Raw genomic sequence first — 68767 nt, 5'->3', positions numbered from 1 at the left:
AAAGTTATAGTTGAGTTAAGGACAAGAGAAACACCACTCTCCATGAAGAATGGGTCATCAACAGAAAGCAAAGGCAGTGGGAAGGGCTGATGCTTCCAGCATGCTGTTTGTCAGGAGACTGGCTGAAGGCAGGCTCTCTCCTGAAAGAAATTGCCACTGACCACTGCTTGCAGCTGAGGCTTCATAAGAAGCTCCAGGCCCAGGCAGATGGGAGGACTCAAGTGCAGCTTGGAGAGGAGGCATTCACTGAAGCCTTAGAGAACCAGCAGATTACTTCACACAATCTGTAGAAATCAACTCAAAATGTATTAAAGGCACAAATGTACCAGGTAAAACTCTAAAAGAATTCTTTTCCATTACAAGAAAACAAACAAACAAACAAACAAAACAACCAAAACCTTAGGTCTTAGTCAGCCATGGCTGCTATAACAAATACCACAGACTGGGTGGCTTATACAACAGACATTTATCTCTCACAGTTTTGGAGGTGACAGCAGATTCAGTTCCAGTGAGGACCCTCTTCCTGGCATACAGATGACTGCCTTCTTTTGGTGTCCTCACAAGGTAGGGAAAGAGAGCTCCAATCTCCCTCTTCTTAAAAGAGCACTAATCCCATCACGGAGGCCCCACCCTCCTGACCTCATCTAAACTTAATTACCTCCCCAGGGTCCCACCTCCAGATACCACCACACTGGGGGTTAGGGCTTCAACATATGAATTTTGGGGGAACACAAACATTTAGCCCATAACACCCTTCAAAGCAAAAAGAAAAGAACACCATGAAATCTAGTGGAAAAATAGGGGGAAACATTTGAATAGGCAGTTCAAAGAAAGAGAAAAATGAATGATGATGACTTATTTGAAGCTACACAGTATCACTGGCAATAAGAGAAACTCAAGTTACAACAAGAAAGGGAAAGAGTTGATACTGATTAGATTGTGACAAAGATTAAGAAGTCAGTTAAAATCAACTGAGCATGTAAAGAAAGATGAACTTGGTATATTGCTAGGGAGTATAGACTGTGGAAGCTGAAGGAAAATTTGACTTTCCTCAGGTAATTTCCATACACACAAACCTAGAATCCAATTTGTAATTGTGGCTAAGTACTCCAGAGGCCCACTCTCATAGGTCCACGGTCTAGAATTCTACTGCAGAGATATATATGGTAACATATAGTTGGAAGCAAACTAGTTGACTATCCATAAGAAAGGGATAAACAAAATGTTTTAAAAGCATAATCTATGGCAGTCCAAAACACTGAATTAGATGTATATACAGTACACAGAGCTTAAAAAACGTTGTCAGCCGGGTGCGGTGGCTCACGCCTGTAATCCCAGCACTTTGGGAGGCCGAGGCGGGTGGATCACGAGGTCAGGAGATCGAGCCCATCCTGGTTAACACGGTGAAACCCCATCTCTACTAAAAATACAAAAAATTAGCCGGGCATGGTGGCGGGTGCCTGTAGTCCCAGCTACTCGGGAGGCTGAGGCAGGAGAATGGCATCAACCTGGGAGGCGGAGCTTGCAGTGAGCCAAGATCGTGCCACTGCACTCCAGCCTGGGCAAGAGTGAGACTCCGTCTCAAAAAAAAAAAAAAAAAAAAAAGTTGTCAAAAAGATAAAATGGTCTCTGCAAGCTCCATGTCCTAGGTATAGTCCTCCCCATCCTGCTGCCAGATCAGTGTGATCTCTTCAGGGTGGAAGCCCAGGGCCCAGCACCTCAGGGTGGTATTACAGTCAGAGATGGGGTCATAGTGGGTGCTGGTGGGGAATGCCTTTGGGGGTCCGAAGAAAAGGGTCAGAGGAAATTTAGAACATTCATTTCCCTTCCATAGGCCATTCAACAGGGCTCATTGATCGCTCTAAGAAGGAAAGGATTTTAGGAAGAGAAACTCAGATACCCACATCTACTCTAAGAGTCCAGGGGGAACACTTTCCTGTTTCAAAGCAGAGTGAGGCAGGATATAGTTGGAGGCACCAGGTCTGAAAGGAGGTGAGGGGGTCCTAATTAAGTAGTGTCAAGGTCACAGTGAGCAGGGCCAGGGTTAGAACAAGCTCCAAAAAGAATCAGGATGGAGGCAGAAGATAAGGTCTGAGAGAGACAGTTTGGTTCTTGAGGAAGTAGCTGCAAGATCATGAAAATTAAAAGCTTTTATACATCAAAATATACTATCAAGAGAGTGAAAAGACAATCCACGGAATGAAAGAAAATGTTTGCAAATCATATATCTGATAAGGGTCTAGTATTCAGAATGTATAAAGAATTCCTAAAACTCAAAACATAAAGGCAACCTATTTTTTTTAAATGGGCAAAGGTCTTGAAAGGACCTTTTCCCAAAGAAAATATACAAATAGCCAACAAACACATGATAAGATGCTCAACATCATTAATTAGAGAACTGTATATCAAAACCACAAAGAGGTTTTGTGGTTTTTGTCTAGTGTTTTGGATTGACTTCTAGCGGTTTTATACCCACTAGAATGTATTATAGGATGGCTATAATAAACAACAAAACAAACTGAAAGTAAGTGTAGATTAGGATGGAGAGAAATTAGAACCATGTGCATTGCTGGTGGGAGTGCAAAATGGTGCAGCAGCCATGAAGAGCAGTTTGGTAGTTCCTCAAAAAGTTAAAATATAAAACTATCAAACGAACCGCACCTATATCCTCCAACAAAAAAATTAAAAACAGATACTGAAACAGAACCTTGTACACAAATGTTCATAGCAGCACTGTTCACAATAGCCAAAAAGCAGAAATAATGGAAGTGTCCATTGATGGCTGAATGGATAAACAAAATGTGGTATATCCATATAATCGGCTACTATTCAGCCATACAAAGGAATGAAATACTGACATTTGCTACAGCACGGATGAACCCTGAAAACATTATGCTAAGTGAAAGAAATCAGACACAATAAGCTACAAATTGTATGATTCCATTTATATGAAATATACAGAATAGACAAATCCGTAAAGGCAGAAACAGATTAGTGGTTGCTAAGGGCTGGAATAGGGAAAAACTGGAAGTGACTGTTTAATGGAAACAGGTTTCTGTTTGGGATGATGACAAAGATCTGGAACTAAATAGTGGTGGTGATTGTATAATATTGCAAATGTACTTAATGCCACTGAATTGTACACTTTAAAATGGCTAAAATGATACATTTTAAGTTAAGTATATTTTACCACAATAAAAAGAGGAACCACTGGGGGGCACTGGGTGAGGATGTAGGGGACATTTCAGTATGCTCTTTGCAGCTTCCAGTGAATCTATATTTCAAAATAGTTTTGAAAATTTATTAAGCAGTTACTAAGCATAGGCACTATCTTCATAGTGATATAATTGTTTTAAATTAGAGATACACACTGATTTATTATGGTGACAATAACTCAGATTCCTCAATGTCCAAGACCTGTCTTTTCTAACGTTTTTGCTACTTGAATTCAAAATAACAGTCTCTCAATCCTTCTCTCTTTTGCCTCCTGACAATAATGATACTGGTTTTCACTAGTTTTGAAAGTGCTAAATGAACTTAATGTTCAGGGAGTGACTAAGGCGTAGTTTCTATGGTTACTGGAAGACCTCATCTCTTGATTCGATTTGAATAACCTAAGTTTCTTCTCTCTCCTTTAATTTTATTTAGAGTCCTAAAAGGGCATAAATTTTGAGTTACTGAACTGCTAGAAACACTTGAGAAAGCTACTGCATTCCAGGGATTCAGTTTATTTTCATCTTTCATCTAGGAAATCCATTTTTGCATATAATATGCCACTATCACATTATATATCTTTATGATGTATCTGTATTAATACATAGAATCATGTATCAATGTATAGAATATAAATGTTATATATGTAATCATATATTTATAATTAAACATGAAAAAGGAAAGAGGAAGAGGGCTGTGGAAAGAGGAAGAGGGCTGTGATCTTTAGAGTTATATATTGATAGAAACCCACAACAAATAAAGAAACCACAGAGACTCACAAGTGAACCAGATTCCAGATACTGTTTTGTCTGCCGCTCATCCTGACTGGGACCTGATTCCCATGATCTCCCACATGAGAGGAATCACTTGGTGACTGAGCCATGAAATCAAAACTCAGTTTCCCCACTGCTATCCCACTGTAGACATGTTCAGTCATGTGCAATCATAACACACTCAAGACAAACTTAGCCAAAGATCAGATTAAGTGTGCAAGAGTCGAGCTCAGTCATCCCAAATTAAACTTACTGGAGGAGCCATGGAAGGTGAGCTGAGGATGCAAAGGACCCAGGTATGCACGAGGTGTTACTTTCAGGCTACACATTTTTGTTGGACTGAAAGTTGACCCAGGTAGGCACTATTTCCAGAAATAAATTGTCAAAGGATAACTCAGAAACATTTACTTACATGTACACTGTTTAGTATTTTCTACGCAAATAATTTACTGACATGTGAAGGAGGCAGTGGAGAGACCAAGTCAGGGACAAAGGCAAAACAAGAATGTGGTAGATGAGTGATCCCCAACCTTTTTGGCACTAGGGATGGGTTAACCAGGGACTGGTTTTGTGAAAGGCAATTTTTCCATGGAGCAGGAAGGGTATGGTTCTGGGATGAAACTATTTCACCCCAGATCATCAGCAATTAGATTATGATAAGGAGCATGCAACCCAGATCCCTTGCATGCGCAGTTCACAGTAGGGTTCATGCTCCTATGTGAATCTAATGCTGCCACTGATTACTCAGGCAGTAATGCTGGCCCATCCCTCCCTTCCACCACTGCTCACCTCCTACTAGGCAGCCTGGTTCCTAACAGGACACAGCCCAGTACCAGTCCACAGGGCCTGGGGTTTGGGGACCCCTGTGGTAGATTGTTACACTGGTGATCCCCAGGGAACTAATGAACCTCCCAGCGTTCAAACTCCAGTGTAGCCCCTTCCACATTGAATCTGGCATTGGCACTGTGCCTTGCTTTGGCCAAGGGAACATTAGCAAGTGTGACCCCAACAGAGGCTCGATAAACACTTTTTTTTTTTTTTGAGACAGTCTCACTCTGTCACACAGGCTGGAATGCAGTGGCGCGATCTTGGCCCACTGCAACTCTGCCTCCTGGGTTCAGGTGATTCTCCTGCCTTAGCCTCCCGAGTAGCTGGAATTACAGGTGCCTGCTACCACGCCCTGCTAATTTTTTTGTATTTTAAGTACAGACAGGGTTCCACCATGTTGTCCGGGCTGGTCTCAAACTCCTGAACTCAAGTGATCCGCCTGCCTCGGCCTCACAAAGTGCTGGGATCACAGGTGTGAGCCACAGCATCCAGCCAAACACTTACATATTGGGATGCTTTTGTAGAAGCCAGAGGGGATGTAAGACATACAACTACCCTGAGACAGCCATGCTGTGAGAACATCAAAGCTAGCGAGGGAGCAAGGCTACTTGGAGAAGCAATGAGGTGCTAAACACGTGAGTGAAATTTCTTGGGTCTTCCAGACCATCTACGAGATACCAGCTAAATGCAGCTATGTAAGCTGATTTCATATGTAACAGGAGAACCACCCAGCCAAAGTCTTTCAGAATTCCTAGTTCACAGAACCAGAGGAAATAATAAATCATTATGTTTTAAGCTCCAACATGATGAAGTGATTTTTTTATACAGTTATCGATAAGCAAACACAGGGTTTATAAGAGAAATAAAAGAAAACTGCATTCTGGAAGTAGTAAATTTTGTTTGTATGCTTTTGGCATAAACTTATTAGCTGGCATTTAGCAAAAAGGTCAGTCTAGGAATTCTGTACTTCAGTAGGCTTTCTAGGGATATCGAAGAAAACATTTTAGTTGTTTATTCTTAAGAAAACTCTGAGAGTTTACCTATGGGACATAATTGCAAAATGTCTGTCGGTGTCCTTTGTTAACATCTTTGACTTTGTTAGTTCAGGTTTGCGCCATTTCCTTTATCAGAATTTTATTAAAGACAACTTTGAGAATGGGAAAAGACCTGAGTCTTTTCTGACTATGAGTGGGCCTAGAGGATACAAACACTCTCCGCTGCCCCATATTTCTCCCCTTGTTTAAAAACAGCAGCAGTGGCATCATTCTCTCTAGCTCTTCAGTCAGCAATTATGGCTGCCCAAACACGGAATGCCCTAAGGTGGCTCAGGACATTGATAGGGAACTGGGGCCACGGCCTTGGAAATGCAAGCTGCTGAGTGAGGCCAAGTGGTCTATGGAAATCACGATCTCCCTGCATGGTGGGATTACAAAGGTGACCAAGAAACACAGACAGAAACAGAAGAAAATGGAATTAAGAGTTGAAATACCCACAGAACAGAATCATGGAATGTAAAACAAGTAAACTTTATTTGGGAGATGGGGTGAATCCATCACTGGTTACTGGAACCCTGAGTCTGCATTTTCTCCTCAGGGAGGCGGTCTGAAATGGAGTGGGCTGTGTTTGGCAAGGGTTGTAGTGGTTTGGAATCTGAGTAAATGAGCAGAATCAGAGAAACAGAATTAGTTTTCTGACTGTGGTACTTCTCACACCAACCCAGAACCTGTCCATGTGTCCTCTTCACTCTACGTTCTCCATTGTCCCTATCCTCTGGGGTGTCCTCCATTTTCTCCCTCACCTCTCACCTGCTTGGCTCCCGAGCTGGGCCTCAGGCCTGTCTCCCCAGAGTAAATGCCCGGGATCATTGAGGAAGCGTTGGCTGCGCTGGCATGTTAGGCAGGTCTGTACGGTCCAGCGCTGTCCCCTGCAGCCTAGGGTGAACATGGGAAAAAGACTGTCCACGTTTAGAAGTAACGGTCTCTTGCTGCCAGTTTTGCCTCCAGTGTTTTTCAGTAGGTATCCCCGCTCCCCCACCACACCCCCAATTTGAATGTACATTTGATGGTGTCACGCCTCGGCATAAGCTCCATCGATTTCCTGGAACTCTTTAAGATAAAGTTCAAACTCCCTAACAAGACTTCAAGAACTGGCCTGTTTCCCTCTCCAGTCTCATGTCTTGCCCTCCTACCTCAAACTCCAGCCTCCTGCACTCTCATTTCTTTGACAGCACCACAAGCTCTCTTGTCTCAGAGTCTGCACACATGCCTAGAATTTCCATCTCTCACTCCCTTTGCTTATCATAAACTTCGCCACCACTGGCATGAGTAAGTGAGCATTCTACTCCCCCAGTTAATCTTTTTCTACACCATTTTGTTTCTTAGTCTGTCCCATCAGACCGTAATTTCAATGAGAATAATGAATCTAGCACAGTACCTGACACATTTTAGAAAATAAGTATTTGCTTAATAAATGAATGGTGATGGGAATCGTCCTCCACAAAGCCGAATAACATCTATTATTGTGCATGGGTGGGGTTGCCTCTTAAAAGTTATTATTTATTGCCCACACTGGAAGAAAAAAAAAAAAAAAGCCGAGCCCAAACCCTAGTTTGTGCAAGTGGCGTTAGGAACTTAATCCAAACCCGAAGAAGGAAGACTCCTGCGAATCCCACACCCAACATCCATCTACAGTGAGAAAGGCGCTGTTGGCCTCCAGTGCCCGCCCCCCACCCCGCCCCCCTCCGCGCCCCCAACGCTCCACAGTCTTCCACCTCCGTTGGAGCACTCACGTCTCTGGCGCTGGGTGCAGGTGAGGCCTGGGACGAGGAGGGAAGAGCAGCCTCGACAAAGAGTCCTCTTCACCGAGGGATCCCTGGGGGCGGAGGAGGATAGTGGTCTGGCGCCCGCGCTCCCTCTCGCGTTCCTCCCGCGTCCCGCCCGCCGCCCGCCCCGTGGCTGTCTCACCGCCGCAAGACGAGCCGCTTCGCAATGGTCCTCTCAGTGTAGCAGTAAAACCTCGCCAGCGCCTGGTTCTCGGGGTCCTGGGCAAGGACACAATGGGCGGCCTGCGGGAAGGGAGCAGTCACTCTGGGACGCCGAGCACCGTCCCCGTGGGGCCCTTGTCGCAGACTCACCTGGTACAGGAAGTTGAGCCTCTGGAAGGCCTCGCGGTCCTTCACCGGCCCCGCCATCACTGCCGCGCTCCAGGGCCTCCCGCAGCCCCACCCCTCGCACAGCCCCGCCCGGGCGTCCGCGCGAGGCCTCCTGGGAAACGTAGTCCCCGCGCCCTCGGGAGCCTCCCGGAGGCCTCACAAACTCATCGGTTTCTAAACACAACCCCAGCAATCCATGCCCAGGGTCCCTTTATGAATTTTCAGTGCTTTTGTCTTCCTCAAGCTCATGACCAATTATATCACCTAGAGACCTAGCGGAGGTGAGGATCTTAAATCGGCCATTTTCGGGACAGAAGGCTGGTCTCTTTATGTAGCTAGGTTGGGGAGATGGTTATGTGCAATTTATACCCAGCTAGAGCTTCTGCCCTACTCTCCTGAGGTCCGAGGCAGATGCCTGTAAGATCTACAGACGGAAGGCACAGAGGTAATACATTAAAAAAAAGCACTGGTGCCAGTGGGGGTGAAAGTGGGAAGGATCATGAGGATGCTGGAGGGAGGGAAAAGGACTCCCGGTCCTCAGAAAGCACAGTTTACTCCTACTATTCCACCTTCCAAAGAAACACACTTCCTGTTATGCAGTGCTGGACACACAATAGGTGATCCTCACTTTCTGAGTGAATGGTTTCTAACTCCTAGGCTTAGGTACAGCACAGAAATCTGTCAACAGCATCCCCTGCCCCTGAAACTTCACCCCACTCCCCACACTGACATTCACCTCACACCCCTCCCTCTGACCTCTTCTATCTTCCAGTTCTTCTGTCTGGTGTCCTGTGACTCATAGTGACTATCAGTTACTGAAGTCAGAAGCAGAGGGACATGAATTGGAGGGGTAGAAGATCAATGAACCCTGAGATGGGGAGGGCAGCATAAGTCAGGAGAGGATGACTTCTCCCCAATTTCAGACCCAGTGCCAGGCGGGGACAGACAAGCAGGGCTCCAGCTGGGAGGAAGGACATGGCTGAAACCTCCTCTGGAACTAGTTTCACAAGGGTTCTCGGACTCAAATAAGAGTGGTGTGTTTAAAATGTAGATGTAGGCTGGGCACGGGGGCTCACACCTGTAATCCTAGCACTTTGAGTGGCTGAGGCAGGTAGATTACTTGAGTTCAGGAGTTCGAAACCAGCCTGTCCAACATGGCAAAACCCTGTCTCCACTAAAATTAGCCGGGTGTGGTGGTGCATGGCTATAGTCCATAGTAGTCCCAGCTACTCTGGAGGCTGAGGCAGGAGAATTGCTTGAACCTGGGAGGCGGAGGGTGCAGTGAGCTGAGATCACCACTGCACTCCAGCCTGGGCGACAGAACGAGACTCTGTTCATAAATAAATAAATAAAATGTAGATGTCCGGCCCACCCCAGACCTCGACTAACCACTAAGGGTGAGACCCAGGAACATGCATGTCTAACACCCAGTGATTCTTACACATCAGTACAAGGCTGTCACCAAATTACCACACAACACAGAGATCACTTCAGTGGATCCTTTGTTCCATATTATTTTAACCAACCAAAGTATCTTGCCACAAAGAACCACAGTCAAGGCACAAAGGTAAGAGGAGGAGAGTCTGGACAAAGTCCTGTTGAGGTGGTAGGAGGAACTGAAACACCCTCAGTAAACTGCAGATTCTTCTCTCAGTCATTTCTGTGAAGATTACCCGAATAGCAGATAATCCAAATTGGTTTAGTTTGGTTTGGCATGCATCACTTTTACCTTTTATGACAACATATGTACCCTATAAGTTGTTTATTTTGGCCTAACATGAAAATCATTTACATTCTCTGAAAAGGGAAATGGCAAAGGGTGAGGGATGGCAACAAGCAAGCAAAAGCCTGGCTTAACACCAGTTCCAGGCCAGATGCACACAAGCCAAATGAAGTTGCCTATCTGGCCCTTCCCTATATACCACCCTCTTCCACCCTGTCCTTAGGGTGAGAAAGACTCCATAACCTTTTTTCCTTTCTGGCTTGGACACCTTGGCTAGGTAAGAAGGCTGACAATTTGGGAGTAGCTACTTAGTAACATTCTTTAAGGCCAGGGCTTTGGATACAAATACCCTTCTCTTTCCTCTAATACCTGACTCTCCTTTCCAAGTTCCCTTGGGAACACTGTGAAAGGATAGATGTGTCTTGCAGGATCTCTTCCACTTTGCCTCTGGAGAGGAGCAAGGTGACTGACTTATTGGTATAGAGGCAGGCAACAAGCCAACTCTGCTGAAGGCTGAGGCAGGGACCTGGGTTCTCCTCTGCTTTCTTTTCAGCCTCTCCTTCTCCCCACATTCCTACCTCTGGCCAATCCTACCCATAATCGCAACCTTACCCTTGGAATAGAAGACCAAAGAAACCTCCCTCCTCTTCATTAATCTCCAGGAATCTGTTCCTTTAGCCCACTTCCCTGACCCTTCTAGCCTTGTTGATGTCCAATCTCTGCCCTCAGAAAAACTCCTCAATATCTAGACCCATGAGAGCATCTGTCATTCATCTCTCATGAATTCAGAGGTACACAGACCCCTGTGATCTACCTCAAGAAGCAAGACTATCCTGGGTCAAAGAACCCCCTAAAAAGATGTGCAGGGGTTTCTGTTTCCTCCTCTGGTTTGAGCAAGTCAGACCCTCACAGATTTTTTGTTTCTGGAAAAGCCTCTCCTTCCTTCCTGACCCGTCCTTGTGCAACAGAAAACCTGATGGACTTCAGGGTAGACAATCCTCTGGGAACCAGCTCCCCACCCTGACAGTTATGAGGAAGTCACAGCTGTGCTGTCTCATCCAGCCCAGTCCTACCTCCCCCTCCACACAAAACCATCCTAGAAACCAAGGTGTTTCTCCAAGATGATTCAGGACTGGACCCAGGTGGACACGAAGACGTTCCAGCAGGACACAGGAAGGAGGCCCGTAGCACTTGACCCTGCCTCACCCCAGTCATTCCCACATCCCAACCTGTCACTCCCAATCTGTTGGGGGCCTGATGGTAAGTGGTGCAGCATTCTTCCGTCCAGCCCGGATGCCTGGGTAGAAGAGGGGCCAAAGTTTCTCAGTAAAAGTATCAGTGAAGGTGTAGATATGAGAGCGGTCTGTGACATTGTAGAAAGACAGTGTGCCGGCCTCATAGTCTAGGAATATGCCTACCCGCTTGGGTTTCACCTTGATGTGCAAAGGGGTAAAAGGTGTGGTGGTGGCTGCATATTTGTCCCCATTCCATAGCCGCACCCGCCAGTAGCCAGTCTCAGGGAGTGGAGTCAACTCGCCCTTTCGGCTCACGGAGTCCCGGCATACACCCACTGCCCAGTGGGTCTTGTCGCCCACCTCCACCTCCCAGTAGTGTCGACCTGAGGTGAAACCCTCAGTAGCCAGGACGCAAGGGTAGAAGGTGAAACGCCTTGGTGTGTCAGGGAGATCCCGGAGTCTTGTCTCCACGAACTTGACGCTCTTACGATCCTCTGACAGGACTAGGTTAGGATGAGCTGTCTCAGGGTCCAGGGTCACATCCGCTGGCGGGAGAAGCCAGAGTGGGGAGCTAGATGAGGATGGGAATAGCTAAATGCCCCTGCCTCACTCTTCCAGCCTGCCTTTACAGAGCCTGGTCCCTTAAAGGTCCCCAGAACAACCTGGTTTGGTTAACTTTCTCAATCCATGGTGTCACCTAAGGAAGGGGAGAAAGCAATGGCTCACTTCTCACCCTGACCCTAAAGTAAACAGATAATAATCTCTTGAGTCTGCAGTGGCTGGTAATCTAGGTTCCCGCCTGGTCCTGTCTTCATCTCCCTCTGACATTATCATTTATCTCACTTGTAGAGAAGTACAAGGTGTAGTCTGAGGGGCAGAAAAAAACGGAAAGTGTTAAGAAGGATGCCGAGCAAGACAGCATATGGTCTAGGGATAGGGTGACCATGTGTGTTTTCCAGGAACTGGCCTGGTTTATGACTATTTTCCCTGCATATTCACATTAATATAATGACACTCCCTTTCAGTTTCTTTCTTTTTTTTTTTTTTTGAGATGGAATCTCACTCTGTCCCTCAGGCTGGAGTGCAGTGGTGTGATCTCAGCTCACTGCAACCTCCGCTTCCCGGGTTCAAGCAGTTCTCCTGCCTCAGCCTCCAGAGGAGCTGGGATTACAGGTGCCCAACACCACATCTGGCTAATTTTTATATTTTTAGTAGAGATGGGGTTTCACCGTGTTGGCCAGGCTGATGTCGAACTCCTGACCTCAAGTGATCCGCCAGCCTTGGCCTCCCAAAGTGCTAGGATTACAGATGTGAGCCACCGCACCCGGCCTTTGAAGGTTATGCAAGTTTACATGGTAAATTATATAACCACTCTACCCGATGACTTTGGCAAATTATTTAACCTTTCTGGGTCTCTATTTAGAAAAGAATGGACCTAAGAGTAGATAACGCTTAAGGCTTCCTCTCACTCCAAGTTCTGTGACTCAGGGTGAGACTAAAAGCCAGATAAAGGGGTAGGTGTGTGTGGGAGTAAGAAAAGTGAGACATAGGATAACTGAAACCCATATAAGGTAGGACCTAAAAGCTTTCTTCTCTCTAGTGGTTTCTTCTAGTTTCCTTTTGGGAACAACTCACCAATTAGCTGTTTAAGGATTTTCCTTAGGGCAAAGTACTGTCGGGGAAAATTGCTGAAGTTCTTTTCCAGCTCTATGGATACTGAAGTCACCTCCATGGTCTTCACCTTTTCACATCTAGGAGGGATAGGGAGATAGGGGAAGAAAGGGCAGGGTTAGGGAGAAGCTCCAGCCAAGTGACTATTCAGATGTTAACATTTTTAGGGAGAAATTAAAATTCTCCATCTTCCCACTTTCTTCCTCCTCCCTGAAAAGCTCACCTGTTGATTTCTTTTACTAATCCAAGGAGAGCCTTATGATCCCGTGGACAGATCCTTGAGAGTGAGCCTCCGAACTTTCTAGGAATATTCCTGTATTTCATGCAAATGGATGATTGCCCTCCCTGCTCTCCCAACCCCTTCCTCCTGCCATCTTGTTTGGACACAATTCCACCCACTGGCACAAGTAGAATCTGATTCTACCTTATCATTCTCCTTCTCAAGAAGTCCTGATGTTCAAAGGGGAAAAGGGATTATTATTCCCAATAATTTGTTCTCTAACTGGCTTCATGGGCACAATGAACATTCTCCCATACCCTGCCCAGACACTTCATGACTTTCCCAACCTCACCCCCAACCCAAACTCCTGACTGTACCCCTCTTCTCTAAGCCAAGACCTAACTCACTCAGAGAGATACAACAATCACTTACTTTTCCAGGGTACTTTTGACATCCTAGAAGGAAGGAGAAAAGAAAGCAATATTGGTCCTGGTATTCAGTGGTCCTGAAGGCAAAAGGTTCCCCCTCCTCCCCAAAGTTCCACAGCTATAAAATAGGGATGGGATAAACTGAGGGTCACACAGTGCAAGAAGAGCTCCAGCGGGACCTGAATGCACTTCTCCCAACCTAATCCCTGCTTTCAACTTCTGGTCATCATGAAGCTTGGTCATTTATATCACTTCCCAATGATTTCTTTTATGCTTGTCTTTGCTCCTCAAGGATGCTGGGAGCTCCCTATAAGGGACAGGGATTGTATCAATTCTTTACTCTGTCCCCCAAGTACCAACCACATATCTCACTCTCCTTGAGGATAAGTACAGAGAGTTCCAGACTGGTGGCATAGGAACAAATCACACATTCCTGTTACGGTTTGGTATCCCCTGTCTTGCATTAGTTAATAAACATCAATAACTGGCCGGGCACAGTAGCTCACGCCTGTAATCTGAGCGCTTTGGGAGGCCAAGACGGGTGGATCACTTGAGGTCAGGAGTTCAGGACCAGCCTAGCCAACATGGTGAAACCCTGTCTTTACTAAAAATACAAAAATTAGCCAGGTGTGGTGGTGTGCGCCTGTAACCCCAGCTACTCAGGAGGCTGAGGCAGGATAATCGCTTGAACGCGGGAGGCAAAGGTTGCAGTGAGCCGAGATCATGCACTGCACTCCAGCCTGGGCGACAGAGCAAGACTCTCTCAGAAAAAAAAAAAGAAGAAGAAGAAACACATTAATAACTGTGTGCTAATACTGATTTGTGAATACTTGGGGTCCAGAAGACAAAGAAGACAAATCTCTGTCCCACAAGGATTTCCCAGTTTAATATGGAAGGCAGAACACATATACATGAAAGGCCATAGGAACAAATACCAAGCAATACGTAACATAAAAATAAATGTACAATGAAGCCTCACTGCTTCAAATGCTGGTAATCTAATCTCTAAGATAAAAAATATGTTCCCTAGTTTTGCTAACACCATTCATTTACGTAAGAGAATAAAATATTTCAAACACTTTAGAGGTATTATTAATATATACATGTCAAAAGCAATATATTATTTAAACGATTTCAGGCATACCTCATTTTATTGCACTTCGCTTTATTGTGTTTTGTTGACACTGTATGTTTTTCAGATAGATGGTTTGTGGCAACCTGTGTTGAGCAAGTCTACTGGCACCATGTTTTCCAACAGCATGTGTTCACTTCATGTCTCTGTGTCACATTTTGGTAATTCTCACAATATTTCACACTTTTTCATTATTATATCTAGTATGATCTGTGATCAGTGATCTTTGATGTTACTATTGTAATCGTTATGGGGGCACTGTGAACTGCATCCATATAAGACGAACAACTTAATCAATAAATATATTTTATGTGTTCTAACTGATCCACTACCAGCTATTCCCTCATCTTTCTCCATCTCCTCTGGCCTCCCTATTCCGAGACACAACGATATTAAAATTATATCAATTAATAATCCTGCAATGGCCTCTAAGTGTTCATGTGAAAGAAGAATCACATGTCTCTCACTTTAAATCAAAACCTAAAAATGTTTAAGCTTAGTGAGAAAGGCACATTGAAAGCCAAGATGGGCTGAAAGCTAGGCCTCTTGTGCCAAACACCAAGCCAGGCTGTGAATGCTAAGGAAAAGTTATTGAAGAAAATTAAAAGTGCTACTCCAGTGAACACATGAATGATAAGAAAGTGAAACGGCTTTATTGCTGAGATGGAGAAAATTTTAGTGATCTGGATATAAGATCACATGATTCCCTTAAGCCAAAGCCCAATCCAGAGCAAGGCTGTAACTCCTTCAGTTCTATGAAAGCTGAGAGAGGTAAGGAAGCTGCAGAAGAAAAGTTTAAAGTTAGGTAGGTTGTTTTAAGAAAAGAAGCCATCTCTGTAACAAAAATGTGCAAGGAGAAGCAGCAAGTGCTGATGCAGAAGTTGCAGCAAGTTATCCAGAAGATCTTGCCAAGATTACTGATGAAGGTGGCTACACTAAACAACACATTTTCAATGTCAACAAAACAGCCTTCTATTGAAGAAGGTGCTATCCAGGGCTTTCACAGTTCGAGAGAAGTCAATGCCTGGCTTTAAAGCTTCAAAGGACAGGATGACTTTCTTATTAGAAGCAAGGGCAGCTGGTGACTTTAAGTTGAAACCAGTGCTCACTTACCATTTCAAAAATCCTAGGGCTCTTAAGAATTATGCTAAATCTACTTTCCCTGTGCTCTAGAAATGGAATAACAAAGCCTACATGACAGTACACCTGTATCCAGCATGGTATACTGAATGTTTTTAATTAAAAAAAATTACCTTTTGTAGAGATGGGGTCCCGCTATATTGCCCAGACTGGTCTTGAATTCCTGGCCTTAAGCAGTCCTCCTGGCTTGATCTCTCAGAGTGCTGGGATTACAGATGTGAGCCAACGTGCCTAGCCTTTACTGAAGTATTTTTGGGGGGATGGAGTTTCACTCTTGTCACCCAGGCAGGAGTGCAACTGCATGATCTTGGCTCACTGCAACCTCTGCCTCTCGGGTTCAAGCGATTCTCCTGCCTCAGCCTCCCGAGTAGCTGGGATTACAGGCGCCCGCCACCATGCCCAGCTAAGTTTTTGTATTTTTAGTAGAGATTGGGCTTCACCATGTTGGCCAGGCTGGTCTCAAACTCCTGACCTCAGGTGATCCACCTGCCTTGGCCTCCCAAAGTGGTAGGATTACAGGTGTAAGCCACCGTGCCCAACCTTTTACTGAAAATTTTAAGTTGAGACCTACTGCTCAGAAAAAAAGATTCCTTTCAAAATATTACTGCTCATGACAATGCACTTGATCACCCAAAAGTTCTGATAGAGATGTAAAATGAGATTCATGTTGTTTTCACGTCCGCTAACACAACATCCAATCGGCAGCCCATGGATCAAGAAGTAATTTGGACTTTCAAGTCTTAATAAATGTATTTCATAAAGCTGCTATAAATAGTGATTTTTCTGATAGATCTAGGCAAAGTAAATTGAAGGCTTTCTGGTAAGGATTCACCATTCTAGACGCCATTAAGAACATTTGTGATTTGTGAAAGGAAGCCAAAATATCAATATTAACAGGCATTTAGAAGAAGTCTATTCCAACCCTTATGGATGACTTTTAGGGGTTCAAGACTCCCGTGTTGTAAGTAACTGCAAATGTGGGTTTTCAAAGATTTTCAAAGAAGTTCTACTGGTGAGTAAAATGCTATTAAACAGCATCACATGCTCAGAGATATCTTTCATAAAAGGAAGAGTTGAAAGTAAACTTCGTCGTTGTCTTATTTTAAGAAATTACCACAGTCACCCCAATCTTCAGCAACCACCACCTCGATCAGTCAATACTAACACAAGACCCTCCACCAGCAAAAATATTATGATTCCACTAGGAAACCCAACAAACTGTGACTTGCTTTATCAAGATACTCGCTTTATTGAAGTGGTATGGAACTGAACCCACAATATCTCTGAGGTATGCCTGTATCCTTTAAACTATGTTTCTGTCCTTTTTCAGCAGTACATAAATCAAATTTCAGGACTTAAAAGTAATGGTGACTGCATTTACAAAATTTTTAATACATAGTTTTTCACTAACTCAGGCTAGACTTCCCTCCTTTCAAAAGAATGAATCTTTTCTTTGGAACAGATTAAGCACATAATTGCTGACCAGAGATAAGAACACAAAAATGGTTAGAAGGGGATGGGAGAAATCACTTTTCCGTAGCAAGGACCCTTTGAGTACACCTGGCAGAAAGAACTGGATTTAGAGAAGGAGAGCAGAAGAATGAGTATCCCAGGCTGACAAAACAGCCTATGCAAAGCTACACTGCACTCAGCCTGAGGGGCTATGCAGGGGCAAAGGTCGAACCTTAAGCATCTCGAAGCCTGACTGTAAGCACTTGCCCTCCACCTCGGCAGCCAAGTGGGCCAGGTCCCGGCGCTTGTCCCCAAGGTGAGCAGCATTTTCTCGGAGTCGCTGCAGAATGTCCTGTTCCTCTTCTTCCAGTCGTGAAAGCAACACCTGCTGCTCTTCATCCAGCCGCCTATGAAGCTCTTCAAACTCCCTCAAGATCTGCTGTCGGCGACTTTCCACTAGTCTCTGAGAAGAGAGGGAAGATGTTGTATCAGCAGGGTCAGTGTGGTATAAGGAAGCCTTTCTCTCACCCACCATATGTATGAATTAACACAGACTTCCAGTTTCATTGAAAATAGTTTAACAAAGGCTGGGTGTGGTGACACATGACTATAATCCCAGGACTTTGGGAGGCTGAGGGAGGTGGATTGCTTGGGATGAGAAGTTTGAGACCAGCCTAGGTAACATGGTGAAACCCCAACTCTACAAAAAATACAAAAAATTAGCTGAGTCTGGTGGTGCATGCCTGTAGTCCCAGCTACTGGAGAGGCTGAGGTGGGATGATGGCTTGAGCAAACAAGGCAGAGGTTGGAGTAAGCTGAAATTGTTGCACCATTGCACTCCAGCTTGGGCAACAGATCGAGATGAAAGACAGACAGACAGGAAAGAAAGACAGAAAGACAAAGACAGAAAGAAAAGAAAGAAATAAAATGAAAGAAAATGGTTTAACAGAACACTCATTTTTTATTCCATTGGAATTTCCTTCTGTAAAGAATGGCTCCATCACTATCGCCCCCCTACTGATGACTTGGTAGTGAAGACCACTGCGGATATATATATTTGTTTTAAGATAAAGAACTCAATAATATGATGACATTAACTATTACAGATATCAGAGATATCTGTGTTATTATCAACTGTAAAGTTCTAGTTAATTCAATCTGTCGAGAAAAGGAAAGTATAGGCTCAGCATGGTGGCTCATGCCTGTAAATTTAGTGCTTAGGAGGCCCAGGTGAGAGGATCACTTGAGGCCAAGAGTCCAAGACCAACCTAGGAAACATAGTGAGACCTTGTTTCAACTAAAAAGAAAAAAAAATTAGTCGGGCATGGCAATACACATCTGCAGTCCTAGCTACTCAAAAAGAATCAAGAGGATGGATGGCCTGAACCCTGGAGTTTGAGTTAGTGTGCTGTGATCACTACTGCCCTCCAGCCTGGGTAAGTGAGATTCTGTCTCAAAACAAGCAAACAAAAAACAACGAAACGAAAAGGAAAGTACAAATAATAAAAAGTTAAAAATAAGATTGTCATCCTTTGCATATTGCAACACATGCACCAGATAAAAACCAGAGAACTGGGAAAGTGTAAGAATCAGTAAGAGTTATATGGGTTATTATAAAATATACATATGTAGATTTCAGGGCTGAACTTGTTAAATTGTTTCAAGTCACTTCAGAGAACTGGCAATTCCTACCCCAGGAACAGGTTACAGAAGTTTGTTAGTAATTTAGTTTCTTGAAATTTGAAACATGCTTTCTTTAAGCCAGCACACAGACTTAAGCCTCTAACATTCCTGAAATTTGATAATATAGGACTCAAACACCAGCCATAACACTTTCTGAGAATTATCAGCACATCCTCTCTTCTGCATCTCCACTACAACAAATAGTGATCTCCCTAAAGAAAGAATTCCCCAAGCATCATGTGACTGATGATGAAGCAAAGTGAGAAGCAGAGACTGGGACTCTAGAAGGAAGTGGATAGGGAATGAAAGGCAGGCTTGAGGGTGGAGAGAGTGGGGATGCAAAGCCAGGATGGGCCTGACAAGCGTGGCATCTGTGGATTCAAGCCAGTTCCTGGCAGAGGCTGACTAGCTCTTCTAGTTTAGGGCCACTTGTTGCTTCACTTTCCACCACTGCCTTCTCAGTGTACATCTGAACAAAATATATTCTCACATTTGCCCTCAATAAAACACAGCCTTTGTGTGTGTGTGTTTGCACATGTGTGTGCATGCATGTGTGTTTGTTTAAGTATGGGTGTAAGTTTAACATTCATGACTGTGATAAATAGGAAGCAAAAAGGCCCTTCCTCTTATAAACCGGTAATCTTTTCTCTTTTTTTCACTCTATATTTTAGGGCAGTGGTTCTTGATGAAGCTGTTATCACACTCTGAGGATATTTTGGAAATAGGCACATCTTCTTGTTTTCCATGGTTGGGGAAGTTCCTGACAATGACGCAAGCACTCCTCCAATGTGTGAGACAATCCGGCATAGTGAACTGACCTGCAACATTTTCTAATGTTCTGCTGGATATTCAAAAACATAGGCCTGGGCGGCCAGGCACGGTGGCTCACGCCTGTAATCCCAGCACTTTGGGAGGCCGAGGTGGGCAGATCACAAGGTCAGGAGATTGAGACCATCCTGGATAACACGGTGAAACCCCGTCTCTACTAAAAATACAAAAAAAAAATCAGCTGGGTGTGGTGGTGGGCGCCTGTAGTCCCAGGTACTTGGGAGGCTGAGGCAGGAGAATGGCATGAACCCGGGAGGCGGAGCTTGCAGTGAGCCGAGATGGCACCACTGCACTCCAGCCTGGATGACAGAGCGAGACGCCGTCTCGAAAAAAAAAAAAAAAAAAAAAAAAAAAACCACAAAAACAAAAACATAGGCCTGGGCTTGAATGCCATTTTATATAGTATAAACACAGAGTAATTCTTACATGGTTTTACTATACGTGAATTTTTCAGCAATAGCTGAATAAAACCCAAGATTATATTGTTATACGTAGAACTTTACCAAAAGTTATTACTATGAAAAATCATATCACCAAGAGCTAAGCTACTTATGGTATTTCAATCATATTGGCACACATCCATCTCAGTCTGAATTTGTATTTATGGCGTTGCTGATAATGACACATATAGGGGCAAGCATATAACCAGCTACACTGTAAAGTCGTTCAGGGTAGTCATGCCCAAATATTACATACCACATTTTATCATCAATTATGTTTCATTATATTATATTTGGACATGATAGACTCTTTAAAATTTAACATTATGCACATAAGTTATATTACCTGTAATTTTCAGTTCAGCATAATTACAAATTATTTTTTAAAGGGGCATTGAGTCTGATGAGGGAGAAGGAGGGAGAATTCAAATGGTCACAAGAGGAATGTTGGTGGTAGTTTTGAAGACCACTGAAATGACAATTTACAATTTAAAAAACAGGACAGTTCTGTTCAAGCATTTAGAAGGTTTTAAAAAGGTATATTTCTCTCTCCATCCTTTACCTTCAAGAAGGTGATCAACATGAAGAAGAAAGTTAATGACTAGCAATAAGCACCATTTTCATATTTTTAGGTTTCTTAGAAGGCCTCTAAAAGAACAAAAAACTTTAAAAGTTCACATTTCTAACCAAAATTGGTTCAAATTTTAAAATTTCAAATGCTTACTTTGCTAAAATGTATAAGGCACTAAGGTAATAATACTTGCTTTCTGATGAAATGTTATCATTCATTTAAAAATTCATGTTTCTATGAATCAAAACTTGGATTTAGCTTCTGGTGATCTCTACATGTCAACTCTTAAAAACTCATTACTTCTTCGGGAAACCTTTAATGAGGCCAAATTTCTATGTTGTCTTCTTATGAACTTGCAGCTGTGCATTTTGTGCCATTACTTATTTTCTCCACTTAACTTTAAGCTCAAGGAGGGCAGGAACTGTGTTTTTGCTCATCATTGTTCCCCAGTGTCAAATACCGGGTTTGGCCTAAACCAGGGGCTTAACAAATATTTACTGATTCACGAAGAACTAGTATTCCTGGTTTTGCCACTTACTGGCTTTATGATCTTGGACTAGTCACTTACCCAAGGTCCATTTCCTTCTGTGTAAGCTGAAGGTAATAATACCTACCTTAAAGAATATCTAGGTTTACCCCTACATCTTACTAAAGATGGCCTCAGGATTTCCTTCTGTCTCTTTCTCGTAGCTTTTCTATGTCTCACTTATCCCAATTTGGCCTGAACTCTAAGACCCTAACAACCCTATAAATCTGGAATGTTATGGATACCTAATGAATTAATGCATAGGACTCAATTCTAGTTATTTTTGCTACAAATGATAATTGTTCACTGTTCAATGGAAGACAGACAGACACCAAAATACCATGCTACAAATAAGGCAATGCTATAAAAGAGGTGCAAAATTGTATGAAAATTAAGAATGTTAATTTCTGAAGGGTCAGGAAAGGCTGCATAGGAAGTGGCTTTCATCCCGCCTGAGAGATGAATAAGATCCTATGGTGGAGGATGGGGAGGGGAAGAACATTCTAGCATATGTAAGCTTACTTGAGTTTTAAGAATGTGGTCCTAATGTCATTAGATAGTTCTTCTGAGACTCTTGGTCAGCTCCTTTTCCCTTTCTCCCCAGTGAATCTTCCATATTCTCCTCTCTTCAAGTCCTCTAAGAAACTCCCATCCCTGCCTTCTCAGCAGCAAGCCTCCTTTGCTGCTTTAACAAAAAAAGGAGACCAAGAGGCACGAACTCTCTCAGCTCACCAGATGTAAGATATTCTGTCTGTTCTTCATCTCTTAAATCCCTCTTAATACTTAATTCATGACAAGTAATTTAAGTACAATGTTTAATGACAATCAAGCCTAATAAAATGCCATCATTTTTGAGAGAACTACACTGTTCTTTCTTTTTTTTTTTTTTTGTTTTTTTTGTTTGTTCGAGACAGAGCCTTGCTCTGTTGCCCAGGCTGGAGTACAATGGTGTGATCTTGGCTCACTGCAACCTCCGCCTCCCAGGTTCAAGCAATTCTCCTGCCTCAGCCGCCCAAGTCGCTGGGACTACAGGCATGTGCCACCATGCCCGGCTAATTTTTTGTTTTTAGTAAAGACAGGGTTTCACCATGTTGCCCAGGGTGGTCTCAAACTCCTGAGCTCAAGCAATCTGCCCACCTTGGCCTCCAGAATTGCTGGGATTACAGGTGTGAGCCACCATGCCCGGCGAGAACTGCATTTTTCTAATGAACCGGAACTGGTGGATTAAATAGTGTACAGTTAATTCCCTCATAGGCAAATACCCTTCAGAGCAGCCTACATGGGATTGCCTGCCTTTACCTTGAGCTCACCAGGCTTCTTCTCCTCAGAGGACTTGCAGTGAGTGATCTCCTGCAGCTTCTGTTCCAGGGGCTCCAGACACTTCTGCAGTTTTTCCTGAGGGGTAGGGAGGAAGTGGGAGAGGTGACATTTGGGGTTGACTGGTATACCTACCATTCAGAGATTAAACCATTTGTTTTAAACCATTTATTTGCTTCCTAGCCATCTTACTGCCTCTTGATCTGACTTCCTTCCTTGCCTGTCATTTGGGATGTCAACTTTCTACAGTCCCTCCTCCTGCCACTAGCCTGTCCACATCACCTTCTCTGCTCACCCAACTGTCCTTTTACTGAATCTGAGATAGCTGTCATCAACTCTGTGTCCTTTCTCAACTCTTTCCATTTTCTTACTGAGGCAACTGCCTATTACCATCAAAGCAACCTTCTGTACCCTAATATCTTTCTTTCAACCTGTCCTCCCATGCACCTCTGTCCACCTAAAATAAAAACATGGTTATTATACTGTAAGTTACCTGAAATCTTGTTTTCAAGACTAACATAACTAAGCAAAGTATATGATAAAATGCTAACACATTCATATCTCTGTTCCCTTTATTCAAACATTTTCCTTTGTCTCAGCAGTAAGTTAAATGATATGCCATGTTACCCATTACCTAGAGAAGCTGCAAACAATTGAATGGTTCAGCTTAGTCCGGTAGGTATCAGTCTCAAGCGATATTACCTACGCCCAATAACCAGTGTGAAAACAAGGAGCATTCTGAGCAGGCAGGCAGAATGAAGAAACCAGACTACTTTTCAGTTCTTCCTAAGTTTAATCTTTTCCATGTGGTTTCATTCATTTATGAAAAATATGACCACACATACCAATATTCACCCATAAGACTCACATGTATTGCAAAAGTCAGAGAGAAATTTTAGGGCACTTCTCACCATTGCTCTTTTTCAGGCTAGAGGACAACTGATCACACACACTGTGTGCCCCTGCATATGCAGCTCTGAGAATACAAAGTGAGTAGTAGGAGCTTACGATCTCTATCTAGGGAGTATCTCATCCTCTGCCGCTTCTCCCTTTTTACCCACACTGACATCGTGTGTCTGCTTCCCCACCTTGTACTCCTGTGTAGCGTCGTCCAGTGGCACAACGGTGTGGGCCCGGTGGGTGTGGGAAATTGCACATATCAAGCATACAGCCTCCTGGTCCTCATAACAGAAAAGGCTGAGGGCCTCATGGTGTTGGGGGCAGAGGCTCTCATCCCGGATCTTCCGCTTGACGGCCTGGAGCTGCTTGGCAATTTCCACCATACTGCCTAGTTGCCGATTAGGTCGGAGACTGCGGTAGCGGGATGTCTTTCGACAGACAGGACAAGGGAAGTCCCTCTCTAGGTCCTCCCACCAGCGGGTGATGCAAGCTTTGCAGAAGTTGTGCCCACACTCAATGATGACAGGTTCCTTCAGATACTCCAGGCACACAGAGCAGCTCGCCTCCACCTGTAAGTTCTCCAAAGCCGCAGCTGTAGAGGCTGCAGAGGCCCCAGCCTCTAACAGACTTGTCTCTGCCATAATTTAACTTGGGAGTGGGGAAGAGGACAGAGAAAATAAAAATATTAATTGGAGGTTTTTTTCTTTTTTTTTTTTTGCATCCCTGATCCGACATTTATCCCTATGTTAAGTCCTAACTCCAGATTTGCCCCTTCTTGTTATTCTCCATCTTCTCTTCCAATCAATTCAACCTCTTTGTTTCTCCATTTTCAAAACTTGTGACTCCCAGCCATCAACCTTTTTTTTCTTGTTAGTAAACTGACACACAACCCCCAATTGATCTATCTTGTCTCTTACCTCTGCTTTCTCTTGTTAGAAAGAGAAGCTTCCTTCAACTCTAGCTCAGCATACTTCTCCTGATCCAGGCTCATTCCACTTGTATCTTAGAACCAATAGTTCCAGACACTGTATCCTCGTTTGACATACGTTTCTAACAGACAAGAAAGGAATCTGAGAAGTAAAAAATGTCATAAAAATATTAACATTTCTTAAATTAACCATATTTTAAAGTTTAATGTTATAAGAGCTTTATGATTAATCCACTGGAGTCTAAGCTTGATTCTCTGACGCTGTTCTCTCATTCTTCTAAATCACAATATCCAACCTTTTGGCTTCCCTGGGCCCACTGGAAGAAGTGTCTTGGGCCAGACATAAAATACATTGACACTAATGACAGCTGATAAGCTTAAAAAAAAAAAAAGTCCATGCATAAATTTTGTTCTATCACTACCACAGAAGGTCCATGCATAATTTTTGTTTTATCAGCCACCACAGATAAGCAAAGAGAGTCCTCATATTGAAAGGGTTAGATACCACTGCTCTAAAGGCTAACAAATGGAATGAATGAGGCAAAGGCAACCTCCTCTTTTCAGGAAAATCTGAAATTATTCTTCCTTTTATCCATCAGGCTAGCCTAAAGGAAGTCTGCTCTCTTCTTGGAATGACATTTCACGCAACATTCCATTTCTCTTGTGTTCATCTGGACACTCAGAACTGCTGAAAACTGATAAATTATGGCAACCATATTAAATATTGCTGAGCTCAGGCCAACAACTTCTTGAAAAGAGAGCAACGAGTCTATTTGTAGTGACTGGAATCTTTCAATATAGCTATTGATAACTAACACCCTGGGCATAGTGTGTCTCCAACTTATAGGTCCTGGAGTGGTTGGGAATTAAGAGACACAAAAGAGGCAATGAGATCTCCCTCAAGCGCAGCCTCAGAAGAATTGGAAATGCATAGGAGAGATTTATAAAACACAAGGCTGGCCCCCTACTCCATCCTTAAAACATCCATACTTTTAGCCATGGGTAAGTTGATTTAACTATCCCCATAACCTTTTCTCCTCCCGACCCCCATCCTTCTCCAGGGACCTACTGGAAGGAAGGCAATTTGGTAGATCTATGTGCTGAGAGATAAGTGGCCATTAATGAGGTAGGTTAACAACAATTGTTCCTGTATATATTGTTGGCACACACAAATGTGTTTGATTTGGAGTAGGAACTGATAACTTCTTTGGATTTGAATTTCTTCTGTCAGCAATAGGAGAGAAGTTCAGTCAGATGATTTCTACCTGTGGGAATCCAACTTTGACTTGTGGTGATCCTACCCCTTCCTCAGTCTTTTACAAATTAAGTGGCCTCCTCGCCTGAGACGAGTAGAACTGTATGCACAGTAAGGCACCAGGACGGATCTAGACTGGCAAAGAAGTGGTGAGAGAAATGGGGAAAGGGTTAGGGAAGAAGGGAGAGGACTCTCAACTACAGTCATAGTGAGACCTTGAGTGCCTCTGCGTTAGTCCTTCCTCTTCCTCTACTCCTTGTGTCTCAGCTGAAGGGCAAACTTCAGGGACAATCTCATTTTGTTTCTACCACCGTTCAGGGTCCCACCTTGCGACCCTCTCCTGAGAGGTTGTCCACAACTCTGTCCCACCCCCGTTCTCCATCTTCTTCCGCCAGATCTGGGGCTGGGGCATTGGAGAGGGGAAAGAGGAAACGTCGTGGCTGGCAGGGTAGGAAGGGATGCGTGTCCAGGTGAGAAAGAGGTGTAACGTGAAGATGGGATGCCCGCCGCTATGACGCAGCCGAGACCCGCGGTGACTGCGTCAGAGTTTCACCCGGGGAGGTGAGCAGCAGCGGGACGGGGGAACGGCGGGGTAGCCAAGCAACGCCGGACGCGCTGACGTCGCCGGGGCGGCAAAACGTCCGCCCGGGCCCGAGGCGGGCGGAGGCAGCTGTGGTTACGTGCGGGGGGCCGGTGACGCAGTCGCGGGGCGCTGGGACGCGGCTTGCGGAGCCGGCCGGCGAGCGCAGGCCCCAGGCTCGGGCGCGGCGGCGGGACAGCACCTACCTTCCCGGCTTCGGGTCCGGGAGTGCGGGGCGCGGAGCCGCCGGAGCGCTGCCTCCCTCCTTCCTCCTCCCCTCGCCCCCGCCCCGCGGCGCGACACACAATACTCGCCGGAAGCGGAAGCCGCGCCGAGGCTCGTGTCAGTGGAAGCTGGGGTGTCGGCGGGCGGCCGCGGCCGGGTCTAGCGGTGCCTGCGGAAGAAGGAGGAGGAGGGCTGGCGATGAGAAGCAGCAGGAGGAATCAAGGGCAAGAAGGGACCCAGAGGGGCAGGTGGCTGAGATGCTGGCGTCCAGGTGACCCGAGGAATCCTCTGGAGATACAGGCCCGCGCATGCGCGTGCTCGAGCGCTGAAGCCCATTGCCCGCAGGGCGCTGGACTGGCGCCCCGGCCGGCGAGGCTGTCTAGTCCAGGCTCCAGGCCCCGGCTCTGGCCAGGCGCCGCCGCCTCCCGGTGCAGCTGAAAGTCGACGAAGAGGGCGGGGCGGGGGCGGCTTGTGGACTTCCACACTTTTCCTCTCTTCGGGCCAGTCCGGGGAGAGGGTGGCTAGCTGTGGCGGCGGCCAATTACGTGGCGGACCTGCGGGGCTAAGCTGGCACGTCACTTCCGACTAGTGGAGTTTTTAGCCTTTTAACATTCAAGGATTAGGTAAGTTCTTCCCGCGGTAGACTTCAAATACTCTTTGTCCTGCCCCTGCTTGGCGAAATTTACCGAAATTATCTACCTATCCCGCTGGAGTGGGAGCCGGGGGAGAGCTGGAACCGCGTCTCTGCTGCTCACCTTTGTGTCCTTAGCTCCTTCTCATGGGGTCCGACCGCAACACGTGCGCTGGATAAACGCTTGTTAACTGGGTGAGAGCCAAGGCCTGTTCTTTCCACTTCTGGGGCTGTGACTTGAGTTTCTCCGCAGGAGCAGATAGTGTTTGTGTAGGGACTGCGGACTTTTGCATTACAGCCTCCCTGCTTTGCTCGCCTGCTGCTGGAAGCTTAGCAGGTCAGTGATTTTGGAGGAAGTGGGTGAGGTGATGAGGCTGGGGAAGAGTATGCTGGGAGAGGTGTGAGGGGCCCGGGAAGAGGTGATGGGGCTGGGGAGGGGCTAGTAGTGGGTAGAGGTGTGAAAAGGCTGAGGAGGAGGGGTTAGTGCTAGGAGGGGTGTGACACGGCTGGTAGAAAAGATAGCTTGCTCCGCCTCCCCGCCGCCAGCACTAGTCACGAAGAATATTCATTGAAAGAGATGAGCAGATTTTGCTGTACTCTCCTCGGTGAGAAAGGGCCCTAATTTCCGGTGTAAATTGTGCTGCTGTTTACAAACACCCTGCATTATTTAACCTCTCATCTTGGGAGCCAGAAACTATTTACTTGCTGAAAATACAATCCAGTATCTAAGGTATAAAGATTTGGGATCACACATGCTAATTACAGTTGTCTACCTTTACTGTTCCTTTTTTTGTGCCAAGAATTGAAGAAGATTGAATTTGAGAAAATTACATTTGATACCTTTTTTCACATTGCTATGTAGCCGTTAGGGATTTTAGCAGCAGCACTTGTTCTAATTCACAAGATGTCTCACTTGTAAGAGTAGTTTGAAAGCCACTAACTGGGCAGTGAGCCTCCTTAGCCGTGGCTTCGGAGGGAGAGAGAGATTTGGTTTTGATTTGTTAATTTGTGGCGCTTAAGATGTTGATAGCCCTCCTTTCTGGCTTTCTGTTTGTAGATAACCAGGAGGAATGTGATTAGACTAAGGAAATTAACAAGAGGAGGTCCAGTTCTAAGGACTATGAAGAATGTGCTTGCCTAGAGACTGATATTAAGGGGATTTTATGCTGAATATGGAAGGAAAAAAGGGAGACTGTCTAGGTAAAACTATAAAATTATGAAGCGCAAGTAGTATGACATATAACAGGGCTTGGCAAATCTTTGCTGTAGAGAGCCAGAGAGGACATCTTTTTGGCCTTGTGGTCCATACTCAGCTTTCTCCTTGCAGTATGAAAACATCATTAGACAGTACTAAATGAAGGCTGGGCGCGGTGGCTCACGCCTGTAATCCTATCACTTTGGGAGGCTGAGGCAGGTGGATCACCTGAGGTCACGAGTTTGAGACCAGCCTGGCAAACATAGCGAAACCCTGTCTCTACTAAAAATACAAAAATTAGCCGGGCGTGTGGCGCGCACCTGTAATCCCAGCTACCTGGAAGGCGGAGGCAGGAGAATGGCTTGAAAGCAGGAGGCAGAGGTTGCAGTGAGCCGAGATCTCGCCACTGCACTCCAGCCTGGGCGACAGAGCGAGACTCTGTCTCCAAAAACAAACAAAAGCTAAATGAGCATGGCTGTGTTCCAATGAAACTTTATTATGGATGCTAAAATTTGAATTTAATAACATTTTCAAGTGTCATTAAATACTCCCCTTGGATTCTGGCCCTCCCTCCCCAATCATTTAAAAATGTAAAAACCATTCTTAGCTTTTGACGTATACGAAGACAGATAGTAGACCGTAGTTTGCCGACTCCCGACAGGATAATAATGAAATATCCGGTATTTTTCAAGCGATAGTAATTGGGAGAGAGTGAAAACAAGCTATAATCTCTTAATTTCATCTGTCTGTTTACCACAATAATAAAGGGGATCTGAATTCTTAACACAAATTTGTTATGGCCTTTGAAAGTTGCCAAGATTTATGAATGTACGTATATTCTCTAAACAAGAAAAGGTATATTCCTTGTTTAAAAAGGATTACAGTTCAAGAAAAGTGGAATAACACCGAGTTTTGATGTTGATTTATACCAAAGGATTTTCAACACAGGAATATGCAAAAATGAACTGTAATAATGGGATGTAATTAAACAAATTTTAAATATACATTTTTAATATTTTTATATCAATAAGGGAAAACAGAAGCAATCTTGAAATGACTGAGTCATATAGAGCAAATGGGCATATAAGCAGTGTAGGTAGGAAACTGGTTGAGGTCAGATATGATGAGATGGGAGGGATGAAGGCGGGGTTTAATTGTCCAAGACTTGTGAGATTCTTACTCATGAAAAGGCAATATATCTAATCCCCCTCCATTTTTTTCATTTTTTATTATGAAAAATTTCAAACATAGAGACAGTCTTCAGCTTGCTTTTTATACTTTATAGTGGCTTTTATTGTTCCAGTTTGGTGACATAGAGCTACCTCACTCTTTTTAAAATCTGCATTATTCATTTTGTAGACATGTGATTTATTCAACAATTTTGAGTAGACATTTAAGGTTCTTTCCACATCTTATTAAATAAAGGCTGTCGAGAACATCCTTGTACATATCTCTTTAGATCGTCGTGCCATTATATTAGTAGGATAAATTCCTGGAAGTTTGGCTGCTGGGTTCGAAGGCATGGAAATTTAAAATTCTATTAGATTCTTACAATTATTTTTCTGTAAGTGCCTGGCAAGGTGTCAGAGCCCTGGCACCGGGAAGTGGTCAACTCGCAGGTCGGTAAAATGAATTTACCATACCTACAAACAGTATAGGTTTGAAAAAAGGAAAGTTTATTAGAAAGGAAGAACTGAAACAGCCTTTGCAAAATGATGACTGAGACAGTGAAAAAATCTAACGTAACCGACTCCATCTTGCTTCTAAGCTCCAAGCTGTTCTTGTTCATTCCTGGGCGTAGGCTGAACTAACTTTGGGAGAAACTTAGTTTATAAACAAAGAGGGTAACAGCCCTTTCCCAAAGCAGACTTCCTTCTTGTCTGAGGACTAGACTAACATTAGCCACAGGATTAGAATTTTTGGTTTAGTAGTCATGCAGCTGGAGGCTGCAAGATTCTGACCCTCCCTAAACTGCTCCTGTGATCAGTGCTTGAGGTATTTTGCAGACACTGTACTTGATGGGTCAGCTGGCACTACCCACATCAATAAACTGGCTCTTTTTTTTTTTTTTTTTTTGGAGACGGACTCTTGCTCTTGTCGCCCAGGCTGGAGTGCAAATGGCACGATCTCGGCTCACTGCAACCTCCGCCTCCCGGATTCAAGTGATTCTCCTGTCTCAGCCTCTCGAGTAGCTGGGATTACAGGCACCTGCCACCACGCCTGGCTTTTTCTGTTTGTTTTTTAGTAGAGACAGGGTTTCACAATGTTGGCCAGGCTGGTCTCCAATTCCCGACCTCCGGTGATCCACTCACCTTGGCTGCCCAAAGTGGCTCATCTGATTATGTGGCCCCCACCCAGGAACTGACTCAGTGCAGGAAGACGGTTTTGATTCCCTACAATTTCATCCCTGACCAATCAGCACTTCTGGCTCACTGGCTTCCCCCCCACCCACGAAGTTATCTTTTAAAACTCTGCTCCCCCGTGCTCGGGGAGACTGATCTCCCACACAGCTGGTTCTGCGTGAATTACTCTTTCTCTATCACAATTCCCCTGTCTCGATGAATTGACTCTGTCTAGGCAGGGGCAAGGTGAACCCCTTAGGCGGTAACAGAACACTGCAGAAGAGTGCAGTGGGGCGCCTCAGCAAGAGGACTAAGTGTGCTGCCATGGATTTTTCTTTAGAGGTATTTATGGACCTTAAGGCAGGAGCTTAGGATAGTAAAAAGAGTTTCGGCATGGCATTTCAGAGATGTATATAAATTTTAGTTACTTGTAAAAGTTGAAAGAGGCCTGGAACCAGACTTTAGATACTAGGAAAGTTTAATTACTTCTGAATTCCCAGAAAAGGAGTTTCGCCTCTGTCTGGCCCGTTTGGTGGTCACCAGGTGGTCTTTGTTCCCTTCGAAATTCCTCAGATCAGGAGCTTTTGTCTGTGGGGCCTACTCAGTGGTCAACAGGTGATCAACCTCATGGTCAACTTCAGTAAGGTTGCACCTATTCTTATCCACACCAGCATATCATGAAATACAGTAGTCCTCCCCTTATCCTCGGTTTCATTTCTCAAGGTTTCATTACTCTTGGCAACCACAGTCTGAATATTTTAAGTGGAAAATATCAGAAATAATTCCTAAGTTTTAAATTGGCACCTAAACAATTCCTGTTTTAAATTGGGCGCTGCACCATTCTGATGAACGTGATGAAATCTCATGCCATACCACTCCATCCCTCCCCAGGATTTGCATCATCCCTTTGCCCAGTATCCACAGTGTATATGCAGCCTGCCTATTAGTCACTTAATAGCCTTCTTATCAATTTTACTGCCTAAGTATCACAGTGCTTATATTCATGGAACCCTTATTTTACATGACAGTGGCCCCAAAGTGCAGGAGTACTAATGGTGGCAACTTGGATATACAAAAGAGAAGCCATAAAGTGCTTCTTTTAAGTGAAAAGGTAAAAGTTCTTGACTTAAGGAAACTTTTTAAATGCTGAGTTTGCTAAGATCCATGGTCAGAACAAATCTTCTATCCCTGAAATTATAAAGGAGAAAAAAGAAATTTTTGCTAGTTTTACTGTCACACTTCAAAATGGAAAAGTTGCAGCCACAGTGCATGTTAAGCACTTAGTTAAGATAGAAAAGTCATTAAAATTGTGGGTGGGAAACATCACCAAAAAAAAACTTCCTATTAACAGCAATCGGGTTCAGTACTATCAGTGGTTTCAGACATCCACCGGGGATCTTGGAACATATCTCCCAAGAATAAGAGGGAACTACTGTAGTCTGTTTTCCTACAGTGGTGCCATTCCTGATATTTTCATATTTCTAAAAATTTGCTAATATTTTTATTTATAATCCTTAATAATTCCATAACAGGTCTTGTTTTGCAGGTAATGTTTTTAACCTTTTGTCAGTAGATAGGCATTTACTTCATTTCCTATTGATACTTAGTTTCCTCTTTTTTTCTGCTACACAGTATTACAATAATAACTTTCTGAACACATGTCATGTGCTGGTAGATTTTTGTGAGAAAGGTTTCTGGGTCGAAGGATATGGCATGTTTCTAATTTGATGGATGTTGCCATATTGCTTTCTCAGTAGGCTGTTAACCTTTACATTTCCTTACAACAATGTATGATCCTGCTCCCTTCCCACTTGCCCAGCAAAGATACATATTATTTATGTTTTTATTTTTTCCCCAGCCAATAAAGAGAAGTCTTAGTTACTTTTAATTTTCTCTTCCTTTAGTAATTTTGATTATGTTACTGTTTGCCATTCAGATTTTCTGTGCATTTTCAATTCTATCCTTTGCCCATTTTTCCTATTGGATTGTTTGTTTTATCAGTCTCATACATATGCACACATGTATGTGTGCTTGCCCTATCCGTGTGTCCATGCATGCAAACGCACACACACACATACACCCCTACCTGTCCTCATTAAGAAATCCATCCTGACCTCCAGATTCTAATTTGCTTTCTTCGGTTTCTTACAATATTTTTTATTCCTTACATTTAAATATTTTTTAAAAATATCCTGTAAAAGGAGAATCTTAATTTTTCTCCAGAGCAGTGCTGTCCAATAGAAATATAATGGAAGCGAGCCAGGTGCGGTGGCTCACGTCTGTAATGCCAGTACTTTGGGAGGCCAAGGCAGGTTAATCACTTGAGGTCAGGGGTTTGAGACCAGCCTAGCCAACATGGCAAAACCTCATCTCTACTAAAAATACAAAAAAATTAGCCAGGCCTGGTGGCTCATGCCTGTAATTCATTCCAGCTACTTGGGAGGCTGAGGCAGGAGAATCGCTTGAACCCGGGAGGCAGAGGTTGCAGTAAGCCCAGATCGCGCGACTGTACTCCAAACTGGGTGACAGCAAGACTCTGTCTCAAAAAAGGAAATATAATGCAAGCCGCTTATATGATTTGAGGTTTTCTAATTATAGCTGCATTAAAAAAGGTAAAGAGAAACAGTTAAAATTAACTTTAATAATAGATTTTATTTTACCAACCTAACCCATTATATTTAAAATATTATCATTTTAACATGTAATCAGTTTTAAACAATTACAAATAAGATATTTTATGTTCTTTTGTATACTAAGTCTTTGGAATCTAGTGTATATTTTATACATACGTCACTAGGTCTGTGGTTAAGTGCTTATGGCCATTGTGGGGCTCAGAACTCATACCCGAAAATATGGTGCTGTGGCATAGTAAACTGAAGAAACCCAAAGTTCTCTGTGACCTCCCCATCCCCTACCTCCTCTCTCAAATAAGTTGAAGTTTCTTTATCTGCCTAAGATCTACACCCACCAAAGAGAACTGTTGTTTTTTCTTGCCCTCCCTTGTTAGACCCAGAATGTACTCACACCTGAACAGACCCTTTCACTGTCAAAGAGAACTATTTACATGTTAATCTCTGTTCCCAGATCCATTCATTCTCCCTAGTATCAGCTCACAGCAGCTCCACCAAGCAGTGCAGAGTCCCTATTGCTTCACATTCTCTCAGTACTTGGTATTTTCAGACTTTTGAATTTTGGCCATCTTTACTGAGTATTTTCCATGATTACAAATCAGATAGTATATATTGTCCTATGTTTATAGGCCATTTGGTATTCTCTATTCTGAAACATCTGTTCTGCTCACATTTTTCCATTGAGTCATCAATCTTTTTCTTATGAAGGAGTTTTTTGTTTATTTTTTAGAAAAAAAATAACATTCATTTCTGACAGTTCCGGAGGCTGGGAAGTCCAAGGTCAAGGGGATGCATCTGGTCAGAGCCTCCTTACTCATGGGAACTCTGCAGAATCCTGAGGTGGTATGGGGCATCACATGGCAAAGGAGCAGAGCATGCTAGCTGAAGCCTCTTTTCCTCTTATAAAGCCACTAGTCTAACTCCCATGATAACCCATTAATCCATGAACGTCTCTTAAAGGCCCTATCTGTCAATACTGCCACATTGAAGGTTAAGTTTCAACATGAGTTTTGGAGGGGACAAACATTCAAACCATTGCATTCTGCCTGTGGTCCCCCAAACCCATGTTCTTCTCACATACAACTATATTTAATCCCCATATTCCCAAGGTCCTAACTTGTTTCAGCATCAACTCAGAAGTCCAAAATTCCATCTGTGAAATCAAAACAAGTTATCTGCTTCTAAGGTACAATGGCAGGACGGGCATAGGATAGACATTCCCATTTGAAAAGGGAAAAGTAGGCCAAAAGAAAGGGTTAACAAGCCCCAAGCAAGTCCAAAGCCTAAGAGGGCAGACATTAAATCTCAAAGCTGGGGAATAAACCCTTGACTCTATATTCAGCATCCCCCGTACCTGGAGGAATTCCTTTTTTTTTTTTTTTTTTTTCTGTTGTAGAGACAGAGTCTTATTGTGTTGCCCAGGCTGGTCTCAAACTCCTGGCCTCAAGCACTCTTCCCACCTTGGCCTCCCAGAGCCCTGGGATTACAGGCATGAGCCACTATGCCTGGACTGGAGGGGTTCTTTATACAGTCTGTGATATGGATTTGTGTCCCTTCCCAAATCTCATGTCGAATGAAAATCCCCAGTGTTGGAAGTGGGGCCTGGTGGGAGGTAATTGAATCTTGGGGGTGGATTTCCCCCTGGATGCTGTTCTTATGGTAGTGAGTTCTTGTGAGATCTGGTTGTTTAAATGTATAGCACCTCCCCACTCTCTCTCTTGCTCCTACTCCTGTCATTTAAGATGTGCCTGCTTTCTGTTCACCTTCGGCCATGATTGTAAATTTCCTGAGGCCTCCTCAGAAGCAGAAGCCACTGTGCTTCCTGTACGGGCTGCAGAACCGTGAGCCAATTAAACCTCTTTTCTTTATAAACTGAACTACCCAGTCTCAGGTATTTCTTTATAGCAGTGCAAAAACAGACACATGCAGTCTGGATATAAGCTCTTTGTCGTTTGTATGTGAATCTGGATGTAGTAGTACAGGTGCATTTAGTTTTGCTTCATAAGCATTTATTATGATTCCCGCATCTTCCTGTATATGCTTTACTTAAGTAAACAGATCTATAATAAAGTTCCTTAGAAGATTTTTTAAATCTTCCTTTCCCCAACTACTATAATAAACAGCTAGTTGCCTTAGAGACCACTGCAGGTTTTACTATTTTACAACCTGGCCTTTAGTACTGACATTAGGCAAACTCAATGTTGTTTAATAGTGTCAAAGAAAATACTGAATGGTCTCCTCATAATCACACCAGAGATTTTCCAATTTGTGTTGATAGTAGGGAGCTTCTGGTGATCTGGGCTAAGGAGTAAGATAATGAAAATAGAATTTAGAATGTTTTGCTTAGGAATAGATGTCCAAATGGATAAGATAAAAAAGGGACCAGAGACAAGAATATCAGAGAGGAAATGGATGCTTAATGTGAATTGAAGGAATGTCTGAAGTAGACTAAAAACCAAAATTACAAATGAGAAGCACAGGGAAACCAGGTGGTAAGTGTGTGCTGAGCAGTAGCTAGAAGCTTGGTGTGGCTGTGACTGGGGTGCCTGAAAGGGCCTGGGCTCTGCAGAGGTGTGTTGGAAGGTGGTGGGCTAGGAGGTCCCCTCTTCCCTGCCCGCCTTCCCTCCTTCCACGAGGTAATTGCATGTATGGGGTTGGGGACTGGCAGACAGGTAAGGACTTTGTCTACTAGGAGAGAAGAGAGTGAATGGGAGGGTGGAAGTGGAACAAGAGGAGAAAATAACTTAGACATAAAAACCCTGCAAAGTAATATAGCTATATCATGATATACAAGGTGCTCCATGCTATAATTTTAAAAATAAGATATTTTTGAAGTCAGACCATCAGAAGTTCAAGTCTAGAAGTTTAGTCCTTTACTAGTTATAACTTAATTCAATGTACTCTTAATTAAGTTATAACTAGTAGTTTACTAGTTATGTGACTTCAAACAAATTACCTTTTTAAACTTAAGTTTTTAATCTGTAAACAGTATATAATACTAGAGTGTCATTAAGTGATTTTCTGTAAAGCAGTGGTTTAGTTAATACCTTATTTGTAATGTGAAATTTACTTATAAATAGCTTGATAATACGTTTTACAATTAAAAAAATCACTGTAACTCATGATTAGTATATTTTATTTCATTTAGGCTAACTGCAGCATCCAAGATGCATGGTGATGAAATTACAATTGGATTATGTCTGTATTTCGTCTGGAAAACAGGACTTGAATGCAAAGGCAGCACCAAGCAAATCTAGAGTGAAGAGTCTCAACAAGTAGCTTAACAAGATAGTTTCAGGCCAAAGATGATGTATTTAGTGGAATTTAGAGAATACCCCTTTATTTGAAGTTTTCCTATATTGTTGTACTGGAAATGCTTCACTGTATTCAGTCAACTAGAGTGGGTACCTGGAATTTTGATATTGCACCTGATTTTGTCCCGTAGAACAATTTATTCCTCCAACACCTCCCTCAGGTGAAAATTCAAGAATTTGCATGGGTAGTCATTCTGATGCATATCTCCAAGCTTGTATCTTCTTCCCGCTGACAATGATTCGTTACAGTCTCTGGCTCTATCTACATGTGATGTGTAAGATGTCTGACAAAAGTCAGAGAAGCCCGTTGTTGAGTTTTGTCTCCAGATCTAAGGATCGGTACTTTTGCCAGATTGGGCTGCTTCTGTTTGAAAAAGACAAGCGTGTGGGGGTGGGAGAGATTGCTGGTTATCTTCCAATACCTGTCTTCCTCTTCTTCCTGAATAAAAAATTTTAGCTGGGCACATGGCTGGCTGAATACAAGTTACATTTTTCAGCATCTTATGCAACCAGGTATGGCCATGTGACTGGCCAGTAAGGGTGAGCAGAGATGGTGTGTGCAGCTTCTGGTTCATACCCCTTGCTTTGTCCCACTGTTTGGAGTGCAGTGCAGGTATGGCGGTAAGCCCTCTCAGACCCTGTGGTGGGCCCAGTTCCTTAGGGTAGTCATCTCCAAACTTTGCTGCACATTAGAATTACCTGGGGAACTTTAAAAAATCCCAGTTCCCAGGTCACACCATGTGTACCAATCAAATGAGAATGTCTCATGGTGGAAGCCAGACATCATTGTTTAAAAAAATCAAGTGATTCCAGTGTGCAGCAGACTTTGGGAACCACTGCCTTGGGAGTTCCAGAGCAGGAACACTGAGGAAGTCTATGTTGCTGACAGCATTTTAGTCCAAGACTACCTACAACAAGGCCATCACATGTCAGAGAAACAGATTTCTACCTTGCCAAGCTAGACACCATTTCAGTGTCTCATGGAGTGATCATCTCTAAATTCCTAAAAAGTCGTAAGATTTAGTGTTCAGTAGACCCATGTGATATCATCTTTAGGATACAAGTTCTTGTTTTGATTTTGCTAAGCACTCCGTGGTGAAAATCAGTGGTGGATGCGGCAGCATTGTTAGTGCTTCGTGTTCCTAATTTGGTCTTAGTATCAAAAAGAGGCATCAGTTCCCAATGCTCATCATCGGCCCCTTGGCCTTCTTCATTTCCCACTCCTTGCTAGTTAAATTCAGGGGCTCAATGGGTAGGTGATCCCAGTACTTGTGGCCACTTATGCGACACAGATTGATTTATTCTTGACAACTTAGTGTGCTTTCTCCATTTTGGTCAATGATGTGGGTAGTCATCCAGGTAGATATCCTGTCCTATTTACCAGTTGCGAGTTTCTCATTTCCTAATTGGTTTTCCTACCTTCAGTCTTGCCACACTTTGATCCACTTGTACATTACGGAAAGAAGTAGCTCTAAAATAAGACCCTGTAACTGCTGCTTAACAGCCTTCATTAACAGCTTTTTGTCTCAAAGTCCAAACACAAGGTCTTTCACCATTCAGATTTAAAGAGCCACCACTTTCCTTGCCATGGTGAGGGCCAGCGTTACTATATTACATTCATTCCTGTTGAATGAGATGCAGCTTTAGATTTTTTTCATTTTACTGTATTCCAAGTTAGAGTTGGCTTGAAAGATGAAAGATGTCATGGTTTGGGTTTACCAAGAAGCAGACTGTGAGATAAGAATGTGAGTATAAGTAGTTTATTTTAGAGGTAATCTTAAGGAATCTCCCAATTACACTGTGGACACTTGCATCTCAATCCCACTGGAAAACTCAACACTAGAATAGTTCTCAGTTATACCACCCAAGGGGGGAAGAAGCTGGAGCATTTATCTACCAACTGCCATTTTGCCGTTGGTTGAGTGCTGCTTTCAGGGATATTAAGCTTTCCCTTGGTGCAAATTAAGCATCCAAATCAGCCAGAAAAAAGCTTACCGAAAGAGCAGTTAGTAGCCTTCACACACAGGTGAATGTCTGAGGCAGGGCTAGCTTCATGGACATATACCTATGGAGTTGGTTTACTGGTCTGCTGCTGTCCTCTTGAAATTCTTGAACAAGGGACCCCACGTTTTTGTTTTGCACAGGGATTCACAAATTCTGTAGCCAGATCTTGGTCTAAGGGAATATAAATGGTACAGCAGTAGCTTCTGTTACAAAACCTATTTGTCATTCCTGTGAATTTCTAAGCAGGGACCATTTTTATGCCTGCTGTCTGGTACTATGCTTGCCACTGAATGTACTCAATGAATGTTTGTTTTAAATGATTAAATTTTCTTTTCTATTTTAATTTTTTTGACAGGTAAAAGTCTTGCAGTGAAAAACCCGAGGACCCTTACCGCAAGTGTCCTTTGCTCCCAGCTACTGATACTGGATTCCACTTGTGATTCTCCCTTTCTTAGCGCATTCATGATATAGACATCAGTCTCTGAGCTGGAGGAGGACAAAGGCAGCAGTCCTGTGAATTCTATGCTCTAGCTTGGGTTAAGGGATTTGGAATTGCACTTGTTCCAGAGGTATGTTAGAGGCAGGAAGAAATCACATAGTGGGTGTCTTGTAGGCAGGAAGAGTACTTACTAGGACTTGAAGACTATGTTAAAGGTTCTTATGTTAATTATCTATTGCCCTGTTTTTCTCCAAAGATTAATGGTTGAAAACAATAAACTTGTATTGTCTCACAGTTTGCGTGGTTAGGAATCTGGAAATGGCATAGCTGAGTGGCTCTGGCTCAGAGTCTAATATGGTTCCAGTCGATATCAGCTGGGGCTGCAGTTCTGAAAGTGTGAGCAGGGCTGGAGGATCCTCTTCCAAGGTGGCTCACTCATGTGCCTGGCAGGGTGTGCTGGGTGTGCCTGAGGCAGAAGGTGTGTTTCCTGTCACATAAATCTCCTTTTAGAGTGTCTTCATGGCATGGCTGCTAGCATCCCCCAGAGCAAGTGATTTAAGAGCGAGAGCAGGGAGAAAGCTACATTGTTTTTAATGACCTAATTTCAGAAGTCACATCTGTCACTTCTGTTTGTTAAAAGCAAGTCATCGAGCACTGACCACACTCAAAGAGAGGGGAATTAGGCTCTGCCTTTTTCAAAGGAAGCATATCACAGAACTTGTAGATGTATATAAAAACACCACAGGGTTTTTAAAGAGTCTCATATTATAGAGCCTTGAGAAGTAAATTCCCATGCCCTTTACCTTACCTGTGAAGTTGCTAATCTGATACTAATTGTTCATTCTCCTGCTGTTCTGCTCAGTGTCCCTTCCCATGTGTTGATACAATAGCTAGGGTTTATAATCATCCTCTGAGAAGATAAATGTTGGGCACATAGAAGGAAAATAGATGGAGTGGTGGTGGTATGCATTTATTTCCTAGGGCTGCTTTAACAAGCTACCAAAAACTGGGTGGTTTAAAACAACAGAAATTTATTCGGTCAAAATTCTGGAGGCCAGAAGTCTGAAATCCAAGTGTCAGCCAGGTTGGTTCCTCCTGGAGGGTCTAAGGGAGCATCTATTTCATGCCTCTCTCCTAGCTTTTGGCATTTGCCGGCAATCTTTGGCATTCTTTGGCTTGTAGGCTTGTCACTACAATCTCTCCCTCCATCATCACATCACATTCTCTATGGGTGTGTCTCTTTGCATCCAGGTTTCCCTCTTACAAGGAAACTAGTCATTGAATTAAGGGTCCACCCTTAATTCAGTATGACCTCATCTTAACTTGATTATATTTTCAAAGACCCTATTTCCAAATAAGATTACATTGTGAGGTTCTGGGTGGACATGAGTTTGGGGGACACTGTTCAAACCAGTACAGGGTATAGATATTAAAATTCATGGGTGTCTCTAGATACTCTTCACCAGAGAGGAGAGTTTCCATGACACTACAATAGCCAGATGTCCCTGATGCAGGCATGCAGTTGGGCATGAACTAGTCAGATTGTAGGACTGTGGCTGCTACCAGCTCATATGTATGTATCTAATTATAGGGAGCTAAGAAAATTAGTATTAAGTACAAGAGGTTGAAAATGGTAATAACATGAAGATTATTCCTCAGAGCACTTTTCTGTGCCCTTATTGTCAAGTGGTCCTGGGAAATGGACTTTTATCAAGTCTGACTCTTATGTTACCACCTTGCTTGAGTGCTCAGTGCCATGAGATTGTCCCAGAGGTGATCCCTTGCATACCCTGGTCTTTAGGCAAAGCCTTGTTTTCAAATCACACAAGTAAAAGATGTGCTCCGCTAAGTGACATTTCAGTGGAAGAATCAGGATATTGACAGAGGAAGCACTTTTACCTCTTGACTGGTATTTCATAGGCTAGGAAAGTACGGAACTTGATTTTCCTGTTTCTCAAACTGGCTCTATTTCTTTAGGAAGGGACCAAAAGGAGCTGCCCCTAGTATAGGGAGCAAACAGGTTTTCTATAAATGTTAAATTAAGGAATTTTTTTCTCATAGGGATAGCTGTTGGCATAATAGTAGCTAATGATTATCTATAGTGACTCATTGGACTTCCACAACATCAGTATATGATAGGTTTCATTACCCCATGTCTCTCCCCACCACCGTTGCCATCCATCAAAACTAAATTATTGATGGTTTCCTAAATCTAATGCCTTGTTGCACCGCTTGATGCTTTTACTGTTTCTTCTTCCTGGATTTCCCTTTGCTTATATTGTGAAGCCCTCCTAATCTTGCTCTAAATGTCAGGTTATTAATGTTTTTCTCTGTACTACTTTTATATGTTTAACTAGTATTGTTGGATTATTGATATTTTCATATCTGAACGGTGCTACACTGGAGAGCTACTTTAGCATGGAGATTGATTTTGTTTTTCATTCCCTAATAGTGCCTGACACGCGGGGTGGGGGTGGGGGCTCAGTTCAAAGAAGGAACCCAAGGCTCAGCATGATTGAGTAATTTGCCAAAGGTCACACATCTGGTGTATGGCAGAGCTAGAAGAAGAATCCAGATCTTTAGCCACTTACCAACTACAAAGAGAAAAACACTGCACAGAAGTCAGGATGTCTAAGGACTAATCCTGGGTCAACAGCTCTTGTGTTACTCTACCTTGATGAGATATTTTACCTTTGTGAAATTTTCTTTATCATTTGTAAGGCTATTTCTAGATCCGTGAACTGCAAGTTATATTTTTATGCATTTTTCCCCAAGGAATTGGAAAAAGTCTCAATATCAATATTCTATTCTATATATTCTTTTAAAAATCAATGTCTGAAGAGGGAAGTTGTAATGTAGGTGTAGAGAATGTCCTTCTCTGGCTCAGAGTATTAGGAAGTCGGACTAGGCATTCTGTAGGGCCCAGGGCTCCTCTTGACTGTTGTAGCCTGAGTCTTCATACCTTCCCTGAACACTCTCCATTGATGACTATATAGCCCTTTATTTATCCTTTCCCTCATCAGCATGTTGAGATGTCACATTTCCTCAGCAGTCTTGCTGGTGTGGGTGTCATGTGTTGTGGGGAGGCCGGTGGGGGGGGGGGGTGGTCCTTTTTCTGTTGTCCAAGGTCCTGAAGATGTGTTTCTGTGTTTCCTGAAAGTTTCTCAGTTTCCCAAATGCAAGTTTGAGATTTTATTTGTTTTTGAAGAAATTAAAGAGATGATAGGTGATCTGCTAATGACTTATTGGAAGTCATAGGAGAATGGAGGGAACTACCCAGGTGATGGTGATAGAGTTCAATTTTCTATTCTTTTTTTTTTTTTTTTTTGAGACAGAGCCTTGTTCTGTTGCCCAGACTCGAATGCAGTGGCGAATTCTCGGCTCACTGCAACCTCTGCCGCCTCCCGCGTTCAAGTAATTCTAATGCCTCAGCCTCCCAAGTAGCTAGGACTATAGGCATGCACCACCCATGCCCAGCTAACGTTTTGTATTTGTATTTGTATGGGGTTTTGCCATGTTGCCTGGGCTGGTCTCGAACTCCTGAGTTCAGGCAATCTGCCTGCCTCGGCCTTCCAAAGTGCTAGGATTACAGGCATGAGCCACTACACCTGGCCCAGATTTTCTATTCTTTTGCATTCCTCTCTCTTCTAGTCCCTTTCCTTTGGCTGTCTTTTTTTTTTTTTTTTTTTTTTTTTAAGACATTGTCTTGCTCTATCGCCAGGCTGGAGTGCAGTGGCATGATCTCGGCTCACTGCAACCTCCGCATCATAGGTTCAAGTGATTCTCCTGCCTCAGCCTCCCAGTAGCTGGGACTACAGGCACATGCCACCATGCCCAGCTAATTTTTGTATTTTTAGTAGAGACAGGGTTTCACCACGTTGGCCAGGATGGTCTCAATCTCGACCTTGTGATCTGCCTGCCTCGGCCTTCCAAAGTGCTGGGATTACAAGTGTGAGCCACCTTGCCCTGCCTCCTGTGGCTGTCTTGTTGAGTCATTTGTCTCTGCTTTTCTTGTTGCTCTGGTCTCAGTCTTGTGATTTACTCCTAGAGGTGCTGGCAAGCCTGAGCTCAGATTTAGGAATAATGGGGTTGGGACAGGAGAAGGATGAGATAGGGACTAGCAGCTGATGAAAAGGAAGGGTGGACATATTCATCATAGGGGTTTCAGGAACTCCATTATCTCACACTCAGCCCCTTTGTCATCTCTGGGATCAACACAGTGTTGTCATCGATCAGCCCCCAGATTCACTTCAGTGAATCTGTAAAGAACAAGCATGTCCTCCTCATCCCACGAATTCTGCTGCTTAGGAAGCCACCTGAAAGTGATAGCCCTTAAAGTCCTCAGTCTGCCCCTTTAGAGCACCACAGAAAGATCCCTGAATGGAGATCCTGACCCTTAAGTATGGAACTGCTGGGAAGAGCTATTTGGAGATTATCATTACATGGAGGGTTAGTAACATCACTTTCTTTTCCCTTTATCCTCATTTTTTTCCCTTAAAAACACACACACACACACACACACACACAACCATTTCTTTGCTATTTGCTGTTGGTATCCAGTATGCCATTGCTTTCTTAATTAATGAGATACATTTTCCCTTCCTGTATGCCTATTTTAATGGTCAATTTCTGGTATCTCTAAACATGTCTTTGTTGTCCCCTCCCTCCATTTCCACTTCCAACTGTCCTATTTCAGTTCTGGACTATAACAATTGCCTCCCTACCTTTATCTGAGCATTTGGTCTCACTCTCTTGCCACACTCCCAGTCTTTCCCCTGTATGGCCTCAGTGATATTTCTAACAAAAAACTCTGACTATAGTATTCCCCTACTCAGTCATCTTTAATGATTCTCCTTCACCTCTTGAGTAAAATCTAAATCTTTTTGGAAGGGTGTTTGAGGTTCCTCATGGTCTTGTCCATTGGGCTGGACTAACGTTATGGATGAGAGACTTGTGAAGAAGAAAAACCAGTTCTAGAGAAATAAAGGCATGGCATCTTTGCACACTTACAAATGCAGGAAGAGAAGGTTTAAAACCATCCTTCTAGAATATGCCCTTTGGCTGGTGAAAAGAGCAAAGTTGATCCTTCATATTCCTCCTTTTTCTTAAAATCATAAATCTCTCCTCTACTTCCTTCTCTTTTGCTTTCAAATCAGCATTTTTAAAAGCCATTTCTTGGCCTGGCACGATGGCTCATGTCTGTAATCCCAGCACTTTGGGAAGCCAAGGCGGGTGGATCACCTGAGGTCAGGAGTTCGATACCATCCTGGCCAACATGGCAAAACCCCCATCTCTACTAAATATACAAAAATTAGCTGGTGCGGTGGTGTATGCCTGTAGTCCCAGCTACTCAGGAGGCTGAGGCAGGAGAATTGCTTGAACCTGGGAGGCAGAGATTGCAGTGAGCCGAGATCACATCGCTGTACTCCAGTCTGAGCAATAGAGCTAGACTCCATTAAAAAAAAAAAAAAAAAGCCAGGCCAGGTGCGGTAGCTCATGCCTGTAATCCCAGCACTTTGGGAGGCTGAGGCGGGCAGATCACGAGGTCAGGAGATCGAGACCATCCTAGCCAAGGTGGCAAAACCCCATCTCTACTAAAAATACAAAAATTAGCCAGGCATGGTGGCGCGTGCATGTAATCCCAGCTACTCGGGAGGCTGAGGCAGGAGACTTGAACCAGGGAGTCGGGGGTTGCAGTGAACCGAGATCACGCCACTGCACTCCAGCCTGGCTACAGAGCGAGACTCCGAATCAAAAAAAAAAAAACAACAGCAACAACAAAAAAGCCATTTCTTGATCCTGCTTACCTGTGTAACACCATCTTCTCTTTTGCTGCAGTGAAGTTGTCTGTGTTTATCTCTGTGTTTATCTTCGTTTCCTCAGTTCTCATCATTCTTGAACTTCTGCAGTCCTCCTTCCTCTTGCTACTCAATTTACACTATCCCCGTGGTCATTAGAGGTTTTTCCCTTGGTCTTCTTTCTGGCACCTGATACCACTCAAGCTACTACTTCCCCACGTCTACATTTGCTCTCTTTTGTCCCAGAAAATTATTGGATACAGTCTAGGATACAATTGCTCCCTTTGTCCCCACATATACCCCACACACCTTGCCTCTCCTACAGACCTATCCAGAATCTTCTTAATTCCCCTCACATTCCCAAAATGAGCTGAGCAGTCTTTGAAGTAAAAATTAAGCTATAGTTAAGTTTCACCTCCATTTCACTTGTGCATTTTACTCCTTTTTTTATTTTTTTAAACCTCTTTCAAATGATCCTTGGGCTTCGAGTACCATGATCTACCCAGACTTGCATTCCCTGGGCTGTGTTCTAGTTCTGGTCATGTCAGCTTTTCCCTTCTGATGAATCCTTGTAATTACTTGAGTCTCATTCTGTCAGGTAATAGCCATAGTGAAGAAGCCAGTGTGCGTTATGGCAAAGCCCAGAAGACCTAGGTGTGAATTTTTGCTTTACCATTTCCTGTCTGTGTGACTTATGCCATGGGGCTTCACTGGTCTGGGTCCCAGTTTCTCATCTCTTAGATGACATCATTTTGTTGGGAGGATTACATGGAGTGATATGTATAATATATCTGATAACTAAGTGGTTTCAGTTAGTGGTGGTAGTTTTTATTTGACATAGTCTTGATAAGTATTAATTTCTTCCTAAGCCCAGGGTATTTGTATTTTGACAACAAATAAGTTTTAAGTAAATCAATCTATAGATATTATGGAAATCTGGACCCCTATATCCTAGCTGAGGAAGGGTATCTGGCACCCATTGCCACATAGGAGCCCCTGGGCTCCAGGACACCAGGGAAAAGAGGTTAAATAGGTCCCCCTCCTCTGACATGATACCAGTGATTCAGTCAGGGTACAATTGGGAAAACGGAACCCATACCACAGGGACTGGTTACAAAAGTCTTGAATAGCTAAATGCAGAACAGGATGGTTAAGTTGCATTATGTAGACAACAGTGATTCAGGTGGGCAGGCCCTACCTCCTTGAGGTGTTATCTGTGGACAGATTTTTGTGCGATTGTGGCACAACCCTGGGTTTCTTTCTTCATGTGCCTGTTCTTAATGGGCCCAGGAGAGGTAATTCAAGGGAGCAAGGGACCTGTAGAATGATCATGTCCTCTTTTTTCTAGCCATAAGGTTATGAATCATATATCTCGGGGGTCTGATTCTAAAGGAAAGAAGTGTGTGCCATAGCAGGAAAATGGAAGGCAGACAGCTGTTGCTATTACTAGAGTTTTAGCAGCCCCCGTAACTCAGCTAGCCCAGACTAGGATCTCAATATGGGGTGAGATGTATTTTCCAATATTGAATAGCAAATGATGTAACTTTGTCATCTTCATGTTGATCTTAAACATCTCTCTGATGAACAGTATAAGAAAACAAATGATCACTTAGAGGATTCTGTTTGGTAGTTAAAACCGTATTAAAATAGAGAGGGAAGAAATTAAGCCTCCTTGATGGTGAAGAGATTGGGAACCACCACTCCAGTGTTAGAAAATATCAAATGACAGAAGGTGGGCTATATTAAGTGGAAATTTCCAAACCCCACCCCCTGGAAGGAATGCTTGGTGACAAGCCTTGGAGGAGAGAGATGCTTGTCTAGCCCATTGCCTGTGTGCCCAGGAAGAGATGTGCATACCTTGAGATACAGAGAAGACTCTAGCGGGGAGAAGCCCCAGGCCAGCTTGTCAGCACAGGGCATCGGAGGCCCCCAACCAGCTCCAAGTTCTGAACAGCACACAGCCTTCAAAGGCTTGTACTGCTGCTCATACTCAGCAGAGGCCTTGCACCAGGCCTCCCCATGCAAATCAGTGTCCCCGCAGCGTAGGTAAAGGACCTCTAGCTGTGCTCCCTATGGGGGAACAGATATCCCGTGGGACACTGAGAGACTGGAAGATTGCCCAACATTTATTTACTGATCTGTGTTCACCACAGAACCTAAGGTATTTATTGGTATTGTTTCAACCAGTACAAGTCATTCTTTCATTTAGTGGTCATCTCTGCACTGCACCACAGACTTTTGGGAATTACAAGATGAAAAGGGCCACATCCTCACCCTGGCATAGCTCAGAAAATTTGGTTGGGGAAGTAGGGGCATAGATGTGATCACTACACCATAATTTACTAAGCTGTGAGAACTGGAGGTGCATCAGTGACCAGAGTGCATTTGAGCCAGAGGTAGAAGGTACTGTAGACAAAAGGAACAACATGCGCTCTAGGCTGTATCATTAGGTACAATTTTCTGTCCTTGGGGGAGTCTTTTTAACCCTAAGACAAAAATTATGAATATAGAAAGAGGCCACGGTTCATCTTTGCAATTCTTTCAGGAGAAAACTTGCCGCAACTCACTTTCTAAGTTTAAAAAAAAAAAGAGTAAATGATATGAATATCACCTGAAAGAATTTGAGGTCTCAAACTTGGGAGGATCTTTGAACAACAATATTGGGGAATGCCTAACAGTTCATACTCATTTCTTGATATCTACAGATGGAAACTCTACAGCCTTACATATATTTCTTTTTTCTTTTAACTACTTTATACTCACAGAAAATCAGTGTTCAGCACTTCTAATAGCAGGTCTAGTGGAAGCTTGAGATCAGAACAGAGTTCCATAAAGGGAAACTGAGGGCACACAAGGCAGAGCAGTACCCCGTTATCCATGGGGACCTGTCTGACTGGAAGTAAGGGAGAAGATTCTACTCCACAGAGAATCAGGGAAGGTTAAAACTGTGTGTGTTTGTGACACTTTTGCTCTCTTGGGCCCAGATACAGGCCGGAAATCCTTTGGGTTCTGGTGACTCAAAGTGTGGCCAAAAGGACCAGCAGCTTTAGCTTCTCTGGGAGAACATATGAGTGCAGAATTTCAGGCCCGCACCAAGTTTTTAAACGTCTGCATTTTAACAAGCTGCTCTTAACTTGCTTACGTATTAAAATTTCCAGAAGCACTGTTCTAGGACCATCTTTAAGTGTTATCCAAAAACATGTAAGATCTTTTTTCAAAGCAAATTCTCAAGCTGTACCCTAGAGGGATTGCTTCTGGTTCTCTGGGGTTGGTGCAGGAATCTACATTTTCGGCAAGTGCCTTAGATCCTTCTGCACACTAGCATTTGAGGATTGCTGCCTTAGATGGTGGGAAATCTGAGCAGGGGAGGGCTGTGGGCTGAAAATGAAATGATGATATTTAGGAACTGGCACAAGCATGCTTCTGCTCCTGGTGGGAAGCAGTGGGACAGATCCAGTTGATTGTAGAGAATGCAGACCTCATGTCATGCTCAAGTGTCACCTTAATGTAATGGCTGGAGACAGCCACATATGACCCTCTCATTGTCCAGTCAGTAAGCTCAATCAATGACAGGAACCACTGACTCTGGTAATTAAAAACTTATTGTGGCCGGGCACAGTGGCTCATGCCTGAAATCCCAGCACTTTGGGAGGCAAAGGTGGGCAGATCACCTGAGGTCAGGAGTTCAAGACCAGCCTGGCCAACATGGTGAAACCCCATCTCTACTAAAAATACAAAATTAGCTGGGCGTGGTGGGGCCGCCTATAATTCCAGCTACTCAGGAGGCTAAGACAGGAGAATCACTTGAACCCAGGAGGTGGAGGTTGCAGTGAGCTGAGATCGCATCATTGCACTCCAGCCTGGGCAACAAGAGTGAAACTGTCTAAAAAACAAACAACAACAACAAAAACACTTATTGCTGGGCAGGTTCTCATAAGAGGCCATGGGAAAGCCATGTCCTATCTCAGGGACACAGGGTCATCTGGGCCTCTGGCTAATAGAGGCCAAAGAATGGGACTATTTTCCCTGTGAAATCCTGAAAACCAAAAATGGTGGCATCTTTATCTGCATTAGCAGAGGTAATTTGCTCCTTCTTGAAATCCAAGGTCACTTCTACTGTCTGGGGATTTTGATCCAGGGTCAGTGTGGTTTCTCCTTTACAGGAGAGCTGAGTCTCAGAAAGGTGAGGTGGTTTGTGTTGGTCATTGGCTACCTCAGATTTTAGAGCAGCTCTACCTTGATTGTGGGGTTGACCTAATTTTTTTTGCTGTCTTCTTTCTTCTCCAGGTGAGGAAAGAGGACTTCCTGTATATCTCTATCCTTTTGTTTCCATTACTCACTTTCTGTGGCTGCTGCTGCAGAAGCCACTGCTGACTGATGTGGATACCTCAATCTTTGGTTTACAAAAAGCCTAGGTGTCTTTTGGCCTCTCTCCAGGTTGATAGCCATGGCTCCTGAAAGAAATAAAAGATGATCATCTTTCTAAAAAGTCTTAAGTCTGAATTATTAGTAACTTAACTGGAGAATCTCACTTTTCCTACTCTCGTATTTTAACCACAGTTGCTCTAACACAGACCTTTGAGGATCTTTTCATGACTTCATTCACAAATACCTATTTATGCTGTACAGATGCTACTAGGAAGGAAATAGGGATGTCTGTTTTGACTGTGGAACTTAACTTGGTCTCATCTCTTTGTGCATGCAACCCTGTCCTTGGGATAGCTTTCTTGAGCATATCTACTTATGTTCAAGAGGTAAATTGTCCTGAAACCCCCATTGCTGTAAGTATTTACTTTATTACTCATAATACTTAATGCTCTTAAAAGTTGGGGTATTTTTTTTTTGGATACCTAAACTTCATTGAGATACTTTGAACTATTTATAGAGAAAACGGAACCTTCTGATACCTGGCTTCTATTTCTTAAAATGTTATGATCATACATGGCTTAGGGCTTTATGGCCAAATAACTTCACTGAACCCAGGAAAAAGAATAGATCCATCTGAAACAGACCTGTAGCTTCCAGCGGCCTAAATTTTCGGCTCCATTTGTATCCTTCATTTTCTGTGAGGAAAAGAAGTGGAAGGAGACAAGCCTCAGCCCTTCCCCTGGCACCTTTACTCTTTACCCTTCCTCCTGGCATGGTGGAAAGTGCACTGGAGGAGGAGTGAAGGGCCCTAGGTTTGCATCCATGTTCTGCCACTTGCCAACCTTAATGGCCCTTACAGTTGATTTACCCTCATGAAATTTGGAATGATTTCTAAAGTCTTTCCTCGCCCTGAATGTTAACATTTTCTGACAGTCAGGACTTTCTGTAGCTTCACCTTCCTTATTTAGTGTTATTTTTTTCTCAAGACTGAACAGAGAAGGAAGCTGTCAAAGTGTGCTGGGCACACACCCTGCAGTGGGGCAATGGCCAATTCTAATCTCAAGTCATTAGGCTGCAGTAGCATGATCACTGCTTCCTGTCTACCCTCAGAGGGTAGAGACAGCTGAGCTCCTGTAGTTGGGGTCAGGCCCAGCCACTCTGTGGGGACAGTGATTAGTGTTGTGTCACCAATTCAGGGAAGGAGCCACCTTGTCTAATTTTCCCTCTTGAATTATCTTGATATGACCCCATTATAAATTTCCTTTTGTAAACCTCTGTCTCCCAATTTCTCCTTTTAGCTTACTTTCTATTGAAGTAGAGGAACAGAGAATACAACTTCCATCCTCTTTCATCAGCCCTGAGAGCAGAACGCAAGCCCTGTTACTGGGAACTATATCCTTGGCTCCCTGGATGTGGCTGTTAACTTCTGGCCTGCCACTCTATCACATACACATATGGAGATGGTGTCATCCATGTCCCTTACCCCGTATTTACAACTTCTATCACCCAACAGTGCCAATGACCCTGATGGTCCCTCTGGGAGGGAGAGAAGAGTAAGCTGGAGTCACCCCTTCCCTGTACTTCCCACCTCGCCAGGCCTGTTGGTGTTAGTGTCCCTTCTGATCTTGGCCTGACCCCTGTCCCCTGGGCACTGGGCTGCAGGTTGGAGAGGCAGCATGATGGAGTGGGGATAACACATACTCCAAAACCAAACAGAAGCCAGACCTGGGTTGGGTCCTGGCGAAACAGTCTAGAGGCTTGGTGACCTTAACCTCCTAATTAATCTTCCTACGCATAAGTTTCCTTATCATAAGTTATGTATGATAAAATTTTCCTTGGATGCATTCATTTTAGCATGACTTGAAATTATGTGTGAAGGAACCTGGCCCACGGAAGTTGCCCTGTAAATTCAGATTCACTTTCCCTTGGACATATGGATGACATTAGCTCATTACAGTTATGACCTCCCTAAAACTCCCAAATATTCTTTAAGTTCTTCTCTTATTTTCCCTTTAGTTTGTTTGTAGTCATATTTCTTAGTTCTTATATCAGGTGGGATTCCCACATCTTCTAGTTGGACAATATTGGAGAAGACACTACATTTTAACTGAGTTCCAGTGATATGACAGGCTTCCAATTCTCTAATCTCACAGAAGTTAGAAAAAAAGTAGATAATCAAAATCCACAGAAAATACAGAAGATTCCATTAACTCTGAGAATGATTCTCAGGTATCCTTAGGACCTCAAGAAAGCTGTTCTCTCCTGGGCCTGTAGAGAGTTCAAGTGCCAGGAATCTACCACAAAGTAGGGGGGAGGTGCAGGGCAGCGGGGGGCACAGTGAAGTGCTGAAGGGCTTCTCAGCCTTCTTTAATTAGAGTGAGAAGAAAAGAGCACCTCCTCATTTTAGAGTACAAGGTGTGAACTCACTCTCAGCTGCCAAGTGAGCTTCACCTTGGGCTGTTTTGCATGCTTTCTCCTAGTGCTTTAAGCCACCCTGAGATGTACAGACCAATACTGGCCATCACAAAAATATACTCGAGTACATAGACCATTGACACTATAAAGCAAGTAAACAATGAAGTCTACATAACAGCCAAATAACAACATGATGATAGGATCAAATCTGCACATATCAATATTAACCTTGAATGTAAATGAGCTAAGTGCCTCAAATAATAGGCAGAGAGTGGCAAGTTGGACAGAGAAGCAAGACCCAACTGTATGTTTTCAAGAGACCCATCTCATATGCAGGGACACCAATAGCCTCAAAGTAAGGGATGGAGAAAGATCTATCAAGCAAATGGAAAACAAAAAACAGCACTCTCTGTCCAACAAAAACAGAATATACATTCTTTTCAGCTGCACATGGTACATACTCTTAAAATTGACCACAATTGCTTTATTGGCCAGAAAGCAATTCTCAACAAATTCAAGAAACCTGAAATACCAGCCAGGTGTAGTGGCTCACACCTGTAATCCCAACACTTTGGAAGGCTGAGGTGGGCAAATCACTTGAGGTCAAGAGTTTGAGACCAGCCTGGCCAACATGGCGAAAACCCGTCTCTACTAAAAAATATAAAAATTAGCCGTGCATGGTGGCATGCGCCTGTAATCCCAGCTACTTCGGAGGTTGAGTCACGAGAATTGCTTGAACCTGGGAGGAGGAGGAGGTTGCAGTGAGCTGAGATCACGCCATTGCACTCCAGTCTGGTTGACAGAGTGAGACTCATCTCAAAAAAACAAAAAAAACCCTGAAATACCAACCACACTCTTGGACCACAGTGCCATAAAAATAAATACCAAGAAGATCTCTCAAAACCATATAATTAAGTGGAAATTAATCTACTCCTGAATGACTTGGGTAAACAAAGAGAAATTAAGGCAGAAATCAAGAAATTGTTTACAACTAATGAAAACAAAGATAAAAACATACCAGAATCTTTGGGACACAGCTAAAGCAGTGTTAAGGGAAAACTATAGTGCTAAATGCCCACATCAAAAAGATAGATCTCAACCTAACATCACATCTAGAGGAACTAAATAAACAAGAGCAAACCAACCCCAAAGCTAGCAGAAGAGAATACCCAAAATCAGAGCTGAACTGAACAAAATGGAGATGAGAAAAACCATACAAAAGATCAAAGAAAGCAACAGTTGGTTCTTTGAAAGAATAAATAAGGTTGATAGGCACTAACTAGACTAATAAAAAAAGGAGGGGGGAGATAATCTAAATAAACACAATCAGGAATGACAAATGGGACGTTGTCACTGACCACACAAAAATACAAAAACCGCTTGGAGACTATTATGAACACTTCTGCACACAAACTAGAAAACCTAGAAGAATGGATAAATTCCTGGGAACATACAACCTCCCAAGATTGAACCAGAAATTGAAACCCCAAACAGACCAATAACAAGTTCCAAAATTGAATCAGTAATAAAAAGCCTACTAACCAGAAAAAGTCCTGGACCAGATGGATTCACAGCCAAATTCTACCAGACATATAAAGAAGAGCTGGTATCATTCCTACCGAAACTATTCCAAAAAATTGAGAAAGAGGGAAGCCTCCCTAACTCAGTCTGTGAGACCAGCATCATTCTGATACCGGAACCTGGCAGAGACACAACAGAAAAAAAGAACTTCAGGCCAATATCCCTGATGAACATATATGCAAAAATCCTCGACAAAATACTATCAAATGAAATCCAGCAACACACCAAAAAGCTAATCCATCGTGATCAAGTAGGCTTTATCCCTGGAGTGCAGAGTTGGCTCAACTTACCCAAATCAATAAATATGATTCATCACATAAAGAGAACTAAAAACAAAAACCACATGATACCTTAATAGATGCAGAAAAGGCTTTTGGTAAAATTCAACATTCATGTTAAAAACCCTCAACAAACTAAGTTTGAAGTTATAGTCCTCAAAATAATAAAAGCTATCTCTGACAAACCCAAAGCCAACATAATACTGAATTGGCAAAAGCTAGAAGTATTCTATTTAGGAACTGGAACAAGACAAGGATGCCCACTCTCACTACTCCTATTCAACATAGTACTGGAAGTTCTGTTTGGAGCAGTCAGGTGAGAGAAAGAAATAAAAGGCATCCAAATAGGAAGAGAGGAAGTCAAATTATCTCTCTTCATAGATAATGATTCTATACCTAGAAAACTCCATGGTCTCTTCTGAGGGCTTCTAGATCTGAAAAAGAACTTCAGCAGAGTTTCAGGATACAAAATAAGTTTACAAAAATCAGTAGCATTTCTATACACCAATAACATCTAAACCGAGAACCAAGTGAAGAATGCAGTTTCATTCACAGTAGCCTCACGAAGAATAAAATACCTAGGAATACAGCTAGCCAAAGAGGTAAACAGTCTCTACAATGAGAATTTTACAAGACACTGCACAAAGAAATCAGATTACACAAATGGGAAAACATTCCATGCTCCTGGATAGGAAGAATTAATATTGTTAAAACTGCCATACTAGTCAAAGCAATTTACAGATTCAGTGTCAAACTACCAATGACATTTTTCACAGGAAAAAAACATTCAAAAATTCATATGGAACCAAGAAGGAGCCCAAATAGCCAAAGCAATCCTAAGCAAAAAGAACAAAGCTGGAGGCATCATACTACCTGTCTTCAAATTATGAGGTTACAATAACTAAGACAGCATGGCACTGGTACAAAAACAGACACATAGACTAATGGAGCAGATTAGAGAACTCAGAAATAAAGCCACATACCTAAAACCATCTGATCTTTGACAAAATTGACAATAACAAGCAATGGGGAAAGAACTCCCTATTCAATAAATGGTGCTGGGATAACTGGATAGCCATAGGCAGAAGAATGACACTGAACCCCTATCTTTTGCCATATATAAAAATCAAAGTGGATTAAAGACTTAAATGTAAAACCTAAAACTATGAAAATACTAGAAGAAAACCTAGGAAATACCATTTTGAGCATCAGCCCTGGCAAAGACTTCATGATGAAGACTCCAAAAGCAACTGCAACAAAACCAAAAATTGCCAAGTAAGCCTTAATTAAACTAAAGAACTTCTGCACAGAAAATGGAACTGTCAACAGAGTAAACAGCCTACAGAATGGGAGAAAATATCTGCAAACTGTGCATCTGACAAAGATTTAATAACCAGAATCTATAAGGAACTTAGTAAGCAAAAAAGAACCCCATTAAAAAATGGGCAAAGGACATGAACACTTTTCAAAAGAAACATAAGAAAAAAATGCTTAATATCCCTAATTAGAGGAATGCAAATCAAAACCACAATGAGATACCATCTCACACCAGTCAGAAAGGCTATTATTAAAAAAGTCAAAAACTAACTGATGCTGATGAGGTTGCAGAAAAAAGAGAACGCTTATACACTGCAAATGGGAATGTAAATTAGTTCAGCCATTGTGGAAAGCAGTCTGGAAATTTCTCAGAGAACTTAAAACTACCGTTTAACCCAGCAATCCCTTTACTGGGTATATCCCGAAAGGAGTATAAATAGTTCTACGTAAAGACACACGCACATGTATGTTCACTGTGGCACTATTCGCAATGGCAAAGATACGGAATCAACCTAGATGCCCAGGTTTGGTGGCTCACGCCTGTAATCCTAGCACTTTGGGAGACCGATTCGGGTGGAGTTTGGCGAGGTCAGGAGTTTCAGACCAGCCTGGCCAACATGGTGAAACCTTGTCTCTACTAAAAATACAAAAATTAGCTGGACATGGTGGCAGGTGCCTGTAATCCCAGCTACTCAAGGAAGGAGAGTCGTTTGAACCTGGGAAGCAGAGGTTGCAGTGAGCCGAGATCGCGCCATTGCACTCCAGCCTAGGCGACAGGGCGACACTCTGTCTAAAAAAAAAAAAAAAAGAAAAGAAAATTTACATATACATCGTGGAATAGAATACTACACAACCATAAAGAATGAGATGGCCGGGCGCGGTGGCTCACGCCTGTAATCCCAGCACTTTGGGAGGCCGAGGCGGGCGGATCACGAGGTCAGGAGATCGAGACCATCTTGGCTAACACGGTGAAACCCCGTCTCTACTAAAAATACAAAAAAATTAGCCGGGCGACGTGGCGGGCGCCTGTAGTCCCAGCTATTCGGGAGGCTGAGGCAGGAGAATGGCGTAAACCCCGGGGGGCGGAGCCTGCAGTGAGCCGAGATCGCGCCACTGCACTCCAGCCTGGGCGACAGAGCGAGACTCCGTCTCAAAAAAAAAAAAAAAAAAAAAAAAGAGATAATGTCCTTTGCAGCAACATGGATGGAGCTGGAGGCCATTACCTTAAGACAACTAATGCAGGAACAGAAAACCAAATACTGTATGTTGTCACTTTTAAATGGGAGCTAAACATTGAGTACACATGGACACAAGGGAGCAACAGACACCAGGACCTACTTGAGGGTGGAGGGTGAAAGGAGGGTGAAGACTGAAAAACTACCTTTTGGGTATTATGCTGATTACCTGGGCGACAAAATTATCTGTATACACAACCCCCACAACATTGTAATTTACCCATATAACGAACCTACACATGTACCCCTTGAACCTAAAATGGAAGTTGAATAGTGAAAAAAAATTAAAAAAAATATTTTTAATCAGGGAGAAGGGGACTGGGCATTGTGGCTTCTACCTATAATCCCAGCACTTCAGGAGATTTGCGGCAGGAGGATTGCTTGAGGCCAGGAATTTGAGACCATCTTAGGGAACATAGTGAGACCCCATCTTTACAAAAATTTTAAACATTAGCAGGTATGGTGGCATGCGCCCATAGTCCCAGCTACTCAGGAAGATAAGGAGGGAGGATCATTTGAGCCAGGAGTTTGAGGCTGCAGTGAGCTGTGACCACGCCACTGCAGTCCAGCCTGGATGATACAGCAAAATCGTGTCGAATGAAAAAGAGGGATGGGGGCAAAAAATTTTGCCTTGAGCCGGCCCTGCCATTAGATGAACCCATTAAGAGCAATTTCTGTTTGGTAGACTCAAAGTTCACTGATGGATGCTGTCGTTGTTAGATCACTTTAAAAACTGTACAGTGTGGTCCAGCACAGAGCACAGTCTTTCAAATGAAAGAAAGCTGGATTTAAATTCTGACTGTGTCTCCTAGGGTGTAGCCTTGAACCAAGGACATTCCTTCAACTCTTGCTTTGATCATAAGTAAAATGAAGGATAATCAGTAATGTGAGTATACTGAAAAAAATGAAAGCACTGAGCATGGTGCTGGCATCCAAGAGAGGCTCAATAATTTTCTTTATTTTTATTTCATAGAATTCCTGACCTCAAAGAACATATCTATGAGTGATTTCTGATAGGGAAACATGTTGACCTTGTCCCAAATACCTAGTGCTTTCAAAAAATAGTAACATGTCTAACAGTCTATACAAATTCTTCTTTCTTGTCAGGTAGAAGTGAGAGCAAGAGTCTTAACAGCAAACACCCTTCTGACCTCTGAAATGCTTCAAACTTTAGATTACAAAGATTTTGTTGTCACGGACTGGGACACAGCTGGGGGTGTTGGAAACCACACCCACTTCTGCCTGAGGGAAAGACAGGATAGTAGCTAGGTGACCACTAGATACCCTCTCTCAGAGTTGAAGGGTCCTTAAGCCTGAGCGGTCATTATTGTCATCATCTGTGCCCTGTAATGAGGTGTTAGTAGGGGTGATATGTATTTCTTCTGGACTGGGAATTTAACTGCTGGTTTATGTTCTTCCAGAGCTCCCTCTTTGCCCACTAGCAGGGCATTAGCTGGTGCTGAAGACAGTGGCTGCTTGGCGAGCCTGGATCTCCAAGTGACTCCAAGTGACCCCCTCAGCAACTCCTGATGAACAGGTAGCATGTAAAAGAAATCTTTTTGGTTTATACCAGTGAGATACGGGAGTTGTATATCATTGCAGCATAATCTAGGCTATAGATGATGCAATACTGCTACATTAGGGTCTTTGATTTCTAGTCAGGCCCTATGCCTAGGATAGCTTACTGCTGGCACACTCTTCAGCCAGTCTCTCAGCTCTGCACAGCACCAGATATGCCAGGATTTTGGCCTTTGATTCAGAGCTCTTTTCTGGAATTTTCTTCATGACCAGAGAATACCTCTGTCTTGCTTTGCTGACAAGAGGTATTAATGTAGAAATGGCTATAGTTATAGTTCATACAGGAAATGTGTTGCAAAAAATTGAGCTAATCTAGAGAAGAGAAAATAAAAGATGGAAAGTCTTAGTTGCATTCAAATCCCTGGTTCCAGTTGCACCTGAGGTGCAGTTACATTATTGTTCCTTTAGTTTGCTAAATAAGATAGTTAGCAAACTAATAAGATATTCATTAATCCCCATGTTGACAAGGTTAAGTTAGATTTCTATAATTTTTCTAGGAATAACATAGTGTTTTTATTTGCCCAGATGTTATAGCTCACCTAAAAAAACCCTATCTATCCAGGGCTTTTGTTGCCTTTTTTTTTTTTTTTGAGACGGAGTCTCGTTCTGTTGCCCAGGCTGGAGTGCAGTGGCGTGATCTCAGCTCACCACAACCTCAGCCTCCGGGGTTCAAGTGATTCTCCTGCCTCAGCCTCGCTGGTAGCTGGGACTACAGGCATGCACCACCACACCTGGCTAATTTTTGTATTTTTAATAGAAACGGGGTTTCACCGTGTTGGCCAGGCTAGTCTCAAACTCCTGACCTCAGGTGATCTACCCGCCTAAGCCTCCCAAAGTGCTGGGATTACAGGCATGAACCACCATGCCTGGACTATTGCCATTTTCAGTGTTGTGTCCAGTGATGTTTCCTTCACACCAAGAAGTCTTCAGGGGATTCATATATGGATTGTGAAATCCTCTAGTGACATGGAAGTTTCTGTGTCATGCAGATAGAGAAATTGTGATGCCTGGATGCCTGAGGTTTTTTGGATTGAGGTACTATGCATTTGCAAGTAATTGTAAACTGTATAATCCAGGATTAAAAGATAAACTATTGTTGCATTTAGAACTGTGTTTAGAATACAATAATTTGTTGTTGTTTTGTAATAGGACTGAAGCCAATATTAAAGCAAGTCAACCAAAGATTCTCTGGTGTAGACAAGACAGCAAAAGGACAGACTACCTTGTGGAACCTAGCATTGTTCTCCTTCTGCAGCACTAAGTAACATTTGTGCTCCGTTAAGATCTTTGCAAACCACACACAAGAATTGCTGGTCATCCTGCCAATAGATGCTGCTCACAGAACCAAATTTCCTGTGCTGAATTGTCACTCATGGGCTTGAGAGTAGGAGACTGGAGACCAAGGTGGCTAGAATCCAGTTGGGCCTGATGTCTCCCTGTTGAAAGGGCTCCTTGTGGAATAAACAGCACATGGCTCCCGTGGTGGATCTGATAGTGGCACAGCACCAAGTGATGCAGGCCTGCCAGGGGCCACAGACACAGAAGATGCTCTCAGGGTCCCCCGTGTACTCCAGACACACTGCAGGCCACCTCTCCCAGCAGGTTGCCAGTCATGGGCCCCATCATCATGACTTCTGTCCAAGGTGTGCTCGGAAATCTCTTCCTTAACTGTGACTTTCTGACAGGTGGAGGATGTGGTCAGGAGTGGGAAAAGGATTCGAGACGGGAAGAGGGAGGGGTTCAGGATGAAGAGAGATAATCTGTGCCACAGATGCTGGCCCTGCAGTTAGCTCCCACCTAGTCCGTGCACACACATTCTAATCCCCTCGCATTCCTCTACATGCTGCAGCCAGAGGCCTTTCTCAAAGTGGAAGTCGCATCCTCACTTCTCTGGTTACAGTGCTGGGCCATGGGTAACTTACAAGGCTTAGCAGGAACTGTCTGCGCACTCCCCCTTCCTGCCCACTGCCTTGTTTCCCTCCAGTTGCGAGAGCAAACATTGATTGAGCATTAACTATGTGCCAGGCTTGTCCTAAGTCCTTTGCATGTATTCACTCAAACAATCCTCACAACATTCCTCTCACATCTCCCATTTCACAGTGAGGGTTCTAAAGCACGTAGTGGGTGAGGAACTTGTCCGGGGTCACACAACTAAGTGGGGGTGGAGAAACATCAAATCTGAGTGGTCCAGGTGGTGGCCAGAACCCATCAGCACCTCACTACAGCTGCCTCCAGTTTCTCGCTCTAGGAAATACTCTTCCCTGTCAACTCCTGTTGTCCTCTGGGCTCAGTTGACATGTCATCTCCTTGAGGAGGACATCCTGAGATGCTCCCCAACTAGGGTGGGCACCCACTTCCACACTCCAAATGCCTATTTGACCTGTGTATCGCTGCATCCCCACTGCCTGGCAGATAGCAGGCCCCTAATAAATATGATTTGAGCAAATAAATATAGTTCTTCAAAAAATAGGGAGGACTTCTTGTTTCAGGTAATGGTAGGCTAGGACATTTGGACCAACCCTCCTGCAGAAAATAGCCATTTATTTTGATGCAATATATCTGGCTATGACTAGAGATTTCAAATATTTGGAGGGCTATTATGTGAAGAATTAAACTTACTCTTTGTGACATAGAGGTCAGAAATTGGTCATTTCCATAGAGTATGAGAGACACAGAATTGTGCTCATCATAAGTATCTTTTTTAAAAATTAGACTTAATGAAATGGGCTGCCTTGGTAGGTGGTGAGTTCTCTGTCACGAAAGAGATTCAGCCACTTGCTCTGAGAAAGCATGGAGAATATCAACATTGTAAGGGTCGACCACCTCATCTCTGAGGCCCCCTCCTCACTTAGGTTGCCATTGCAGGTGGAACACTGGGCTGAGTGTCAAAGAACCTGGGTTCCACAAGCTGTGCAACCATGGCTGGTTGTTTTGGATCTCATTCCTAATATCTGTTAGTTAAGCTGACCCGTCGATACTGACCCACTTCACAGAGTTATGAAGGGATTAAATTAGGTATTACATATAAATCTTTGTTTTGTTTCCTTTTTGTTGTTCTTTTTTGTTTTGCTTTTTTCTTTGCATTATGGAAATCCCAAGTCAACTTTTTCCATTCTTTTATTTTTTTAAAAATTGACATCATCATTATAACAACAAAATAATTTTTAAAAGGGAAAAAAAAAAAAAACTCACCTGCAACCCCACAATCTAATACAGTAATCATACTTTTTTCCCTTTATTCTCCTTTATTGTGACCAAGGATGACTTTGGGCATTGCTGTGAGGAACTATTTCGTTTAACACCCTACTACCTGAACATGATGCGTACTCAGCCTTTCACCACCCCCCAAGTAGCTACACATGATATGATAATAGTATTGGTGGTGGTTTTAGAGAGTTGGAGAGAAAACTGAAGTTGGATTTGGGTAAAAGAAAAAAGAGTGGGAATTATTTTTTCTCCATTCTAAAGCCCATAGAGCAATGTTAATTGTTCCCACCCCTCTGCTATTCTGTTTCCTCAGGTACTGTGTGCAGAAATGTGATTGAGATTCAAGTCAGGGCCTCTCTGCCCTTTTCCCTCCAGAAACAAAACCAAGATAATTTATCCTGAACACGGTGAAAAAAGGAAGGGAGGGAGGAGAAAAAGTCCGGGTCTCACCTGGGATTCTCTGTCTCCTGCAACATGAAGGATTTAGCTTGGGAGGAGGTGGTGAGAACTCTGGGAGAGAAAAAAGAAGGAAAGAATAGTTTTACCCATGCTGAAGTTAATTTAAACCTTCACCTAGATAAGCAAAAAAACCCCCACACTTTTCCATTTTGTGCCTCCCTTCCTAGAGTTTTAGCCAAAGGTTTAGCTAAGTAATTGGTTTTACCAGGGCACTCACTCTTCCTATCCCGAGTCTGTTTGACTCCCTCCCCATCATCCTCCTCACCTCTTTTCAGGCAGGGTGGGGATAGCAGCAGGAGGAGATTTTGGGAGCCTGGCAACTCCTGCAAGGACCGCAGGACAGCCCCTCTGTGGGGATGCGTGGTGCCCCATCTGCCGCCCTTCTGAAGAATGCACTGCCTTCACTTTTTACTGTGTTAGAGTCCATCCAGACTGTTCTATCCAAAAAAGAGTTTCTTTTTCCCCCACAGGCAATCAGGAAATGATTCCTTTCCCAACTGCTTCTGTCTAGTGCCTGGGAATCTTGAGTCAATCCCTCAGTAAGTCAGTGACTATAGAAATCCCTCTCTGAGCCTCCCAGTTCATGTTGCTTAGGGAACCTGATATTTTCATGAAACCTGCCTACACATGGGCAGCCCAACAGCAGAACAAATGGTGGTGACCAAAGTGAACAAAGAAGTATAGTTGTGCCAGCTTCGTAGTTGCCCATGTGGACAAGTTAGCAGGATCAGGACACGAGGAAGAGTAAATGTGAGACAGTCAATGTGACTTCTGCGATAAACAGATTTTTAAACCCCGAAATTTTGCAAAATTTTGGTGAAACCTGAACTTCCTTCGTTGCATATACTGGCACTATCTGTACCATCATACAACTGTCTCACATTAAAGCTATTTTTCTTGGGCACTGATGAGCAAGGTTGGTATGTTTGAGTTCCTCAGATCAACAAAAACCCATTTTCCTATAAGTCTTACATTTAGTATTTAAGGAACTAAAACTTAAATACATTTTGTGAAATGGTTGACACTTCACTGATAATGATTTATTGCTTGGATTAATAAATTTTCCAAAAGTTGTCTTATTATGTAGAATATGGTTTGCAACCAGCAGAACCATTAATCTATACTGCAATGATATGCACTATGTATAATTGTTTAAAAGCCTCTACTTAATGATGTAAAATGCTCTATTTAATTACACATTTGGGTAAACTGTATACTAACATCTGATGGCATTTTCCCACTGTTTGTTGCTTTTTTCAAATACTTTATTGTACAAAGCTGTTCTTAATATTGTTCAAGTTTTTTTTCTTTGAATTTTGCTAATGTTTTCCTTGAATTATGAGCACTGACAGAATGTGCTTAGCACTTTTGGCTATTCACACAGCTTTTGAGCATGATTTGCATCCAATATTTACATTGCTAGCAATAATAAGCCATCTGTGAGTTTTGTCAAAAGTTATTGGGGATTTTTTAAATTTTAGAAGTGCAAATTATTGTTTCTTAACTCTTATGCAGTTGCAAAGGCATTTCCAGTTGTTATAGTTTATGTATAATATCAGGTGTTCCAGATTATGATTCATTATTAATATCATTGCTTCCTTGTTCCCTGAGGTCCAGAAGATTCATGTTTACAATATTTAGAAACAATGTTAAAAAGGTATCCAAAGTTTGTCACTTTATTATTAGTTTGTTCTTAATATTCTGTTTAAGTTTTTGAATTCATAGATATCAAAACACTGCACAATTATGATTTCCACAGGAATAACAACACACCAACAATAAGAACCAAAAACAGCAAATAGGCTGCCTACAAGTTTTGACAATATTAGGATAATGATAATGACAGTTTTTCTAAATCTCACAGTAAAGAATGCAGCAACCCAGCAACACTGCTACCTGTGGCCTGGGTCTCCAGCCTGCCAGTCTAACCTGAAAATTATGTACTTGCCAGCCCCCACAGTCACGTGAGTGAACTGGCCCAGGCTGGTCACCAGGGTCAGTTTCTCTGTGTGTCATTAATTCATTCAATCTTCAGCAGTCTCTTTGGAGCTGAGATGTACCTACCATCTGCCTTTTGGGTGCTCAGGGTGGAGAACTAGAAAAGTATAACCTAGTATGTATCCTCAAAGAGCTAACAATATGGGGTGGTACCTATAGGTCTGGAAACACTTTACTGACTCTGTGAGGCATACCAGGAGACGTCAGAGAACAGTCCCTCCTCAAATGCCAAATGAGATGCAGAAGAAATAGTTTGCTCAAGTTCATGGGCCAGATATCCCAGTGGTCAGGGAGTTTCATGAATGAGATGGAACTTTGCATGGAACCCGAGGGATGTGTATGATTTGAGTAGATGAAGCAAATGAGACTTTCTAAGCAGCTAGAAGTTAGGGAGCAGCAAGATGTGTGGTGGGATTGAGCACAGTCGGTTCAGAGGATAGACTGCAGTTTAATAATTTGTAGTAAATATTTCCCAACTGTTTGGCACTATTGGAGCAAGTTCTTGAATGCCAAATGAAGGCATAAATCAGTAGGAGGCATAATAAAAGCTGAGCAGTGCTTGGCTTTTTACGAGCTGATCCTGATAGGAGCAGCTATTCAACAAAGTTGCCAGGTCATTGTTACATAGTCCCTGCCTTCTAGGGGCTCACTGCCTACTGGGAGAGACAGTCTGAAAGTTGGTGCAGCATGTAACTGTTGGATGAGGAGTTTGAGCCTGTGGACTGTGGGACCCCCGAGGAGGGTGTGACTACTCTAGGCAGAACAATCCCACAGTTTATTTATATTTAACCTTGAAATTCATTAGAGGATTTTTCAGCAGAGGTTTGGTACTTGTTAATGTTAAGGTTTGCATTCTCTAGAACCTCAAGGAAAGCTGTACCGTGCATAATGTACCCTCTTAGTTAATGTTGTGTACTGTGATCCTGTTTCAGGGACTTGCACTTAGGAATCTGTTACAGTGAGCACAGAAGCAGACCTGTGGGCTCATAGTCTTCACCCCCCACCCATATATACAAGATGAACAGAGTGGAGGTTAAACAACTTGACTAAACACAGTTCATGGTAAAGCCCAAGACTGTACCTGCCCGTCCACTGCCTTTTCCATGTATCCTGGAACTGAGCATAGACCTCTTCCCAGGCAGAGCTGACAGCAAGTAAAGGAGATCATAATCAGGGGACCAAACAACTTTGTCTAAAGTGTGAATGTCACCTAAGGAGAAGCTGTGAGATCAGAAGGGTGGGGGCAGAGGAGCAGACACCATGAGGGAGAGTCCTTGGGGGTACATCTGCCAGACTGACACTGTCTGGCCTGGGCAGTGGAGGGGCTAGCAGGAACCACAGGTACTGGTGGTGTGGCTACTACCGTTACAACTGCCTGTGCTTGGACATGGACCCTCTGCAATATGCGGCAGTCTCATTCATTGCCCCCTACATTCTACACCAAGTAGAAATGGAAGGCAATTGGATACTTCACAGACAAGATCTAAGTGGAGAAGGAATGCGTCCTGTGGCTGCAGAGATCCTTGGAGCTTGGAGGGGAGAGCTTGAGCCCCACTGGTGATGACTTCCCACAGCTCGCCAACTCAGCCCTCCCTAAGTCCCCATCGGGGGCCAATTCTCTCTCCGGGGTTGGGGGGACTCCCCCATAGCTCATCCATCATAGGGATGTTGGTATCTACTGTGGGTTGGGTAGGGCCGATGTGCTGAGGATGGCTCCCCCACAAGCAAGAGATGTGGATTTGGGGAGCTTCCCATCTTGTGTTGAAGGAACATAACTCAGAATAATAAGAGCCAACTATAACAAACCCACAGCCAACATCATACTGAATGGGCAAAAGCTGCAGGCATTCCCCTTGAAAAGTGGCACAGGATAAGGAAGCCCTTTCTCACCACTCCTATTCAATATAGTGTTGAAAGTCCTGATCACAGCAGTCAGGCAACAGAAATAATAAAGGGCATCCAAATAGGAAGAGAGGAAGTCAAACTATCCTTGTTTGCAGACAGTATGATTCTATATCTAGAAAACCCCATAGCCTCAGCCCAAAAGGTCCTTCATCTGTTAATTTCAGCAAAGTTTCAGGAGACAAAATCAATGTACAAAAATCACTAACATTCCTATACACAGTCGCCAAGCCAAGAGCCAAATCAGGAGCACAATCCCATTCATAATTGCCACAAAAAAGAATAAAATACCTAGGAATGCAGCTAACCAAGGAAGTAAAGGATCTCTACAATGAGAATCACAAACGCTGCTCAAAGAAATCAGGGATGACACAAACAAATGGAAAAACTTTCCATGCTCATGGCTAGGAAGAATCAATATCATTAAAGTGGCCATACTACCCAAAGCAATTTATAGATTCAATGCTATTCCTATCAAACTATCAATTACATTTTTCACAGAACTAGAAAAAACTTAAAATTCATACGGAACCAAAAAGCCTGAGTAGTCAAGGCAATCCTAAACAAAAAGAACAAAGGTGGAGGCATCACATTACCTAACTTCAAACTACAGGGCTACCATGACCAAAACAGCATGGTACTGGTACAAAAGCAGACACACAGACCAGTGGGACAGAATAGCGAGCCTAAAAATAAGGCCACAAACCTACAGCCATCTGATCTTCAACAAAGTTGACAAAAACAAGCAATGGGGAAAGGTCTCCCTATCCAATAAATGGTGCTGGGATAACTGGCTGGCCATATGCAGAAGATCATAACTGGACCCCTTTTACTATGTACAAAAATTAAGATGGTTTAAAGAGTTAAAACCCAAAATTATAAAAATCCTGAAGATAACTTAGGCAATACCATTCTGGACATAGGAACTGGCAAAGATTTCATGATGAAGACACCAAAAGCAATTGTAACAAAAGCAAAAATGGACAAATCAGATTTAAGAGCTTCTTCACAGCAAAATAAACAGGGCAGACAATCTACTGAATGACAGAAAATTTTTGCAAACTATGCATCTGACAAGGGGCTAATATCTAGCATCTATAAGGAATTTAAACACAGTTACAGGGAAAAAAAACCCACTCCATTAAAAAATGGGCAAAGGACATGAACAGACACTTTCCAAAAAAGACGTACATACAGCCAACTAGCATGTTAAAGAAAACCTCAATTATCACTGATCATTAGAGAAATGCAAAATCAAAACCACGATGAGATATCATTTGCCAGTCAGGATGGCTACAAAAAAGTAAAAAAATAATAGATGTTGGTGAGGTTATGGAGAAAAGGAACACTTATACACTTGTTAGGAGTGTAAATTAGTTCAATCACTGTGGACAGCAGTGTGTCAATTCCTCAGAGAGCTAAAAACAGAACCACCATTTGACCCACCAATCCCATTACTGGGTATTTACCTAAAGGAATATAAATCATTCCACCATAAAGACACATGCAAGTGTATGTTCATTGCAGCACTATTAACAGTAACAAAGCCGGGCACAGTGGCTCACCTCACGACTGTAATCCCAGCACTTTGGGAGGCTGAGGTAGGTGGATCACCTGAGGTCGGCAGTTTGAGACCAGCCTGACCAACATGGAGAAACCCCATCTCTACTAAAAATACAAAATTAGCCAGGTGTGGTGGCTCATGCCTGTAATCCCAGCTACTTGGGAGGCCAAGGCAGGAGAATTGCTTGAACCCAGGAGGCAGAGGTTGCGGTGAGCTGAGATCACACCATTGCACTCCAGCCTGGTGAAGGAGCAAGACTCCATCTCAAAAAAAAAAAAAAAAAAAAAAAAAAAAGGGAAAAATACACATTCAGAGGAGACAAAAAATAAAAAACGATGCATGCCTACAGGATCTAGAAAATAACTTCTTAAGGGCAAATCTAGGAGTTATTGGCCTTAAAGAAGAGATAAAGAGATAGGAATAGAAAGTTTGTTGAAAGGGATAATAACATACCACTTCCTAAACCTACAGAAAGATATTTATATCCAAGTACAAGAAGGTTATAGAACACCAGGCCAATTTAACCCAAAGATTACCTCAAGGCATTTAATAATCAAACTCCCACAGGACAAGGGTAAAGAAAGGATCCTAAAAGCAGCAAGAGAAAAGAAACAGATAACATACAATGGAGCTCCAATACATCTGGCAGTATATTTTTCAGTGGAAACCTTACAAGCCAGGAGAGAGTGACATGACATATGTTAAAGTGCTGAAGGGAAAAAACCTTTTACCCTAGAATAGTATATCCAGCAAAAATATACTTCAAACATGAAGAATAAACAAAGACTTCCCCAGACAAACAAAAGCTGAGGGATTTCATCAACACTAGACTGGTCCCATAAGAAATGCTTAAGGGAGTACTTTGGTCAGAAAGAAACAGACATTAATGAGCAACAAGGAATCATCTAAAGGTACAAAACTCACTGTTAAGAGTAAGTACACAGAAAAACCCAAAGTATGATAACATCGTAACTGTGGTGTGTAAGTAGAAAGAATAAATGATAAACCAATCAAAAATAGTAACTACAACTTTTCAAGACAGTCAGAAAAATAAGATAAAATTAGAAACAAAAAGTTAAAAAGTGGGGGGATGAAGTTAAGATGTATAGTTTTTATTAGTTTTTTGTTTGTTAATGCAAACAGTGTTACCAGGTTAAAATAATGGGTTACAAAATAGTATTTGTAATCCTTATGGTAACCTCAAACCTAAAAATATACACTGGATACATAAAAAATAAAAAGCAAAAACCTAAATCATATCACCAGAGAAAACTACCTTCCCTAAAGGAAGACAGGAAGAAAAGAAAGAAGAAGACCACAAAACAACCAGAAAACAAATAAATAACAAGGCAGGAGTAAGTCTTTACTTATCAATAATACATTGAATGGAAATGGACTAAACTCTCCAATCAAAAGACATAGACTGGCTGAATGAATGGAGAAAACAAGACCCATTGATCTGTTGCCTACAAGAAACACACAAACTATAAAGACACACATAGACTGAAAGTAAAGAGTTGGAAAGAGTTATTCCATGCCAATGGAAACCAGAAAAAAGAGAAGGAGTATTGATTTTGATACAAAAACTATAAGAGACCAATAAAGTCACTATACAATGATAAAGGGGTTAATATGGTTTCCATTTGTGCCCCACCCAAATTTCGTGTTCTATTGTAATCCTCAATGTTGGAGGTGGGGCCTGGTGGGATGTGATTGGATCATGGGGGTGGATCTTTCATGACTAATTCAGCACCATCTTCTTAGTGCTGTTCTCATGATAGTGAGTTCTTCTGAAATCTGGTTGCTTAAAAGTGTGTAGCACCTCTCCACACCACCCGCTTGCCTTGGTCTACTCCTGCTATGTAGATGCTTGCTCCCACTTTGCATTATTCCATGAGTAAAAGCTCCTCAGGCCTTCCCAGAATCAGATGCCGCTATGCTTCCTGAACAGCCTGTGGAACTATGAGCCAATTCAACCTCTTTTCTTCATAAATTAACAAGTCTTGGGTATTTCTTTATAGCAGTGTGAGAACAGAATAATACAGAAAATTGGTAAAGAGGAGAGAGGCATTGCTAGAAAGATACCTGAGAATGTGGAAACAGCAGTGGAACTGGGAAATAGACAGAGGTTGGAAGAGTGTGGAGGGCTCCGAAGATAGGAAGATGAGGGGAAGTTTGGAATTTCTTAGAGATTTGTTAAATTGTTTTGACCAAAATACTGATAGTGATATGGACAATGAAGTCCAGGCTGAGGAGGTCTCAGATGGAGATGAGGGACTTATTGGGACCTGGA

At 43.0% G+C, this 68767-nt stretch overlaps 2 protein-coding genes and 1 long non-coding RNA gene across 26 annotated transcripts; 1 reads left to right on the top strand and 2 right to left on the bottom strand.

Moving 5' to 3' along the window:
• Positions 1–6321: 6321 nt before the first annotated feature.
• Positions 6322–8058, bottom strand: RPP21 (ribonuclease P/MRP subunit p21). Of its 3 annotated transcripts, none has more exons than XM_054686673.2 (5): positions 7948–8058; positions 7778–7878; positions 7603–7685; positions 6613–6745; positions 6322–6464 (listed from the first exon to the last, which is right to left on the bottom strand). In XM_054686673.2, exons 1-5 carry the CDS (start codon positions 8002–8004, stop codon positions 6404–6406), a joined length of 435 nt encoding a protein of 144 aa, XP_054542648.1. In that variant the 5' UTR covers positions 8005–8058; the 3' UTR covers positions 6322–6403. The 3 variants fall into 3 exon arrangements, with proteins under 3 accessions (XP_054542648.1, XP_003311207.4, XP_054542647.1); XM_003311159.6 differs by having other exon boundaries at positions 6620–6745; XM_054686672.2 differs by having other exon boundaries at positions 6620–6745; positions 7778–8054.
• A 1392-nt stretch (positions 8059–9450) lies between these two features.
• TRIM39 (tripartite motif containing 39) lies at positions 9451–26782 on the bottom strand. 17 transcript variants are annotated; one of them, XM_063811886.1, is made up of 10 exons: positions 26201–26717; positions 25425–25549; positions 24149–24301; positions 23420–23879; positions 22314–22409; positions 17199–17429; positions 13247–13269; positions 12818–12907; positions 12559–12674; positions 9451–11468 (listed from the first exon to the last, which is right to left on the bottom strand). In XM_063811886.1, the coding sequence occupies exons 4-10, from the start codon at positions 23870–23872 to the stop codon at positions 10921–10923; spliced, it is 1557 nt and encodes a 518-aa protein (XP_063667956.1). In that variant the 5' UTR covers positions 23873–23879; positions 24149–24301; positions 25425–25549; positions 26201–26717; the 3' UTR covers positions 9451–10920.
• On the top strand, positions 25887–62676 carry LOC107975440 (uncharacterized). Of its 6 annotated transcripts, none has more exons than XR_010157659.1 (5): positions 26727–26842; positions 38691–38904; positions 57188–57303; positions 58494–58987; positions 60865–62676. It is a non-coding gene; the product is annotated as an uncharacterized LOC107975440 (long non-coding RNA). The 6 variants fall into 6 exon arrangements; XR_010157660.1 differs by lacking the exon at positions 26727–26842 and adding an exon at positions 26958–27045 and having other exon boundaries at positions 60865–62298; XR_010157663.1 differs by lacking the exons at positions 26727–26842; positions 38691–38904 and adding an exon at positions 25887–25975 and having other exon boundaries at positions 60865–62298.
• Positions 62677–68767: the final 6091 nt, after the last annotated feature.

Source organism: Pan troglodytes, chromosome 5 (assembly GCF_028858775.2).
Source record: "Pan troglodytes isolate AG18354 chromosome 5, NHGRI_mPanTro3-v2.0_pri, whole genome shotgun sequence".
Lineage (NCBI taxonomy): Eukaryota > Metazoa > Chordata > Mammalia > Primates > Hominidae > Pan > Pan troglodytes.
This window is presented reverse-complemented; position numbering and strand designations above follow the sequence as displayed.

Coding starts and splice junctions, on each gene's coding strand:
- RPP21 (XM_054686672.2), bottom strand. CDS start 8,004: ATGGCGGGGCCGGTGAAGGACCGCGAGGCCTTCCAGAGGCTCAACTTC. Junction 6,746..7,602: donor CTGCACCCAGCGCCAGAGAC/GTGAGTGCTCCA, acceptor TGTTCACCCTAG/GCTGCAGGGGACAGCGCTGG. Junction 6,465..6,619: donor CCAGCTCGGGAGCCAAGCAG/GTGAGAGGTGAG, acceptor TCATTTACTCAG/ATTCCAAACCACTACAACCC.
- TRIM39 (XM_063811886.1), bottom strand. CDS start 23,872: ATGGCAGAGACAAGTCTGTTAGAGGCTGGGGCCTCTGCAGCCTCTACA. Junction 22,410..23,419: donor ACGCTACACAGGAGTACAAG/GTGGGGAAGCAG, acceptor CCTACCCCTCAG/GAAAAACTGCAGAAGTGTCT. Junction 12,675..12,817: donor TTAGTAAAAGAAATCAACAG/GTGAGCTTTTCA, acceptor TATCCCTCCTAG/ATGTGAAAAGGTGAAGACCA.